At 35.4% G+C, this 68,554-nt stretch overlaps 11 protein-coding genes, 1 long non-coding RNA gene, 1 other non-coding gene and 1 pseudogene across 15 annotated transcripts; 10 read left to right on the forward strand and 4 right to left on the reverse strand.

Annotated features, from left to right (window-relative positions):
* The first annotated feature begins 6,246 nt into the window (after positions 1-6,246).
* Positions 6,247-8,256, forward strand: LOC18026229 (homeobox-leucine zipper protein ATHB-21). Of its 2 annotated transcripts, none has more exons than XM_024160819.1 (3): positions 6,247-6,435; positions 6,683-7,023; positions 7,782-8,256. In XM_024160819.1, the coding sequence occupies exons 1-3, from the start codon at positions 6,348-6,350 to the stop codon at positions 8,016-8,018; spliced, it is 666 nt and encodes a 221-aa protein (XP_024016587.1). In that variant the 5' UTR covers positions 6,247-6,347; the 3' UTR covers positions 8,019-8,256. The 2 variants fall into 2 exon arrangements, with proteins under 2 accessions (XP_024016587.1, XP_024016586.1); XM_024160818.1 differs by having other exon boundaries at positions 6,254-6,435; positions 6,686-7,023.
* A 2,935-nt stretch (positions 8,257-11,191) lies between these two features.
* On the forward strand, positions 11,192-11,293 carry LOC112090090. The gene has a single exon (XR_002901448.1). It is a non-coding gene; the product is annotated as a U6 spliceosomal RNA (small nuclear RNA).
* Positions 11,294-13,735: 2,442 nt separating this feature from the next.
* Positions 13,736-14,221, forward strand: LOC112089967. The gene is made up of 3 exons (XR_002901331.1): positions 13,736-13,814; positions 13,957-14,045; positions 14,194-14,221. It is a non-coding gene; the product is annotated as an uncharacterized LOC112089967 (long non-coding RNA).
* A 664-nt stretch (positions 14,222-14,885) lies between these two features.
* LOC18026230 lies at positions 14,886-17,088 on the reverse strand (annotated as a pseudogene).
* A 1,398-nt stretch (positions 17,089-18,486) lies between these two features.
* Positions 18,487-20,267, reverse strand: LOC18026231 (scarecrow-like protein 15). The gene has a single exon (XM_006409073.2). It carries the CDS (start codon positions 20,181-20,183, stop codon positions 18,633-18,635), a length of 1,551 nt encoding a protein of 516 aa, XP_006409136.1. The 5' UTR covers positions 20,184-20,267; the 3' UTR covers positions 18,487-18,632.
* A 3,853-nt stretch (positions 20,268-24,120) lies between these two features.
* Positions 24,121-29,527, forward strand: LOC18026232 (structural maintenance of chromosomes protein 3). The gene is made up of 19 exons (XM_024160766.1): positions 24,121-24,141; positions 25,141-25,145; positions 25,256-25,400; positions 25,567-25,739; positions 25,800-25,914; positions 26,094-26,230; positions 26,365-26,569; positions 26,660-26,750; positions 26,858-27,007; positions 27,114-27,265; positions 27,347-27,538; positions 27,628-27,811; positions 27,894-27,964; positions 28,050-28,201; positions 28,302-28,470; positions 28,562-28,711; positions 28,872-28,964; positions 29,038-29,212; positions 29,343-29,527. The coding sequence occupies exons 1-19, from the start codon at positions 24,121-24,123 to the stop codon at positions 29,525-29,527; spliced, it is 2,565 nt and encodes an 854-aa protein (XP_024016534.1).
* Positions 29,528-30,138: 611 nt separating this feature from the next.
* Positions 30,139-33,172, forward strand: LOC112089931 (vicilin-like seed storage protein At2g18540). The gene is made up of 4 exons (XM_024160798.1): positions 30,139-30,438; positions 30,639-30,898; positions 31,011-31,340; positions 31,441-33,172. The coding sequence occupies exons 1-4, from the start codon at positions 30,168-30,170 to the stop codon at positions 32,938-32,940; spliced, it is 2,361 nt and encodes a 786-aa protein (XP_024016566.1). The 5' UTR covers positions 30,139-30,167; the 3' UTR covers positions 32,941-33,172.
* A 6,962-nt stretch (positions 33,173-40,134) lies between these two features.
* On the forward strand, positions 40,135-44,035 carry LOC18026233 (splicing factor U2af large subunit A). Of its 2 annotated transcripts, none has more exons than XM_006409076.2 (13): positions 40,135-40,356; positions 40,842-41,143; positions 41,233-41,334; positions 41,505-41,575; positions 41,806-41,882; positions 41,956-42,003; positions 42,087-42,146; positions 42,227-42,287; positions 42,367-42,479; positions 42,558-43,004; positions 43,105-43,240; positions 43,569-43,636; positions 43,727-44,035. In XM_006409076.2, exons 1-13 carry the CDS (start codon positions 40,252-40,254, stop codon positions 43,862-43,864), a joined length of 1,728 nt encoding a protein of 575 aa, XP_006409139.1. In that variant the 5' UTR covers positions 40,135-40,251; the 3' UTR covers positions 43,865-44,035. The 2 variants fall into 2 exon arrangements, 1 of the variants encoding a protein (XP_006409139.1); XR_002901295.1 differs by having other exon boundaries at positions 40,136-40,356; positions 43,388-43,636.
* Positions 44,036-44,314: 279 nt separating this feature from the next.
* Positions 44,315-45,816, forward strand: LOC18026234 (pentatricopeptide repeat-containing protein At2g18520, mitochondrial). Its single transcript, XM_006409077.2, has one exon. It carries the CDS (start codon positions 44,345-44,347, stop codon positions 45,596-45,598), a length of 1,254 nt encoding a protein of 417 aa, XP_006409140.2. The 5' UTR covers positions 44,315-44,344; the 3' UTR covers positions 45,599-45,816.
* A 344-nt stretch (positions 45,817-46,160) lies between these two features.
* On the forward strand, positions 46,161-48,223 carry LOC18026235 (splicing factor 3B subunit 4). Its single transcript, XM_024160834.1, has 9 exons — positions 46,161-46,279; positions 46,438-46,486; positions 46,612-46,700; positions 46,791-46,847; positions 46,963-47,025; positions 47,097-47,162; positions 47,252-47,344; positions 47,507-47,600; positions 47,724-48,223. The coding sequence occupies exons 1-9, from the start codon at positions 46,172-46,174 to the stop codon at positions 48,119-48,121; spliced, it is 1,017 nt and encodes a 338-aa protein (XP_024016602.1). The 5' UTR covers positions 46,161-46,171; the 3' UTR covers positions 48,122-48,223.
* A 506-nt stretch (positions 48,224-48,729) lies between these two features.
* On the forward strand, positions 48,730-51,397 carry LOC18026236 (splicing factor 3B subunit 4). Its single transcript, XM_006409079.2, has 9 exons — positions 48,730-48,925; positions 49,183-49,231; positions 49,363-49,451; positions 49,548-49,604; positions 49,780-49,842; positions 49,917-49,982; positions 50,101-50,187; positions 50,378-50,471; positions 50,573-51,397. Exons 1-9 carry the CDS (start codon positions 48,821-48,823, stop codon positions 51,070-51,072), a joined length of 1,110 nt encoding a protein of 369 aa, XP_006409142.1. The 5' UTR covers positions 48,730-48,820; the 3' UTR covers positions 51,073-51,397.
* Positions 51,398-52,068: 671 nt separating this feature from the next.
* On the reverse strand, positions 52,069-53,174 carry LOC18026237 (transcription repressor OFP7). The gene has a single exon (XM_006409080.2). The coding sequence runs from the start codon at positions 53,140-53,142 to the stop codon at positions 52,177-52,179; it is 966 nt and encodes a 321-aa protein (XP_006409143.1). The 5' UTR covers positions 53,143-53,174; the 3' UTR covers positions 52,069-52,176.
* A 1,874-nt stretch (positions 53,175-55,048) lies between these two features.
* Positions 55,049-55,968, reverse strand: LOC18026238. Its single transcript, XM_006409081.2, has one exon. It carries the CDS (start codon positions 55,951-55,953, stop codon positions 55,177-55,179), a length of 777 nt encoding a protein of 258 aa, XP_006409144.2. The 5' UTR covers positions 55,954-55,968; the 3' UTR covers positions 55,049-55,176.
* A 5,730-nt stretch (positions 55,969-61,698) lies between these two features.
* On the forward strand, positions 61,699-63,490 carry LOC18026239 (probable polyol transporter 3). The gene is made up of 2 exons (XM_006409082.2): positions 61,699-61,840; positions 61,955-63,490. Exons 1-2 carry the CDS (start codon positions 61,729-61,731, stop codon positions 63,337-63,339), a joined length of 1,497 nt encoding a protein of 498 aa, XP_006409145.1. The 5' UTR covers positions 61,699-61,728; the 3' UTR covers positions 63,340-63,490.
* Positions 63,491-68,554: the final 5,064 nt, after the last annotated feature.

Raw genomic sequence — 68,554 nt, forward strand, 5'->3', positions numbered from 1 at the left:
AGCGGTGGTTCCTCCATTGTAGCAGCTGCTCGTCCTCCCTTCTGGCCATCATTCTCAGGAGTTTCCAGTAGATATCTGTGGTCTTTAGCTCCCAGATCATAAGCCGGTCAGAAATCCATTTGGCGAAAAGATATGCAAGACAATATGGATATCATTGTGGATAGTGGATCGAGCCACACCATTCTAAAAGACAAGAATTACATCATAAATTTAGTAATCAAAACCGCAAACATTAGCACTATAGCGGGTAGTTCGAGCCTAATAGAGGGCCATGGCCAAGCTAATGTGTTGTTATCAAATGGCACATATCTAGACATCTCTGATGCCTTATACTCACCCAGTTCTAAGAGAAACCTATTGAGTTTCAAAGACATAAGATTGAATGGTTTCCATATCGAAACTCAGGATGAAGGGAACAAAGAGTTTTTAATTATCACTAAAATGATAAATGGCCATAAACAAGTTTTTGAAACTATACCCGCCGTATCTACTGGCATTTACCATGCTAAAGTCAGTATGATTGAGGCTAATGCTGCTATCAAAGCACGGTTTTTAGATTACACTATTTGGCATGATCGCCTGGGTCATCCCGGTGCGAACATGATGCGTAAATTAGTCCAGAATTCTAAAGGGCACAGCCTTAAACCAAATGGTATTTTCCCTCAGCACCTCAAGTGCACAGCTTGCTCAAAAGGGAAACTGATTACCCGACCTTCACCAGTCAAAGTGTCTAAAGAGACCTTGAACTTTCTGGAAAGAATCCAAGGAGACATATGTGGACCAATTCACCCACCTTGTGGGACATTCAGATATTTCATGGTCCTCATTGACGCATCGACCCGCTGGTCGCATGTCTGTCTGCTCTCTTCTAGGAACCAGGCTTTTGCTAGGTTATTGGCCCAAATCATCAGATTACGAGCACATTTTCCAGACTTCCCATTAAAGACTATACGTCTTGATAATGCTGGTGAATTCACTTCCCAAGCGTTTAATGAATATTGTATGTCCATGGGGGTAAATGTTGAACATCCCGTTCCACATGTCCATACACAAAATGGATTAGCTGAATCCTTCATTAAACGAATTCAATGGGTTGCTAGACCATTACTCATGAGGTCACAACTCCCGGTCTCAGCTTGGGGACACGCAGTCTTACATGCCGCTGAACTAATACACATACGACCATCTAGTGAGCACAAATATTCACCATCCTAATTGCTAACGGGTCATGAGCCAGACGTCTCCCATATTAAAACATTTGGGTGTTCAGTCTATGTACCCATTGCACCACCACAGAGGACTAAAATGGGACCTCAAAGGAGGATGGGAATATATGTTGGTTTTGATTCTCCCACCATCATAAAATATCTCGAGCCAACTACAGGAGATCTGTTTAAAGCCAGATATGCAGATTGCCGATTTGATGAATCGGTATATCCTAGATTAGGTGGTGAGACAGACAAGCTGGTAAAAGAACTTTCATGGAATCAAACATCCACACAATGGCAAGATCCTCGGACTCTAGAATGTGATTCAGAGGTCCAAAGAATTATACATTTACAAAAGCTAGCTAATCAATTGCCAGATTCCTTTGCTGACCCGAACAAAGTTACCAAATCGTACATACCAGCTTGTAATGCACCAGTACGAATAGATGTCCCCTCAGGAAAAAGTCAAGTTGCTACAGAGTCTGACGCGCGTAAGAAACATGGCAGACCACCAGGTTCCAAAGATAAGAATCCCCGGAAATCAAAGAAAGGTGCAATGATTGAAACCGGGATTCAAGAGAACACGGATACAGCCTCAGCTGATACTTACCCTATCGAACCATCCCAAGAGGTTTGGGACGCCAAAACTCAAGGTTCTGAAGGGATTGATAATAATGAGATCTCAATCAATTATATCATATTTGGTTCTCTATGGAACAGAAAAGATGTCGACATCAATGAAACTTTTGCATACAAGGTAGCACTTGAGATTGCGCACACGCAAGAGGATCTAGAACCCATGTCTATAATTGAGTGCACTCGTAGATCAGATTGGATGAAATGGAAAGAAGCCATAAACGTGGAGTTGAATAGTTTAAAGAAACGGAATGTGTTTGGTCCGATCTTAAGGACACCATTCGATGTTAAACCAGTGGGAAACAAATGGGTCTTTGTGCGTAAAAGAAACGAACTCGGCGAAGTCGTTAGATACAAGGCACGCCTTGTAGCACAAGGATTCTCACAGAGACCCGGAATCGATTATGAGGAGACTTATTCTCCAGTGGTGGATGCAACTACATTTCGATTCCTCATAAGTCTGGCCATAAGAGAAAACTTAGATTTGCGGTTAATGGATGTTGTAACCGCATATCTTTATGGACCACTGGACAGTGAAATCTATATGAGATTACCAGATGGTATTGAGCTCAAAGATAAGCATGCATCTCGTGATAAACACTGCATTAGGCTGAACAAATCCTTATATGGACTGAAACAAAGCGGACGTATGTGGTATAACCGGTTAAGCGAATATCTCATCAGAGAAGGCTACGAAAATGATCCGATCAGTCCATGCATCTTCATCAGAAAATATCAAAACAAAGGATTTGTAATCATAGCAGTATACGTGGATGACTTGAACATCCTCGGAACATCTGGTGAAATCGCCCAAACAGTTGAATGCTTAAAAGCAGAGTTTGAAATGAAAGACCTAGGCAAAACTAAATTCTGTTTGGGATTACAACTTGAGTACGTCAATGACGGAATCCTTGTGCATCAATTGGCATACACTGAAAAGGTACTCAAGAGATTCAATATGGACCAGGCCCACCCATTGACCAGCCCAATGGTTGTGAGGAGCCTTGGATTGGATAGTGATCCATACGGTCCAAAGAAAGACGATGAAGAAATCCTCGGTCCTGAAATGCCATACCTCAGTGCCATAGGAGCATTAATGTACTTGGCTAGTTACACTAGACCAGACATCTGCTTTGCCGTGAGCCTCTTAGCTCGCTTTAGTTCGTGTCCAACTCAAAGGCACTGGAACGGTATTAAGCACATCCTTAGATACCTTCAAGGTACTAAGGACTTGGGATTATTTTATTTTAACCATAACAAGGATGGTCTAGTTGGTTTTGCTGATGCAGGATATTTGTCAGATCCGCACTGTGCCCGGTCTCAAACCGGTTATGTTTTCACGCATGGAGGAACAGCCATATCTTGGAGATCCATGAAGCAGACTATTGCCGCTACCTCATCCAACCATGCGGAAATCTTGGCCATTCACGAAGCTAGTAGAGAGTGTGTTTGGTTGCGGTCCATGACTCAGCATATCCGATCAGATTGTGGTATGGACGAAGATAAGGAGCCTATGGTGATGTATGAAGACAATGCAGCTTGTATCGCTCAACTCAAGGACGGCTACATCAAAGGTGACCGGACGAAGCATATTCTGCCCAAAATCTTCTTCACTCATGAGCTACAGAAGGATGGTCAGGTCAAGGTTCAGCAAGTCCGATCAAGCGAAAATTCAGCCGATCTATTCACTAAATCATTACCGACTTCTACACTCCGGAAGCTCATTCATCAGATAGGAATGCGTAGACTTAGAGATCTACAGTGATGCCTAAACCAGGGGGAGTAATGCGTGTTGTACTCTTTTTCTTTCACCATGGTTTTTCCAACTGAGTTTTCCTGGTAAGGTTTTAATGAGGCAACGTTCCCCATTGCATTATAGAGATCCCGGTTTTGTGACAGGCAAGGTTACCTTGTCCAAGGGGGAGTGTTATAAACAAATGGACTTCTAGTAACCGGCCCATTAACCATCAGGTTAATGTCTCATGGCCCATTAGGGTTTCTGATACATTAGTTATGTAATGTATATATACACTGCTTATGGAAACCATAAGATGAGAGTTTTTTCCCTTAATAAGTAGTAATTTTTATCTGTTAATATTTGTTATTTTTTTGTATTGTTGGAGGTGAAAACCCCACCCCGGTTTTCTCCGGTACAAACCGAGATCGGCGTAACGTAAGCCCGGTTCACGAAGGAATGTACCGGGAAAACTGGGCCAAGTAAAGTCTTGGGCCGAACGCAGCCCATTAGGCCGAGGTCGGCGAGAAGCTTCTCGAAGGAACCGAGAAGTTCCCCGAGTTCGGTCGAGAATAAGAAAGTTTCCCAATGAAAAAAGGAAACTACTATGAGAAAAGGAAAATGACCTAGAGAAAAGGAAAGTCCTCTCGGTCCCATATCGCCGAAGATGTACTTGGTGACCGACTCAGAATATATATATAAAGGAAGATGAATCGACACCAGAAGGACACAAGATATTCCAGAGAAGACTTAGAGACTGAGAACTCATCACTTTAGATTCTTAGTTTCATAAAGTCTTAGTTCGTTATTCTCTGCGTAATAACCGAACTCAGTTGTATTTTTTCGATTCAATCTAATAAAACCCGAGTTAACCGATCTAAAATACTGTTTTGTCCTTTGTCGATATTCACTTATCAACATGTATTATATATACATAGATATATTTAAGCATTTTTGCATATAGTTAAATTATATTCTTTTAATCTACTTTGCGAACGTCAGATAATGGCTTTTCTAAGGCTGATATTAAACGAGTACTTTCAAATTTTTTTTTTTTTTATTATATTGAAATTTTTCGGACCGAAATCAAACCAACTTTTGAGACATTTCTGATTGTCAACCATCTAATAACATTCAAACTCTAATCTAGTTTCCTATCAAGAATCTTCAAATCTCTGAACAACCATTGCTTATTAAAAACAATTATGTTGATACTTACAAAAATAGTTTCTTTTTTCCAAGATACTAAAAAAAGTTATAACTAACACATTGCTTCCAAACCTCAAAGTTCTTTGACCATACATTATCTTTGAGAGATGGACATGTTATTCTCCTAGTTTAGAGATTCAAAATTTTACAGAGTCCAAATCTACAAGCAATTAAAACTTCAAATAACCCCTCAAATTAAACGACGATAATTATCAACCAATGAGTTTAAACAAATATAATACTATGTTGAAACTGACCTCCAGACTCCATTCTACACATTCTAAGTCCTCAAAACAATCTTTATTTTTCTACAATATACCGATCCCAAGACTGTCAGTCTTCGGCCTTTGTTTACATTGGATAAGTAAATACTAAAGCCTATCTGAAATTTTTTTAAAAAAATTCACTATCTAATTAATTTGGATTAAGCAAATTTATATCGACAAAATTAATATTTTTTAAGAAAAAGACATGTTTTTCATATTCATGATATATATTTTTTTTTTTTACCGAATTTGAATTTGAACTAATATCATATGCATGTATGTTTGGGGTTTTGTTAAAGTTATCTCGTAATTAGTAAACTAATAGTTTGAAATTAAGAGTGAGTAAAAAAGTATTAATATACTGGAGAGGAGATGAGATATGAAAGTAAAAGTAAACAACCTTTTGAAAGACAAGTCACTAGTGTTTTCTCTTACAGTTTGTTGCTGAGACTTATCCATATGATATGTTGATAACGACTTCTTCTAATCCTCTCATCACACGTAAAACCTTTATCGCATGTAATATACATTCAAAATTATTTAAAATTGGAAAAAAAAACATATGAATTTAGATGAACTAGCTGAATTACTATATATGCCATAATACAAAGTAGTAGTACCTTAACAATAATTAGGTGAGTCTTAGTTCCAATTGACCCAACATCGACTAATTTAAAATGCAACGTATTTGGTTCAAAAAAAAGTTACGTATTTTAGTCTTTTTTATTAGAAAAAGAATACATTTTTAAAAAAATTCTGATTAGTATTTTAAAGTATATGTCTTGATCTACTTACGAAATTAGAAACAAAGATTTTTTAATTTTTTGTTGGGATTAAAATTAGAGAGAAAGTTATGGTCTTATTAATTCTAACTGGGAGTTATTGATTTTAGTCTTTCTTTATTATGCTTTCACATGTGTTCGATGAAATGATATTTGTCAAGTTAACAAAGTCATGTCTTCACAACATGAAACAATATTAAAGATAGTGATGTATATGTTTTCATCTTTTCCCATTGCAACAATATATTAAATATGACTTTAAAAATTAGGATGTGTTAATATCCAAAGTTGCAATTATGTAATATCAAGGAATCATAAAGCCCAAACCCAAAAATAAATAAATTTAATCAAGCCATCCCTTGACACCTACTCCTCCTTTATAAATGATAAGTCCTCTGCTTCTCCCAACACATCTTTTCCTCATTGCAGAAAAAAAGTGAGACAAACAAAAAACATTAATCTTCAATCTAAGAGAGAGAGAAGAAGAAGATTTAGAGAGAGAACAAGAAACATGAATAACCAGAATGTAAACGATCATAATCTCCTCATCATTTCTCAGATGTATCCTAGTGTCTATACTTCATCAGTACCACAACAAGGTTTGCCCATTCTAAAGTTTCAATCTTTTTCATTTCTTTTTAAGAACTAGAAGGAAAAATAATACCCAAAATTGGTTATACAAATATCTTCAAGTGGGTCTTCTTTATTTTTGTTGATAATAAGTTTGCCTTATTTTAGTCTTTTTCACAAACGTGCATGGTACTAATTAAGAAAGCTTAAAGAGTTAGACTTAAGTCATTTTGGTAGGTTAAAAGTGTTAGTTTTGATTGGTTTCAATTTTGCCAGCAGGAGAATCGAAACCAGTACGGCCTAGGAGGAGGAGGAAGAGCAAAAGTGTTGCAGCGACAGAAGGAGGTGGAGATGGAAGCAATGGGTGGTTTAGGAAGAGGAAATTAAGTGATGAGCAAGTGAGATTCCTGGAGATGAGTTTCGGAGATGAGCATAAGCTTGAATCGGAGAGGAAAGATCGTCTTGCTTCGGAATTAGGGCTTGATCCTCGTCAAGTCGCCGTATGGTTCCAGAACCGCCGTGCACGGTGGAAGAACAAGAGTCTTGAAGACGAATACACTAAACTCAAGAACGCACACGAAAACGTCGTCGTTGAGAAGTGTCGTCTGGATTCTGAGGTGCGTGATAGTCTCTCTCTTTCTAAAAAGAATAAATTATCTGATTATAATCTATTAATATCTATGACATATATGTTTTAAGTTTGAACAATGTTTTTTTTTTTTTTTGTGTACCATCAACGTTTTAACAATTTTTTCGCTGATTAAAGATAACGATTACTCGGTTTTCTCTTTCATTAAAAGATTTGTATACTTGTAAACATGAAATATTAAATGTTTAACTTGAAGAAATTGGTTATTCTCTCTCTCTCTCTCTCTCTCTCTCTCTCTCTCTCTCTCTCTCTCTTTCTATATATATATATATGAAAAAGTTATACTTTATTAATTTTATATACTTTCAAAAGACAAAGGAAATACCAAGTGAAATCAACATACATTATAGGCAACTGAGGAAAAAACAACAATAATCGAAATATTGAATTTAAACTTTTTATGTCACCTCAATAGCATGATTAAAAAGAAATTATAGTGTGATTTGTATTTGTTATTAAAAAGACACAAACACATAAAAAAAACCGCAAAAAACAAAATGTCAATGTGTGTATATGTAACTTATCTTTCCGTACAATCTTCATTTGTTTTCTAGTGTTTACACTTGCCTCGTAGTCATTGGGCCTATAATCACCAGACCCACAGAATAAAACTCATCAAATCAAAGTCATAAAACAGGATTAGCTATTAATAGTAAATAAATTGATTTATTAATCACATCAAATATAAGTTTTAGATTCTTATTTTAACTTTTTTTCTAATTTCAGGTTCTTCATTTGAAAGAACAACTCCATGATGCTGAAAGAGAGATTCAACGGTTGGCACAAAGAGTCGAAGGAGTTTCAAGCAACAGTCCAATCTCATCATGTGTCTCTATCGAAGCCAATCAAACGACACCGTTTTTTGGAGATTACGAAATAGGAGACGACGGTGACGGTTATGAAAATTTGTTGTACTCGCCGGACTACATTGATGGATTAGAATGGATGAGCCAATTTATGTGAAGACAAACTAGCTAGCTTAATTAATAATAACGTTATGAGTATATTGATCGTAAAATGTTAGGGCTATTTGCGATTACTAGATTATTCATATGATCGATATCTATGATGACGCAGAATGTAGATAGAACTATGGGTCTAATTCGCTTGTGTAATATTGTGGATATCTTTCTCCAAACATTTGATTGCTTAACCAGTTAGGTCTAAAGCAGCTTTACTTTGTTTGATGTAAAGGTCAAGTTTGGACCCCAAAAGTATTAATTAATCGTAAGTTGTTAATTACATGTAAATTGTGATTTGTCTTTCTAGGGTATGCTGTTATCCATAAAACTATTTAGCATTAATATTGTCCCGGGCAAATATAAAATATTTGAAGATAAAACCTTAGTAAAATTTATCCTCGAACTTTATACTGTATGTGAACATGTGATCAAACCACACACACACATATATATATATATATATAGGCTAAACAATAACAGAACAAATCATTAATTAAGACATACAAACTAAACTCTAATTTATTATCCAGAGAAAAATTACCAATTAAAAAAGTCTAACCAACAAAGTAAAAAAAAAAAATTGAAAAAAAAATCTTCATTAGAAGCAACAGACCACAACCATTCAAAAACCCGTATAACCACATATTTGACGATGAATGACGAATATTTTCTTCTTTTTTTCTAAGAGCTTTCCGTAAAACTATTATAGATTAGTGATAGATTTAGCTAAGGAGTAAAGATTGCGTTTTTCATTAGTTTTAGTCACATAATTTCAATGAACGAGAGGATATTTTTTTGCCGTGTGCAGTAAACAACTATCAATTGGCAAATTTATATTTACATATCATACGTTTTACTGTGATAGTGTGATACGTATAAGAAACAGTGCGTGTACAATCACTGATTAGAAATATAGACCAGTATTGGTTGTCAAAAACAACAACCAAAAAGTATACGGACCATTGGAATCTATAGCCTGATAGAAACTAAAGCATGTCTTCTGGTCAGATTGGTAGGTACGTGTTTCTATATGGACTCTGGACATATATTTTTATTTTTGTAAAATAAAGTACGTAAATTGATTCAATCTATATAAATTTTGGGTTTTCTTTAAGAACTTTTTATCATCATCTAACACATTTAGTGGAATGGTATAGTCATAGAAAACAAACGGCTAAGGGTATCGCACATGATATACAAACACAAACAAAACGACGATAAAACTTTAAATCTAGGAGGATAAGATTTTGCCAAAATCTTAAAAGAAAGTCGGATAAAATTTAACTCAATTAGGTAACAAAATAAATGTGGGTTCACCTCATGTGACAACAAAATTGGATAGCTTATAACTGTAGGACGGTCCAATATTGAATCTAACAAAAATCTAGCAATACATATCTTACCATTAACAGTTTATTATTTGAATCACAAAGATTCAGATAATATAGGATGCCTGTCCACGTCTAGAAAGATAAATTTTCTATTATAAAACTCTTAACCTTAAGAAACAATAGGTTTGTGGGGAACAATTTGCAGGCTAATGGTCCCATCTCTCTTATCTCTTGACCAAATCAGTTTTGAAGCTATTCGTTGTCTCTCAAGTATAAGAGTTAAATGGTCACATAAAGTTCAGATTCTGTCAAACCACTAAGATACTGACAAATACATTTGTATATATGGAGAGGTGTGTTATGTGCGTATAGTTTATGTGTCCATAAATTGCAGTTTATTCCGAACAAAAAGTGGTATCGAGAAGTGATAAAAAGAATGCGATTGGTGTAAATTTAGTAAGTAGAGATTAAATTAAAGTTTAAAGAGGCAACAAGCGCATGTGTACTTTTCAAAGTTGAAGTCAGATACATTATATGCATTGGCGTATAGAGTTGATATGTGTCAAGATATGATGGATTGATGTGTTAAAAAGTTGGTCATCTTTTTGTTATTTATATGATGTAAATTTGATTTTTTTTATCCTATACATTTTATATAGTGCACTTTTGAAGCCGTAGAAATGAAAATGAAAACATTACAAATATTTAAGTTTATTTCATTTAGTTTAAATATTTAGTTGTGTTCTTAGCTACGGGGTTCCACTTAAATTTGTAAATAATATAGTTTTTTTTTAGCAAATTAAACTCATGGTGATGTTTTATACAACATATTTATTAGTTGGCAATAACGCTTATATTCTTCTTCGAACAAAAAAAAAAACTCATATGCTCAAAAAGATAAAACTCTCAAGAAGAAAAAGATTCAAATTCCAAATGAAGACAAGAAAACTCTCAAGAAGACAAAAGCTCTCAAGAAGACAAAGATTCATGTTCCAAAAGAAGACAATAAGATAAGATTATCAATTTAATGAAAATGGAGAAAGGACTCGTAAGATTATTGTCTTAAGTGAAGATAAGATAATCAGTTATGCTAAGACTACTCACTACATGCAACACACACACACTCACACAACACTCCTTCAAAAGTAATCCGAAAAAATGTCGTTCTTGCAAGGCCCACCTTTAATTCTTGTTCTTCCAAGTCTACGTTTGTTGTCCTGCATTGCTTCCATTTGCAGCAAAATAAATATTTATATATTGCCAGTGTCACCAGTTCGAATGTAACCTTGAATTGGAACAATATAGAGAAAATTAGCATTGTCCCTGTGTAACTTTCCAAATTGAATTCTTCATGTCCTTCATCTGAATTTGGATTTCTAGAGAGTTTTTTTCCGTTTTCTGGAACCATAACTGAATATTTGGATGAAGATCTACGCGAGGGAGAAAAAATCCAGATTCTTAAGCCCTAGATTTTTACCAAGAAACACGTTTTACAATGTGTCAAGAGGTTTATAATAACAATTTTCAGGCCCAAAATCGTTATACACGACCATAAGATACAAGTTTACATTTCACACAATTTTTAAAATCAAAGAAACTTTCCACACATTTGTCTCTTCCTATAGCCGAGCTAAGATCCTCTCAGTAATCAATCCTTCGTAGAGGAGAAGGTCCATTGTTTTATATAGGAATCCGAGAAGCCTCGCTAGTTATATAATGGGCTTATTATTTAGTTCACCAAAAAGGCCCAATTTTTGCTGTTCTCAAATTTTTTTTTATAGCACATCGTTTATAAGATCAGTGAAACAAACGTTTATATATCGCAAGAGTCAACAATATGATTGTCCCTTCGGGACATCCGATAAAATTGGAACGATACAGAGAAAATTAGTATGGCCCCTGCGCAAGGATGACTCGCACAAATCGAGAAATGGTAAAAAAAAAGCACTTCAAAAACTCAATTTCTAATGATAATATATTGAAAACATAGTGTAGTAGTATATCATGTTTTATCAAAGTATTTACTATTAATAATTTTCATTTTTTCTTAAAATTTTGAAATTCAAACTTGTAAACGATTTGAAAATGTAAAGTGACTTTAAACAAAAAATGCACATCGTTTTGAAACACAGTGAACTGTAATTTTCAAGACGCGTTTTATCAAAAATATCGTTTTACATTTGTGAACATTCAACAAATTTTGTAATTCAAAAAAAAAGAAAAGAGAGAGAAATGGTTTTTACAGAACTAAGGAAGAAATTTCTGAATTCTCTTGTTTTGAAACATTTGCAAAAGTGGAACAGTTGAATTACAAATGAGAATTGAACTAAAAATACACATCATTAACAGAGAGGGAAAGGGTGTGAAATCTCAACGTGTTCTTGATTTAATGCGTCCTTCTTTCCCGAGATTAACCGAAAAGGAAGTGGATGATAAAAAGAAGAGGGAGATTAAGAAGTGGCGTGTCATTAATCTGGCTCTGGCGGCTAATCCGGCTCTGGCGGCTGATGCACCTCTAGCAGCTCCGGTGTCTCCAGCAGCTCCGGTGTCTCCAGCGGCTCAGCATGAGGAAGCGCTCCAAAAGGAAGGGGCTTAGGAAGCTGTTCAGTAAATCTATAAAATTGATTTTTTTTTTTCGGTTTAAGTCTGTTTTTCTTTTTTTTTGTGTTAAAAATTTGGCTCTTTTTTTTTTCAACGTGGTGTAAAAAGTTTGGTTTTCTACAAACTTAAAAAAAAAACAAAAGTAATCCGGTAAAAAAAATATATATATAAAGATAGCTTTTCTCTCTTCTGGTGCTGCCACCTCAGCAGCCACCTCAGCAGCCATCTGTGCAATTATTTTTTTTAAAAACTTTTAGTTTGTCCGGTTTCTTCAGTAACGGCAAATGATGAGACACTTTAAATAAATCAAATATCACACTACCAGAAACTAAAATTAAACAAACCATATGAACGACAACAATCACGGAATCACCATCAAAAGAGAATTGCATAAACAGATTTTTCGACGGAAGTAATATTTTCCAGAAAAAAAACTCAGCTCAGCTTAACCATAAACGCTGGACTTTCTACCAATCCCAAAAAGAATCCATGAAATCCACGCCAAATTGGAGTCACCAACGGCACACCCAAAAAACCAATTCCAAAGCTGAGAAACTGATCAGCTCCCCAATATGATGACGAATAGAGGTATATCTAAGAAATCATGGGAAAGGGTTAGACCGGCACCGATTCTGGAAAAAAGCACTGCAAGAGTGGACAATACCGAAATAAACATCACTGAATCACCCAAGGAAGAAAGAGAAGGAGGATAAAAAAATGACTCAATTAGAGACCAAAGGAATGGGTATGAACAAAAGGTTGGTCCGACCAAAATTTCAATCACCCTCTTTCAATTGAAGCACCCTCTATCAACTATAGAAGAGTTTTGCCAACATTTGAGAGAGCTATCGATTAATACCTACAATTATGAAGGGCTAAAAACGGACACAGCTTTGTATAATCAAAATGAGATTTCATAAACATCGAACGAATAAATAAATATAGCTGGAAATGAGCTAATATAAAATAATACAAAAAATTACAGACTAAAAAAAAACTTTCATACTAACCATCCAAACCCGATTTCAATATAGACATTTTGTACTTCTTTTGACTCAAGGCCTTATACAAAATATACTAACGGAGAAAGTGCTTTCACAATTACAAATTAAAAAAACGAAAAAACAAATACTTCATAAACAAAAATAAATTAACAAGAATAAATATAGCACTTCCATAACATTAACCAAAAAATTATTTAAAAAAAACACCCCGAATAACACCTTTTATAAGAGACATAAGTCTCCCATATATAAAACTATAAAAAAAGGAAAAAACATGTGTATAATATAATAAAGAAGAATCGTAATATAAAAACAATGGTAAACGTCCGCGCGTAACGCGGATGATACACTAGTCTTATATAATGATAAGTACGTTTAAGTGGTTACACATATATTTATAGAATTAATTACATAGAAGTTAAAAAACTCTGTACTTAGTTGTCAACCGTCAAATATTTTGGAGATGACGATTCATACACTAAACGGAGAGACCCAGCCGTTTTTTTTTGCTCTCTTCGATAAGATAATGTATTAATTTAATTCAAATCTGAGGGACAAAAATAATAAAATTCAGTATGCATAAGAAGGAGCGGCGAGAAAGAAGGAAAGACCAATGGGATCTAAAGGAGAAATTTCTAATATTTTGACCATGTTCTACACTGTTCGAATTTATTCATTGCACTCTCACTGTATTTTATCTCATCTTTACGGACTGCTTATGTTTTCCTCAAATCTGCTTAATTCTCATACGTTATCATTAGGTCGTCGTGATGCTTTTACCAGGTTTTGAAATTTTTAATGGAAAGAAATAGCATAAGTGCTCTACATGGCCAGATAACCGTTGGAACTCTTATCCTTCAGGTATCTAGCCACTCTCCAAAATAGCACATCTATATAATTTTCACAGCGTTTGTTTCTGCGCACTATTTTGTATGCCACTGCGTTTCATCAAGCAACAGTTGCTTTCATTAGATTTTTAATTTATGGTTTCATGAATCTCTAGGACTGTGCTGTGGGTTTGCTTTTTGCTCTCCTTCCCGTTCTTGGTGGCACATCTGGTGTCCTACAAGGAGTGTTGTCCATGGCTAAATCGTATGTATTCAATTTTCCAGGAAGTTCTGTGAAAATATCGACAATATCCTGCTTCATTTTTTACACTTGTTATACTGTGGTCTAATCAATCCAAGTATTTGACTTTTTTTTCTTTTTTTTTTTTGACGGTGTGATCATTTCTTTCCAGGTTGGCTATTTTGATTGCGTTTTTGGCTGCTTTGTTTGTATTGTCCCTCTTGTTTAATCTCAACTTTTTAATTTCTAAGCTAAAAATTATTCAGAATTGTACAAGTTTGAGTGAAGCTTTCGCATATGTCTATGTAGTGGGCTCCACCCGTCTCCATAACTTGCCAAACGAATGAATTCGTACAAAAAGGAGAATAATTATTGATTCACATACAGAGCCTTACTATCTCAACACTATTTTTCAATAAGGGGTTTTGTTTTGGATTTTTTAGTTATATAATATGATATACAGTGGTCTATCTTCTCTTTCAGTTTGAGTTTCTATCTAATTTGTCAATAAAAACTGATTTTAAATGGGACCAAATTTTATTTTAGATAACTTGTTCTAAAAGATATGTACAAGTAGCCACAACTTGTTCTATCGATAGTAAGAGACACTAAGGTCAAGACTCTAAGTAAGATAAACAATTCGTAAGAATTTTTTTTTATATTTCTAACCATTTGACGCCACAAATCACATATGGATCACAACATCACTCCTTAGAATGCAGAGAAATTTTTTTTATCACACGAACTTCTTTCCAACTTGCTTCTCCGTTGATGTGATGAAATGATTCCTACCAATCCGTTCTCTATAACTCGAGAGAAAAAGAGTGAAAAACTACAAGAGTTCAAAGTGTGAGAAAAACGGCAAGTGCAATGTGAGATTCATATGAGTGAAAATTTACATAGCATAATGGTATGAATAAAACTAGATGACTTATGTGACTTTGGAGTAGCAGTTGGATGGAAGTGAAACTGCAAGAAGCATAATTAGATCCCTTTTGGTTTGCAGTATTATGTTATCATCCTCTGCAGCTTCTGCAACATCCACTTGAACCCGTTCAATGCATTTGAATTCCCCCAAAAAACTCTTCAACTCTTCCGCAGTTCCTCGATAACCAGGGATATGCAACGCCTTCACTTTGTTCAGAGGCATGGAGACATTGCCTGTGTAACCATTCAGAACCTGAAAAAGCAGCAGCAATCAACAAGTTCTATGCAAACGATCAACCACTAAGTTTGCGTATGTTCATATATATTTGTTCATATGTTTTGCTTATAGAATATACATGGACGATCAGAGTTTCAAGCTTTGGAGCCTGATTAAGCAGGTATGCCAGCAATTTCCAACCTCACGTATTCCTAATCCCCAAAGATAGATTGACCAAATTGCCAAACACCGGCAGCTTATATCTACAGTAAGAATAAATCACCTGAAACAAACACAAACACAGTTTTCAAGAATGTCCAATGTTCTTAAAAGAAAAGAAAAAAAGAAAGTGGCCAAAACTTTTACATGAGCTGAAACGGAAGAGAGGTGAAGAATCTCAACATTTCTTATCCCCACAATGAGATCGGTTACATCCGGCGTCTTCACCATATCTGTCGGATGAAGATCCATCTTAGCTTCGATCGACTAGGTGTTCTAGGTTAACTTGTCTATACTCAGCCAACGCAAAATGAGAGTACTCAAGGTAGACAAGTTTTGGCAAGTCAAGTGACATAAAATCACAACCATTAAAATAAAGAGAATCGTAGTAAACTGATAGTCTCTTGATGGACGGACTCGATATGGTGTGAGGCATTGGTAAGAAGCCTTTGTGATGGACTGATAACTCCTCGAGCACTGGGCAACCAGCAAGAAGCACACCACACAGATCTTCGTATTGGAAGTAAACAGAATCGATGAAGAGCAACTTAAGAGATGGAAGCAACACATATGAAGGAATGTTTTCAAGATAGAGCTGTGACCCTAGTGTAAGCTTGACCAGTGTTTTGCTTGCAAAGAGCTGAGGAGGAAGAGAGAGTGTACCCATATCTTTTATCCTTAGGTCCGCTTCCAAAACACCACGGCCTGCGACATTAGATATCCAGCGGTCCACACAAGCCTTTTGGCGTTCATCGTACGAGACAACTTTTAGAGAGGATTTCTTGATGGGAGAATCACATTGCAAGAGGACAGTGTTCGATCCACGAAATTCTCAAAGCTCTCCGGAAACGCTAGTTTATCCTCCCCTGCGTGGAGCGAGACAGAATCATCAAAGTCGAGGTTATCCACCAGTCTAAACAAATACCTCCACTGTTTCGAGAGAAGAGCTGTTGAAGCAGCCTGTTTTGTCGGAAGCAAGGACAAGATGCTTCCTAGAACCTCGTGAGGGAGCCAGCTGATTGAATCCCTCAAACAGGTTGTGTCAAATCTTTTGGCATCCATAGAGAGATTCAAGTGTCTGAAACATCAAATGATTCAACTTCTAGATTAACCACATAGCACCCACCAAAAGGATAAGCGGAATGCTGAAGTAATAGAGAGAGAACAATGACCACAGAAGGATTCACTTATCACAACTACAATGACTTGAGCAACCAACTACATGATGAAGCGGAATCGACATTGTTGCAGGAAACAAGAAATAACAATAATAATTGTCAAAGACGGAACAGAAACTAAAGGTTCAAGCTTCTACATTTTTGTTTTCTTTCTTTTTTTGGATTGAAGTTTAAATAAAGGCTCTAGATTGACGAAAACGAACAATATACCACTACAAAGCGATTAGTGGTAGACTCAGTATATTTAAACCCTATTGAATCTCAAAAGAGTACACACAGTTGTAACTTGTAAGAACCAGAGTGAGCAGAACAGAGGTCAATTTTCCACAATTACAAATCAACAAAGGTTCAAGCTTTTTTTTTTTTCTGGACTGAATTGAAAAGCAAAGGTGCAAGCTTTCATATGAAGCGAATAGAGACGAACCCGTGACGGTGGAGAAAGGACGAGAATGATGGCGTTGGTCGTCTCGATTCGGATTTAGGTCAATATTTCCGATATACACAATTTAGGGAGTTTTGGTTTTTTATGCTCGTCAAAAAATAAATAAATCAGGATGAGAAAGATATCACTCAAAATATAACTTTTGATATCACTCAAGAAAAAAAGGATTTTGATAAGAGTTCCAAAGGTGATAAGATCTAACGGCTGCGGTTGGTTTTAATTTTGATTTTGATTTTTTTTTTAAAGTATATACTTGCAAGATTAAAACTCGTAATTAGTTATCTTTTTGTTCAGACTGCTACTACTCCAATAGTCGATGTTATGCTCTGTTTGACTCTGTTATGCTCTGTTTGACTCTGCTATGTTCTGTTTTGACCTGCTCTGCTCTCACTTCCACGTCTCTGTTTTGGGCAATGATGTTTCGATTCACAGGAACTTATCATTTAGTGGATTTACTAGACAGAAAATAACCTGATGCGCTCATACCATTTCAAGAGATACCAAAGACCCAACATACAATTTTCTTTTTCTGCTTTGCATTGGTCTCTTTCATAGAAAGATCAGTTAGTCCACCATATTTTTCCTAAATGGTTCAGGAATATGTTTATAATTCCAGAGCCAAGATGCAGTATCTATAAATACATGAGTTAACCAAATACACGAGATATTAATCAAATTTCTTTTTTGAAAATTTTCCAGATCGTTTCCTCATCATATGTTCTTCGACAATTTCGTTTCTCAATCCAAACTCAATGCAGATTTGGGTGATATGCCAAATACCTTTTCGCATCTAATCCTCGTACAGCCAGATGGTCTGAAACTATTTTGCAAAACTTACATAGGAAATATATGTATAGTTTGGAGGTTACAGTAAGAACTTGCTAAACTTTACTCTCTTGTAACCTCCTACTTCTGCAGTTCTGCTCCAGCCAATATGTGGAATATGAAGAACCTATTGGTTTTAATGCATTAGCTTAATGTTGCGGAACTGGGTTGAATTTGCATTCGTATATCTAGATCCCTCTCGATCTCTCAAGAACAATAGCAAAGAAAAGTTGTTTAGCAAAAAAAAATAGCAAAGAAAGGAAAACAGAGAAATCATAGCAAGAACAGAGAAGTGAGGAAGAAGAAAACAAAAAATATGCACGAGTGACTTTACGAAATAAGTTCTATGTGTGAGGAACCCTAGCTAGGCAGGACTAGCAACCCACTAATCGCAAGTTACACAATTACACACTCGACAATTCTTGCTAACACCTCCTAAAGATCAATCAGTACTCTGTTTTATATGTTACAGCCGTTAAACAACTTTCTAACCACAAACCAATAATGAATCGAACCTAAACGAGTCTAGACCAGCTCACTAATCAGTTCTAGCCCAAATCACGTCAACCAATGTGGTTTACACCTCAAGTCTCAAGATGTATGGGAGATCTGGCAAAGGTTTTACGAAATAAATTTTCTTATTTCATGCTAAAGAGAGAGAACATTTTTGAAAAGGAAAAACAAAAATTGCAGGATAAATTAAATAGAATTCGATTTACATATTATGTTTATGTAAGTTAATAAACCAACCAGCCAACCAAATCCTCTAAAATCTATACCCAACCAATCTCGTCGGTTAGTTATTAAAACCGCCAAGCTGACGTGGCAACCAAAGGCCTTTCGTGCCAACAAAGCACTAACTCTCCCTGTCGTTTCGCCACGTGGAACCCTCTAACTTGCGCTTTCTCCACTAAACACTCCGCTTGAAAGTCAACAAACTGGCTTAACGGAATCGGCCTCATCCCCGCCGCGCAAAACGCCTCTCGCCACGTCATCTCTCCACCCGCTTGTCTCTTACTCGCCGCCGCTTCAACCGCAGCCGCGATTTTAGGTCGCAACACAAACGCTTCTATAATCTTCTTCACCAGATCACCAGTCGGAGCGGCGGCGTCGAGAGATTCCAACACCATCGTGTAGAACTCGAGACCATTAACGAACTCTCTCTGGAACGATCCGGCTCCGGAGATTCCATCCCATCCTTCGCTATCGACGAAGACGACGACCTTCGGCGAAACTCGCCGTAAATCGTTAACGAAATCGGAGATTCCGTTTAAACGACGGAAAATCACCGGGGAAAACAAAACGACGGTTCTCTCTCCTTCTACGAATCTGATCGCTTTGAAAGATAACATCTCGAAGGTTCGCATCAGAACGAACTCGATCTGAAATCGGATTTTCAGATCTGCGGCGAATTGAGCTAGGTTCTCTTTGACGAGACGCGTCTCGACGGCGGATTCCTCCGATACAACCGCCGTGACTCTCAGAAATCCGCCGTTGATTGATGATTTCTCTGCGATCTCTCTCATGAGCGACGCGTATTGACCGCCGAATCCGATCTCGAAGTCGACGACGTGAGCGAACGGGGAAGAAGATTGTTGGAGAGAATCGAGGATTGCTTGATTCGCGGTGAAATGAGAGAAGAGTGGGATCGGAGATATCCCGGAGAATTCTTTGATTGCTCGAATTCTCTGAACGATCTCGGTCCATGAAGTTAACCGGTTTTGATTCCGGGTCGACCCGGATAAAACCGATCCGAGAGCCTCCTTGAAGTAAAACGCCGCTCTTTGAAGCGGCCTACCCGCCGGAGATCTGAGACGTTGATTGAGCCGTGACAATACCACCTGAGCGAGTTGCAACTCGTCCGATTCGACACAGTCCACAACTCGGATGAGATCTTCTATGAAATCAAAGCCTCCATTGACACTACCTTCGTTGTTGTTGTTGTTGTTGCTGCTTTCAAACCCATACCCTTGACCACCGGGATAGACATCGGAGGACCGAAACTCCGCCGGATGAAGCTGATCGGGAAAACCGGGAAGCTGTTGGTCGACGGCGAAGTGGGGAGAAATGGCAGACGAAAGGAAATTTGATTTCAAATTAGGGGCAGAATCGTCATCTAATTCTAATTCTTTCATAATCGAATCCCAATCCATGGAACGCATCACATGATCATCTAACGGAAACTGATTATCACCACCAGTAATCTCCGCCGCCGAAATGACTGGCTTCTCCTCCGCCGCCGCTGGACTTGGACTTCGACGGAGGTCGAGGACTGAAGTTGGCTCGTTGTAGCCAGCAAGATTCCTTCCTCCTGAGTTACTGTTCGTGGTGTCCGATGAAGCAGAGACTCTCATGTCTCGTGAAAACAGAATTAGTTTTTTTTTTTCTCTCTCTTTCTCGAATTTGTGAGAAAGAAGAAGGTAGAGAGAAGAGGTTTTTGAAAGGTATGATTTTTATAATGGAGGTTTCGAATTATATATATATTGATAAGTTTTTATGTCGAAATGGTATACAGTAGATAAAAAGATTCTTTACTTTTTATTTTTGTTATGTCAAAATCAGATTTCGATCACGAGATGTTCGAGCTCCACTATGTTGATGATCGAAAAGACATTTCTAAAAGAAGGAAAATAAAAGGGCTTAAAAAATTATGTACAAAAACTCCTTAGAATTTCAGGAAGTTAGAACGGGTCTAGTTTTATTCAAGAAACATTTCTTTACTTTGTTGAAAATGTTTCATTTCTTTGTTTAAACAAGAAACATTTGGGACTTCCTTGAAAGAAGATTTAAAACATGCATTTTGGTCAAGAAAGTAATGAATTGAATCAAGTGGTTTGAGGCTTTAAGAACTTTGCTTTATTCTAAACGGTAATATAAATTACTGCAAAAACAAACTTGATTTTGCACAATATGATCAGCAACGTCAACGAAGAATACCAAAGTCAATTTTGTCAAAACATCTCTTATCTAGAATGTAGTCATATGCATAGCTTAAAAAACAAAAATAATGTTAGGGATGTTCTCGGTGGTTACTAGTTATCTCGATTTTAGTCTAGGTTAAAGTTCATTTTAATTACACTGAAAAATACCATCGAATCAACTTTCTCTGAAAACTCTTCTTACATGAATGAGTCGAAATCAAAGATAAAATGTTGGAACTAGTCTTTTTAATACGATATCAAAATATAGACTAGTTTAATTTTCATTAATTTCAATCTGCACGGGTTTTGATTATAACCAAAGAAACTTTTTTTGTCGTTACAGGAATCTGTAAATCTAATTATTCAATCTTATATCTGTTAATAACAATTTGTCAAGGGAGCTTCTAGCAAAAAACTGAATTAACGGTTATGGTGTGCTGAAAAAAAAAAAGAACAGTGACCACTTGGATCCCGAGAAAGTGACTGCCTAAATCTTGATCTCACTTTTTTTAGTTAATCTTGTCAGCGATTGGCGTTGGAGGCGCGATTTTACCCGCGGGTAAATTATTGAACCAACATGCTCAGTCCCACTTCTCTCATCTTTTTCTTTGCCTTTGCGGCGATGAGTGAGAAGGCGAATATGTTCCTTCACTGATTTGGTTGGAAGTTAGCCTGTCCATATTTTTAATTTACCATTCCGCATTTTTATGTTACTTTTATTATTATTTTTTTGTGAACAATACTTTTGATTTTTCATTAAAAGTTTACAAAACCGATTTAGAATTATCTAAATAACCATCATTACAATTTATATTGTTTAAACACATACTTATAAGGATACGATACCGTATTTTTAGCTACTATATAAACAAAGGTAAGCAGTTAGTAATACAACATGCAATAACACCATATAAAATTTATTAAATTCTAATCTTTTGTTTTTTTTGTGTGTGCGTAGATACTCAACGATTGAAACCGATTAATAAAGTATGTATTTTAAGGCATTTGCATTTTCAAGTTTATATTGTTGTGTTTGTTTTCGGTTTTCTAAAAGGTTTATACTTGTTTTTCCAGCCATTGAATAAGTAATTACAAAGGATTTTACCAAAAAGGTTGAAAAAGGTTTTGGACAAAATAAAGTTGAAAAGGCGTCCTCTCATTACAACATAATTCAACCTTTTTTCTCCAGCAGAAAAATGCCTCGCATCTAATTATATTATATAATTAAATCTTAGTGCTATAGTTTAACTCGTCAGTATAGCAAAATAAAATAGAACAACAAAACCACTCTGTTTCGGTTAAATGCACATCCCTACATTACATGACTACATACATATGTTCTATTTGATTTGATGCGCATCTCCGAGCTAGTATGCAGGCTTTATTTAATAATCATGAAGTCTGTGGACTTAAATTAAAATATTTACCAACTCCACAACATTATTTTTCCGAATAACTAAAAATTAATATTACATTTTTGATAGTTTACTACGTTTTTCGCTTGAGGTTTACTTTTGTTTCCCAGAATTTATTTTCAGCAGTCTAAACCAAGCTAATTTAGCACATGTGATCATATTTTAAACAAATCAATCAACCAAATGATATCTAACCTTCCCACTCTGCCAGTATTTTTTTCAACTGACCTAATAATTCTCCACGTTGGATTCCTTCGTCACCCAAAACGTAACATTATTGTATTGGCAAGTTTATTAGAGCGTTATGTTATCATAACCAACTTAAATTTAGGTTAAATAGTTTTATTTTTGGATATTTGAAAAATAAAACTGCATTCCAACATGTCTGAAAAGCAAAAAAACTTATTGGAATCTTGAATTTAATATATAGTGAATAAGGGAGTTCAAACCAAAACTAATAATGCATATTCAAGCGGATCCATATTAGTTTTACTCTGTTTATAATTTTTATAAAACAAACGGTTCTAACTGAGAAAATGGAAATTTTATATCATTCTTAATTTATGTTTAGGTTATTAGGAAAAGAAAACTCTCAGTTATTTTATTTTTATTTTGGGTAAAATAACATTTCGTCTTTTAATAATGCAAAACAATATTCATCTATCTCCGCCAACTCTAAGCTACAATCAACTGAGTTACTCAAATATAGATTTTTGGTAATTCTTTGTTTGTTACTAAAGCTTTTTTTTGTCGGCTGTTACTAAAGCTTAGTTATTTTATTTTTGGCACACCGAGTATTCTTAACAAACAAAAAAAAGAGTCAAATACTTAGCTAGGAAGTAAGAAAAACAAAGGAGAGGCCTATAATACACAACACATAGACGTTTCATTTTAAAGCAGAGAAAGCTTCAAGCTCACAAAAGCAATAAAGGATGTTTTTCGTAGATTCTGATTTTATGTCATTCACACACATAAAAAGATCGTTCCATTAAAATATAACGCAGAAAGTGCAAGGAAAAATTGATAAGGAGATCGAATTTTTTTTTTTTTGATTTTGAAGTTCATAGCTGTGAAACCCTTAACAAAAAAAATAGCTGTGCATACATAACAATAATGTATACCCAATAATTGATTCGTAGTGATAAATTGTGTATTTTAGGTGGTGTATATATTTGTATTTCTTTTTGATTTTCACGTACAAATAATCTACATTAAAAAGTAGGGTGAGAAACAGCAGCTGGACATTAATTAATCTGGTATTGAACCATATGAGCTCTAACTTCAATTTATCTGCTTAGTTAAATTCAAATCCTGCTCACTTAGTTCTAGAATCTAGATGGTTCATCATTCATGACTTCATGTATATATTACATAATACTCTTTTTTTTTGACGTTTGCAAAGTGATCTATTGTGTTTAGCTAATGCCAAAAAATAAAGGTATTTAAAAAAAAACATAAAGGTATTTAAAAAAAACATAAAGGTGTTTTTTTTTTGTGTCGCAACATAAAGGTGTATAATGAAGCTTTTAAGTAAGTTTATAGTTGTGCAAAGCGGCAAGAAAAAAAAGGTGTAAGTTTTAGTAATGAAGAAGACCAATCAATAACATATTTATATAGGTCATGATATCGTATTTATCGTCCGATAAACTAGTACCAAGTTTTATCATGGAATATTTTCTATCATTGTATGCATATCATGCGGATGAATACTCACATGAATTTTTCATAAATCAGTGTGATCATAATACATACCTTATTTTAATACATCTGTGGCAACAACTCAGCACATTTTCTAAATATTTTTTTAATCAAACATAAGCTAAGAGACATATTTAACATTAAAAATAATTTTACTTAACCGAAAAAGGAGGGGAAGAGAAAGTATCTTCAATCTTTTACATGATGGAAAAGTAACATAATGAGTAGTCACAGTCATAACATGCTTTTTCTGAGACATGGAAGAATCCATTTGGAAGGTTGGATAGGTTGTTCGGTAATTTAGCCTTCACTTTAGAATTTATTACTTTACACGTTTTCACTATGTAACTTTCACTTTCACTCACATTTCCACAATGTATCCATTTTTTTTTCAAATAAGAGAAAGGATAGCTATTCTTTAAATATAAAAATATGAAGACCGTATAATTTTTTGTATAACTCATGTTGGATAATTAATTTTCGTATTCTAAATTCTAAGTATCTTTTTAATTCAAAATTTAAATTATGACATTTTAGAAATAATTGCTGTAATTATTGTTATTCGTATAATTTGTCTATTATCAAAAATCGAATTCTAATCATATCATATATATATTATAAGCAAAGTAAAATTTTGAGTTAAAGCTCTCTCATTCAATTTTAGGGTGGCTAATTACCTTTTACCCCTTCTTATATTTTTTAAATTAATTTTAATAACAAAATTATTAAAAATTGTAAATTAATTAAAAATTATTAAAAATCGTAATAAAATAAAATATTAAAAATCGTAAATTAATAAAAAAACTGTTAAAATCGAAATTTAATAAAAAACACTTAAATTTAATAAAAATTATTCAAAATCGAAATTTAATCAAAAAATATTTAAAATAGAAAATAACAAAAATTTAATTGAAATTTAATCAAAAAAACATTTAGAATCATATCATATATAATATATGCAAAGTAAATTTTTCGCTATAAGGTCTCTCATTCTATCTAGGTAACTAATTCTCCTTTATTCATTAATAAAATCTTTTTAATTCCTTTTTATTCGTTAATCAGATTATCTGTTGTGCGAGATTATCTGAAAAAATGTGCATGTGATGTGGGAAATCCTAGCTTAAGTTGAGAGCTATATATTACTTTTTTAAATGTATCTTAAGCTCAATTGTGGTTTGGTTTCTACATTGGTCGGATTTTTGTTGTATTGTTTACCGTCTTTATTTTTTATAAATCATTTTTCGTTTTTTTCTATTGTTTTTTTCCGTTTTTTTCAGTACCAGTAATAGTGTTCCTCGATTATATGTTGTTTTTTTGTGTTGTGTGTAAATTTTGTATTGGAGTCTACTTACATTGAAAACTACTGTTTTATGGTATTTTTCTCTCTTACAGAATCATAGAGCTGGAAATGAAGCTGAGCATTCTTTATAAGAAACAGGGCCGTGCAACTCAGTTCTCCAATAAGGCTGCTCGAGACGAATGGCTTCGAAAGGAGATTGAAGATCTCGAGCGTATTCTAGACTCAAATATGGTTCAAGTGAGTTTATCAAATATGGAAGATACATCATCATAGCAACAATTAGATCATATGATTAGACAATGTTTTTGAACGTTAAAAGGATGGCATTTCTATGACATTTGGATCTCTTTATAGTTGATGCATATGATTGGTGATATAACATGTTTTATTCTATATATTGTAGGAGCAAAAATTTGAGGATGAGATTCTTCGCCTCAATACTGATTTGACAGAGCTTGATGTACACATCAAGAAACATGAAGTTGGAATTGGTGATCTAAAAGCTCACATTTCCAAGTCACATGAACAATTCAATTTTAAAAAGAGGGAGAGAGATGAAGAACATAGAAAAAGGACGTAAGAGTATTTCTATTAGTTCATTACCATACCTTAAGTACATTTCAAATATATCAGGAGACATATGTTTACACAGGGAAAGTGGGGAGAAGAAAGTCACCTATCTTCTGAGATTGAGAAGTTGAAAACCGAAGTTGAAAGGGCAGAAAAAAACCTTAAAAATGCAACTCCAGGGGTGAGTGATTGGCTTTGGTATCTCTTTTTATCTTGTTTGCTATGAAAATGTAAAATTTTCCAAGACTAGTTGATGCATTAGATACATACATTGTCTGTTCTGCCGCTTTGAGAAGTATCTTGTACGCCATTTTAAGTTCCCTGTTTCTGCTAGTGACTCAAGACCATTCATTGTATCAGTATTTAAGGCGAGGGCTAAGCTCTATTCCAAGGATTTGCATAGAGTATGAGATCAATGGAGTTTTTGGTCCACTTTTTAAGTTGGTTGATTGCGAGGAAAAGTATTTCAATGCAGTTGAAGTCACTGCTGGAAACAGGTATGCGAGAAACCTGCTAATATTTATGAATAATGACCTTAATCTCTTATTCAAACAAAAGAAATGAAATGATTTCACTACTCGCTAATGATCACGGTCGCTATTGTCATCTGCTGTTTGTTCTATGAGCGCAGCCTATTTCAAGTGGTAGTTGAGAATGACGATATTTCAACCGAGATTATTAGACACCTGACTTCTCTAAAATGTGGACGCTTGACCTTCATACCTCTGAACCGGGCAAAGGTGCCGAATCATGTAATCTATCCTCAAAATTCTGGTGCAACACCATTGATGAAATGTTTAAAGTTTGACTCCAAATTTGCATCAGCATTTGGTCAGGTGCGTCTTTCTTTCTCTGATCTACCACTTTCTCTTCCGATGCAGAAATGTCATTTCATTGTATTTCAAAATGTGCCTTGATCTGTATAGGTTTTTGGTACAACAGTATTATGTGATGATCTGAATGTGGCAACAAGAGTTGCTAAGAGTAATGGCTTATTAGATTGCATAACTTTGGAAGGTTGGAACTGAAAATGCTTTTTTCTTTGTTTCTTTTACTTTATTTTCCAACAAGAGTTGTTAAAGAGTATTTGGTTGGTACCTTAAGGCTCTGGTGTGCCATGGCAGGTGATTTGGTGAGTGGAAAAGGTGTCATGACCGGTGGGTATTATGACAAAAGTCAGTCGAAGTTGAGATGCAATAATATCATAGTAAAAAATCAAAACACTATAAATACAAAAGAGAAGGTATTGGAGGATGTTAAAAGGCAGCCCCAAGATATCCTTTTCCATAACTGACTTTCTTGGTTTAGTTTTTTTGTTGGTTTTTAATCGCATTTTCGTTTTTCTTGTCCATTCAAAGAGTTTTACTTAACTTGTCTCACTGATAGATCAGAATATCACACAGCTTGTTACTGAGCTGCAGAGGCTTGAAGCAGACTGGACTCACCGTAATTCACAGGTGGAGAAACTGAAGCAAGAAATAGCTAATGCGAATAAGCGGAAACAGGATATACATAAAGCCCTTGAAAATAAGGTTTTTCCTCATTCTTTTCGAGCGTCCATTAAGGGTTGAAATATGTTTTTCCACATACTTAATTTCTTCACCTGTTTGCAGGAGAAATCACTAGGTGATATTAAAACACAAGTTGATCAGCTAAGATCTAGCGTGGCCATGAAGAAAGCTGAAATGGGTAAGGAACTTGTGGATCACGTAACCCCAGAAGAAAGGGAGCAATTGTCACGATTAAACCCCAAAATTAAGGATCTTCAGGTAAAACTTATTGCATACAAGACGGATCGCATTGAGGTTGGAAATGAAAGAGAAAAATTGCTTGAAAGTGTTTGTTTTCTTCTTTGAGTTGATTTATTATTTGCTTTTTGTTTCATTACAAACAGAGGGAGACAAGAAAAGCAGAGTTGGAGGCTAATTTGGCTACCAACTTAAAGAGGAGAAAAAATGAGTTACAAGCTACTATAGCTTCCATGGAGGATGATACGTTGCTTAGTTTAGCTGGCTTAAAAACACAAGAACTCAATGATGCAACTTTGTTAGTTGACGAGGCCACAAACGAGCTCGAAAGTGAGTCCAAAACATTGTAATCTACTTTTGGGTTGACATTGCTTGATATTCACTCACTAGTGCCATTTACATGGCTTTATAGGTCTCTGTCACAGCATTTCTGAGAAGAGAATGCAAGTCAAGAAAGTCAAAGATAAGAAAGCAAAGTTAAAGGTACCTAGTATATATATAATCGGTAAGCTAAGAGTAATATCGTTTTCTCTCTAAGATATCTTTGAGAAAATTTTCTTCTTCTCAGACATTGGAAGATGACCATGAGGGGAAACGACAAGATAAAGCAAAAATTTTGGAGGAACTATTCATTCAACGCAACACACTCCTTGCTAAGCAAGAAGAGTACACGAAGAAAATTAGGCAATCAGGCCCATTGTCACTTGAAGCTTTTGACACGTATGTTTGCGAATAATTGTCCAATAGTTCTTCAGCTAGTCTTCATTGGGGGAAATTTTTTTATCATATGTATAAGCTAATGGTAATATTATCATTATAGGTATAAAAGAAAAAACATCAAGGAGTTGCAGAAGATGCTACACCGGTGCAGTGAAGAGCTGCAACAATTCAGCCATGTAAACAAGAAAGCGCTTGATCAGTATGTAAATTTCACGGAACAACGAGAAGAACTTAAGGAGAAGCAAGCAGAGCTTGATGCAGGGGATGAGGTATAAATAATGGGAGGTTTCATTATCATACTCTTTAACAAATTCTGTGTTCTAACTATTAAGTAAACGACACATTTCGAAATTTCTGCAGAAAATCAAAGAACTGATATCAGTTCTTGATCAGCGGAAAGACGAATCTATAGAACGTACTTTCAAAGGTGTTGCACTTGAATTCAGGAAAGTATTCTCTGAGCTTGTGCCAGGTGGAATTGGTGACCTTGTCACCATCCCCAAGAATAAGGCATGTTTCTTTTTCCCTTGTGATACATTTAGTGTTCTTATATACTAAGTACTATGCTCAGCTAGTTAACCCCTCGCGCACGGAACCATCTTACTTAGTATATTTCATTGTTGTTTGATATGTGATCCTTGTACGTGAAACATTTTGGGTGCATATTCAGGACCGTGATCATGATGATGAAGATGAAATTTATGGATGTCGTGAAGCTGATACAGAAGGAAAAGATGAGAAATATATTGGTGTAAAAATGAAGGTAACATCTATTATAATCCCTTGTGTTTAGTGTTCATGTACTGATCACATTTTACCAATTTGTTTTTGCGTAGGTGTCGTTTAATGGTCAAGGGGAGACACAATCAATGAAACAATTGTCAGGAGGCCAAAAGACCGTTGTTGCAATTGCTTTAATCTTTGCGATCCAGCGATGCGATCCTGCACCATTCTATCTATTTGATGAGATCGATGCAGCACTTGATCCTCAGTATCGAACATCTATCAGCAGTAAGTATCCTTTTCTTTGATCTATCTATCTTTTTTAATTTTATTGAAAATGTCCCACACATGCATGATGCATGCACAGAACTTGAAAAAGTTACAATTTTCTTAACCAAACTATATTTATTAATTATAGACAGGATTCATGGTTTAGCTGAAAGCACACAATTCATTACAACAACTTTTCGTCCGGAGCTTGTGAAAGTTGCGGATAAGATATATGGAGTATTTTATAACAACAGTGTGAGTAGTGTGAATGTTATTTCAAAAGATCAGGCGTTGGATTTCGTCGAGAAAGATCAGGCGATGCTAAATTTATGATCGTATATATTGACCAGAGAAGTGTTGCATTGTCTTGAGAGTTTTTTTTTTTTTCTATCGGAAATTAGCATGAATATGATGCTTTTGGTTAGAGACCCTTGTCGTTTGTTTCAAACAGAAGTTTGAGAAATTTTTTGGACTATGTATGACTTTTAAATTTTAGTAGTATTTTGGTTTGATTTGTGTTTGTATAAAGAATAAGAGTAAACAAATAGTTCTCATACTTGCTGTTTACAGAAAGAAAAATTGATTTCATTTCGTTTGAAATATTTACAAATACATATGTTGATTTTACCCTCCATTTTAGTTAACTCAAAGTTTGAATAAAAGATATATGAAATTATCTTTAACGATTTTGAACATTCTTTACGAAGTTACGGAGTTACTAATCAATTGGCCGATTTTCACCTTAATGAGACATTTTTTCCATCGAGGGTCAACGATTGTTATACAATTCTTATTCAAAATGATCAGATACACGTGTCAATGTAACTATACACGTGTTCACTATATACGACGCGTGTCCAAAACCTGGCCCCACTCTCCATGGATTCCTTATGTTATTTACCGCCAATTACATTTCCTGTGAAGAGATATATGTATGTCGCAACTCCAAAAGTCTCTTTGAGTCTATCAAACAATGTCGAAATTTACGATTCTTCCACTCTGTCTCGTTACCTTATTCATCTGCACGAGCTCGTTTTCGGATCAAAACGACGACGTCCCGAGCTTCCAGTCGCCACTTCTGATCAAGAAAAATCAACGGACGCAAATCGTTGAAACGGAGTTCGGAGAGATATCAGCCGTCCAGATCGGCGATGGATACAATATTCAGTTTATTACATTGGAGCCAAACGCATTCTTGCTTCCTCTTCTTCTCCATTCCGACATGGTTTTCTTTGTCCACACTGGTACGTAACGTACCCATTCCCAAACTCAAATCACATTTTATTCTTTTAATCATAGACTATGTAATACCTACTTAGTAAATGTTTTTATTTATACCTTGAATATTTTCCATCTAAAATTGAAAGTAACATTTTTCTGAGCATGGTTAATTAGGGTTTATTTTTTAAGTAATGTTGTGATTGTGATTTGGGGATTGTGTTAGGGATTGGAATTTTGAATTGGGTCGACGATGACAAAGAGAGGACGTTAGAATTAAGACGAGGAGATATTTTTAGGCTACGTTCCGGCATAGTCTTCTACGTCCATAGCAACTTGGAGAGAAGCGAGTTTCCAGAGAAACTTAGGGTTTACGCAATCTTCGATGTGGGGAAGTGTTTACACGATCCATGTATAGGAGCGTACTCGAATATCAGAGACTTGTTATTGGGATTTGACGAGAAGACCCTCCGGTCAGCTTTTGCGGTATGTGTGTTGTGTGTGTGTTTCTACTGGCGAGACATGATTCTACATTTTGCCCTTTTGGGGTTTTTTCATTGATTACATATCGTGCTTGTTTTTTTTTTAACTATGGAAGGTTCCCGAGGAGATTTTGGGGAGGGTAAGAGATGAGGTGAAGCCTCCGTTGATCACAAATGCTCAGCCTAGAAACAGAACAAAAGGGCCAGAGGAGGAGACGTGGCAGTCACGGCTTGGTAGACTCTTTGTAAGAGTTGAAGACGTGACTGATCATTTGGCTATGAAACCGGTTGATAATAGTAAGAAGAAGAAATCAAGTGCCTACAATGTTTTTGAGGCCGACCCGGACTTTAAGAACGTCAATGGCCAGAGCATAGTGGTTGACGAGAAGGATACAGATGATTTGAAGGGTTCGAGTGTTGGAGTTTTCATGGTTAATCTAACGGAGGTTGAGCCACTTAAAAAATAATTTAATACCTCGTTGCATTGGTTTTTGATTTCTTATCATGTTTTGATGTTGACATGAAAATGATGTATCTAATTTGTAGGGATCATTGATGGGACCGCATTGGAACCCTAGTGCTTGTGAGATATCGATTGTGTTACATGGGAAAGGGATGATTCGGGTGGTTAACCACTCGTTGCCGCAAAGCGAAAGCAAGAGAAAGAGCGAGAGTGTGAGGTTCATGGTTGAGGAGGGGGATGTTTTTGTTGTGCCGAAGTTTTATCCTATGGCTCAAATGTCTTTTGAAAACAGCTCATTTGTATTTATGGGATTTAGCACGTCGGCGAAGACAAACCACCCTCAGTTCCTAGTAGGGCAGAGCTCGGTTCTGAAGGTATTTGACCGGGAGGTACTTGCTGCATCCTTCAACGTGAGAAATGAGACTATCGAGAGATTGTTGGGAGCTCAAAGAGAAGCTTTGATGTTGGAGTGTGTGTCCTGTGCCGAGGTAGAGCTTTCTAGGCTTATGAGAGAGATTGAAGAGAGGAAGAGACGTGAGGAGGAAGAAACTGAGCGAAGAAGGCAAGAAGAAGAAAGGAAAAGGGAGGAAGAGGCAGCCAAGCAAAGAGAAGAAGAGAGGAGGAGACGCGAGGAAGAAGAAGCTGAGCGAAGAAGGAAAGAAGAAGAGGAGGCAAGAAAGAGAGAAGAGGAGGCGGCTAAGAAACGAGAAGAAGAGAGGAGAAGACGTGAGAAAGAAGAAGAAGAGGCGAGAAAGAGAGAAGAAGAGGAGGCTAAGAGACAAGAGGAAGAGAGGGTAAGGCGTGAGAAAGAAGAAGAAGAAGAAGCAAGAAAGAAAGAAGAAGAAGAAGCAAGAAAGAGAGAAGAAGAAAGGGAGAGAGAGGAAGAGGAAGCTAAGAGACAAGAAGAAGAGAGGAAGAGGCGTGAGAAAGAAGAAGAAGAAGCAAGAAGGAGAGAACAAGAAAGGGAGAGAGAGGAAGAGGAAGCTCAGAGACAAGAGGAAGAGAGGAAGAGGCGTGAGAAAGAAGAAGAAGAATTAAGAAAGAGAGAAGAAGAAAGGGAGAGAGAGGAAGAGGAAGCTCAGAGACAAGAGGAAGAGAGGGTAAGGCGTGAGAAAGAAGAAGAAGCGGCAAGGAAGAGAGAAGAAGAAAGGGAGAGAGAGGAAGAGGAAGCTCAGAGACAAGAGGAAGAGAGGGTAAGGCGTGAGAAAGAACAAGAAAAGGCAAGAAGGAAAGAAGAAGAAGAAGCGAGAAAGAGAGAAGAAGAAAGGGAGAGAGAGGAAGAGGAAGCTCGGAGACAAGAGGAAGAAAGGATAAGGCGTGAGAAAGAAGAAGAAGCGGCAAGGAAGAGAGAAGAAGAAAGGGAAAAGGAAGAAGAGATGGCTAAGAGACAAGAGGAAGAGAGGCAGAGGAAGAAGAGAGAAGAGGCGGAGAAGAAGAGACGCCAAGAAGAGGAAGCGATGAAGAGAGAAGAGAGAAAGAGAGAAGAAGAAGCTTCTAAAAGAGCAGAGGAGGAACGAAGAAGACGAGAAGAAGAAGAGAAGCGGAGGCCGCCGCAGCCACAACCTCCGACCACGGACGGATAAAATGTGGCGGATGAGTCTTAAACGCTATCCTGCGACACTGATCATTGGTATAGGCTGAAATTCTCGTGGTTGTTTTCTTTGTTTATATTTTTGTAAATCGAGGCTGAGAGATAATCTAAAATAAAGGTTTATACTATAATAAATATTTAACTTGGCTGTAAAAATGATCCAATCTTTGTATTAAGCTATTAGCCCAACAAGGAGTTACAGTGAAAAAAGAGCTTCGAGTATATTCAACTAACATTTTGTTTGTTAAACACATAGGGACATTTTGTTTGTTAAACACAGAATTTTCTTTTCCGACATAACAAATTGTTTATGCTAAGTTAAGTGTTTCAATGTTAAATATTATTACCAAAAATGTGAAAGATTACATACTAATACAATTTTTACTAAGCCATCTATTATATTAAATCTATTATATTAAAACAAAACAGAAGCACTTTTAGTGCCTGTTTCCAAACACACTTAATTTTTTTTATATTATATTATTTTATATTATAATTAATTTTAAAAATTGGTTACTAATTTAAATATTGTTAGATTTTCTTAAATATAGGTTATATTTAACTAATATTTTAAAATATTCGAAATTTTTATTACTTAAATTTAATTACGCAAATTTAGATTCAGTGTAATTTAAAATTCTAAACAAGTATTCATAAATTTTATTACAAAATTAGAGGATATTTTAGTTGCTTTAAAATTCCTTAAATACAGGTGAGAGTTAATTTAAAATTTCGAATTTAGATTATATTTTCATAACAGCACAAATAGTAAACAGATATTTTATTGTATTGTTTATCATAATCAATCCGTCTAAAGCATCAAATATTTGATGTTAATAAATATTTATATTTTACAATAATATGATAGAACAAGTTAAAATTATACATTTATAATCCCAATTTTATATGGGTTAGTTTATCAAAACATCTAAGGTATTAAAAAATGATTTGAGATAACTAAATGGACGGGTTAACTAATTCATAAATGTATAGATTGTTTACGTGTAATTATAAATTTACGTAATAATAATAAAGTTCATAATTAACAGTATAGATCAATATATATTTAATTAACTCATATTCTTATTCTACTAATATATAAATCTATACTATTCAAAGTTAAAACATGATAACAAAATTCTTGAATTAAAAAAATAAATAACAAAAATAAATTCTATATTAGAAATAAAAATGAAAAATTCTCGTGCGAACGCACGGGGTTAGAATCTAGTCTATTAGATTAAAACAGAAGCACTTTTACTGCTTGCTTCCAAACACTCCCAAATTTTTTTTAAATTATTTTATTTTATATTAATATTTAATTCTAAAAATTAAGTATTAATTTAGATATTTTTAGATTCTCCTTAAATATAGGTGATAATTAATTTAAAAGTTTTATTTTATATTGATATTCAATTCTGAAAATGAGTTATTAATTTAGATATTTTAAAATTTTTTTAAATATGGTCATATTTAAATAAAATTTCAAATTATTCAAGATTTTTAATAACATATATATAATTACGAAAATTTAGATTTAATTTAATTTAAAATTCAAAAAAAGAATTTTAAGAAAATTATAATTAAATTTTATTAAAAAAATTTAGGTAATAATTTTAATTATATTCTTCAATATAGTTAAATTTAATTTAAAACTAGATTCTAACCTGTGCGTCCGCACGGAAATTTTTTATTTTTTTTTTCCTAATATAATTTGTATTTATTTTTTTGTTTAGATATAAGTTATTTTTGTTATTTATTTATTTTCTTAAATCAAGAATATTTCTTTTTCAATTTTTCAAATATGAAAAAATAATAAAAATTAGATATGTTAAGTTTTTCATCATCCTGGTGTCGAGCTATTTTTTTGTTATCGTGTTGTAACTTTAAATATTATAGATTTGTATATTAATAGAATTAGAATATGAATTAATTAAGTATATTTGGATCTAATGTTAATTATAAACTTTGTTATTATGTAAATTTAATTATTTGATTTTAATTATGTGAATTTACATATAAATAATCTATATATCTATGAATTGGCTAATCTATCCCTTTAGTTATCTTAAATTATTTTTTAATATCTTACGTGTTTTTAAAAACTAACTTGTATAAGAATGTAATTATAAATGCATAACCCTAACGTGCTCTATTTATAATATAAAAATATTTACTAACATTGAAAATGATTTAATTAAAGCAGATTAGGGTTATGTATTTATAAAAATGATTTAAGGCAATTAAACGGATAGATTAGCTAATTCATAGATTTATAGATTATTTATATGTAAATTCACATAATTAAAACCACATAATTAAATTTACATAATTAAAATTACATAATAACAAAGTTTATAATTAACATTAGATCCAAATATATTTAATTAACTCATATTCTAATTCTACTCAAATTTATACTATTTAAAGTTAAAACATGATAACAAAATATCCTGCAAAAAAATAGCTCGAGATGATGAAAAACTTAACACATCTCATTCTTATTATTTTTTCATATTTTAAAAATTGAAAAATAAATATTCTTAAGAAAATAAATAAATAATAAAAACAACTTATATCTAAAAACATAAATACAAATTATATTAGGAAAAAAACATAAAAAAAATTTATGTGGACGCACGGAGTTAGAATCTAGTCTATTCTATTAAAACAGAAGCACATTTAGTGCTTGCATCCAAACACTCCCAAAGTTTTTTTTTATAATATTTTCTTTTATTTTTATATTTAATTTCCAAAAATTAGTTATTAATTTATATATTTTAAGATTTTCTAAAATCTAGGTCATCTTTAATTTAAATTTCAAATTATTAGAAATTTAATTAAATTTAGTTACAAAAATTTGTATTTAATTTAATTTCAATTCAAAAAATTCAAAAAAATTATAATTAAATTTTATTACGAAAATTTAGATAATAATTTTAATACTTTAGAATTTCTTAATACAGGAAAAATTTAATTTAAAATTTTAAATTTAAATAATATTTATAAAAATGTATAGTAAATAAATATTTTATCGTATTTTATCATAAACAATCGGTCTAAAATATCAAATATTTGAGATTAATAAATATTTATATTATACAATAATATAATCGAACTGATTAGAGTTATATATATATATATATATATTTAAGGTCCATGAGTTAATTTATTAAAACATGTAAGATATTAAGATGATTGGAGACAATTAAACTAACAGGTTAGTCCGTATATATATATATACATTTTTTTAATAGCACAAATAGTAAATAAATATCTTATTATATTTTTTCATAATCAATTGGTCCAAATATTTCATATTAGTAAATATTTATAGGGTTATACAATTATAATTATAGTCTTATACGGGTTAGTTTGTCAAAACATGTAAGATATTAAAAATGATTTAAGACAACTAAACGGATGGATTAGCAAATTCATAGATATATAGATTGTTTATGTATAAATTTAAATTCATATAATAACAAAGTTTATAATTAACATTAAATCAATGTATATTAATTAACGTATACTCTTATTCTACTAATATACAAATTTTACTGTTTAAAATTAAAATGTGATAACAATTTTTTGATTTAAAAAAATAAATAACAAAAATAAATTATATCTAAACAAAAAGATAAATGCAACTTATATTATAAATAAAATAAAACATTCTCGTGCGGACGCACGTGGTTAAAATCTAGTTGTCTTCTAAAGCAGATCACAAAACAGGAATAACAGAGAAATGTTATAAAGGATACGAGAAATAAGACGATTATGTATGACGAAGTCGATGCTAGATTGGATACTGGATAGTAGTAGTAAAGAAAGTCACCATCATACGGTCGATGCTAATTAAGTTTGGGGATTTGCATAAATAATACTTTTTACACTGACAATTAGGTGAATACCATACAAGAACAGTCAATTAGGTAAATAGCAATAGTCAACCGTCCAGAAGCTGGGGAAAATACAAAAAAACTCTTGCTTCCTTATCCAAAACAATGCTTTTTCCTGACATGAAAAGGACATCTACTTTTTGTAAAGTTGAAGACGCTACCATCAACTTTAGAACGATAGCAGTGACTACTTTTAAGCATTGATTGGAGTGTATATAACTATGATTAAAATATAGTACAAGCGAAAAAAGACTAAGGAAAAAAGCTGGAGGATTATCTATGAATGAGAAAAAGCTGGGGGATCGTCTATTACTGGGTTCAATATCCCTTACAGTAGTCAATTATGGTTAAAATATAGTTAACTACATACTGAACTGAGTATTGTAATATATATATGTAAAATATGTAAACATACTGTATTACAATAAGAAATTCTGGATTACAGGTCTTACATAAATAGACGACTATAAGAAAATCGATTACATATCTGTTCTTAAGCGACTTCATAATTGGCATCAGAGAGGCCAACATTCACATCGGTTACCTGAATGATCAAAAGAAATGGAACACATAGTCGAATACATATATCAATTAGAAAGACAACTATTAATAGATGGATATAAACTATAAAATAGAAAACATAGTCGAGTACATATATCAACTACATAGACAACTATTAATAGCTAAATATAAACCTTATGAATCTCAGAATTCAAGTCTGAGATGTCTGTATTTTCGAGGGTGAGCTAAACAGTAACACAAGATAAGTAAAAATAATCGATTATAAAGTAGTGTACTACAATAATAGACATTCGATTACATGTCTTAAATAAATAAACGATTATTAAAGGTCGATTACATACCTGTTCTTTAGCTACTTCATAATTGGGATCAGGGAGGCCACATTCACATCTGTAACCTGAACGATCAAAAGAATAAGAGACATAGTCGAATACATATATCAATTAGATAAACGACTATTAATAATCGATATCAATTATATCAATTCTAGGATATCTGCATTTTCGAAGGTGGGCTAAACAGTAACACAAGATAAGTGAAAATAATCAATTATCAAATAGACTGCTACTAATAGGTGAATACGAACTTGATTTTTAGCGAGCTCGACATTCAGATTTGGGAGGTCTGAAATCTCCTCGGTTGCTTGAACATTAACACATCACCCATAAAATAAATTGATTATATAGTAGATGTCTACTAGTAGATGGTTATGAACCTTGACCTTTCCAGACTCACAATTCGGTTCTGGGAGGTCTGCAATATACTCGGTAACATGTAAAGTAATATGACATGAATAAAAATATAAGATTACGACATATTGGATTTCAATTATATGAATACGAACTTGATCAAAGGAGAAACCGTTATGTTACTGTTTCTGAAAGAGGCTAGTGTGAACAGTAGAATAGGGGGTATTTCTGATTTTCTGAGTAATGGTATATCTGAATAGTAATTACAAGTAGTCAGTTACACAAAATGCCGACTACAATTGAAAATTAAATTGAAACATAATCCATAGATAAATAGTTGGCTACAAAGTCAAAAACGAATGTTCATAATAGTAGTTAACTGCAAAACATGTAAAAGATTCATAATTATAATGGAAAACATAGACATCTACCCATAGGTAGTCTACTAAAATAAGAGACAACAACTAAATTTGAAAGAACTGGTTTAACATGCTTTTTCCAGATAACAACCAAAAGAATCAGGATCGACCGCAGATTCTTTTCCTAGCCTTACAAAGACATCAAGCACTAGATCCCGAATCTGGAGAAGCACATTATTTGCCGAGACGTTGAGATGTTCAGAAGTGGATGTGTCTTTTGTTATTGGAAGGTTGTCCATTCTGATAAATAAATATAAAGTAGTCAACTATTAGTAGAAGGTTGTTCATTCTGATAAATAAATAGAAAGTAGACAACTATTAGTAGACAGTAAATAACATAGGATTTGCTTCTTGGTTTCGCTATTGTAGTTGATTAGCAATGTTAACATAAAATGGACGGATATGACAGTTTGCATCACTAATCTGGGGAAGCACATTATTTGCAAACAGTGTGGGTTCGGATTGTCGAAAAGTACATATATCCCTTGAAACGAACAAAAGTCAAATAGTTAGCTACTGTAAACTGACTACCAATGTGACGTAAATAACAGACGCACATATATGAGTAGATGACTATTCCTGTCTAGTAGTTATGTAGACTAACTGAATATGTAGCTTTATATTGAATCGATTATAGACGTTGCGAGTAGACGATTACTAGCGACGATGTATATAGTTAACTACCGAAAGAAAAATATAAAAATCCTAGATCTATAAAATCCTAGATCTATAAAAATCCTAGATTTATAAAATCAAGAAACCCAGATGTGGATAACAGCGAAAATAGCCACTGTACTGAAGAAATACAGAGAACAATTTACAAAAATAGTAGAAGGTAAAAATCAGCAGAACAGAACCAGGTATCGAAGATATACGTTTCATACCTCACCACTAAAGAAAGAATCGGCTGTGTTACAGATTTTTCACCATGGTTTGAAGCTGATGAACCGGCGATAATGAGAGATGGTAGAACCTCGCCGTAGAGAAAGAGAGGAGCAAGAAGAAAGACGACCGAGTAGTCACCGTAGAAACAGAAAGAAGAGAATTTTTTGGAGGTGGGAGAAATGATTTGAAATAAAAATAAAAAAGTGAAAAACGCCTCTTTTGAATCTTTGACGGAAGAAGGAGGATATAAAGAGATGATATAAAAAGAAGATTTGGAAATGAAGAACAGGATTTCAAATTTTAAAATCCTGAATATGATAACAATACATAAATTATTATTTTTAAAAAGAAATCAATGAAACAAAAAGATAAATTGTGTCAGACCAAAAAAGTTTGTGTTGTTATAATACAGGTTTTATGTCATAAAGTTGGGAAACTGAGAGTGTGTAGTGTCTTTGCACATAAGTAAAAAATTTATTTTTCAAATTGTTCTCTGCAGAATGCTATTCCACCTAAGTTTTTAGTTTGTGTAAAACTTTCATGATTTTATCGTTATGTTTCTCTCGCAAACTATATTTCGTAATATTTGATGATTTCATATCGGTCACAAGTTTTTTCAGTTTTCTTATCTGCCAAATATAAAATTCGCAAACAGTTTTCAGTTTTCATAAAGACCAACAAAGATTGGTTAAGTGTATTTTCTGGTCTAAAAAATTAATGAAAAAGGATAAGTGCTTTGATAAATCTGAAGCTTTACACTAATATCCTCAAGGTCTAGTCTATCTCTCGCTTGTGCCCTAAATTTATTTCTTATATCACACCCCCTTTTCTCAGGAACCTCAACAGCGATTCGTGGAATTTTGAAATTGTTTAGACGCCGCGAGAGATGTCTGACAACGAAGATAACGGCGCCGCCGATGATGGATTTCACTCCGGAGATGGTGGTGGACGCGGCGGCGAGATCGACGATCACCGAAACTTGAAATCCCAGGTACATATGGCTTTCGATTTCTGGAACTATTGTGTTTCTGTGCGTAATTTAGATTTCATTTTCGGAGATTTGTGTGAGGAACTTCTCTCTTTTGAATGGAATATGTGAGATTTTGATAATCAAAGTTCAAGATCATTATCCGAATCAGCAAGAACAAGAACAAAAGATGCAGCTCTATGTTTTGTTATAGAGAAACCAGTAAACTGTTTCTCCCAACAAATAGCCCCAAATCTCATCAAAAGACTCATGAAACATATATCCTAGTTTTAGGCAATAGATTGAATGCTTAGAGCAAATAGTTTTGATGTTCACTAGAGGTAGTTTAGATGTTTTGATGCCATAGTTTGATTTTTGTAGAGACCTTGCGGGTTTAGCTTAGTGTTTTTTTGTTGTTCTTTGGTTGTGAAGGGGTTTTAAGTTGCATTGCTCTTCGAGAAAGTAACTAGAGGTTCCTTTCTGCAATGACGAGTTGTTTTGCTCTGTAGATGGAAATGCTTGACAATGAGAGGGATTCTTCTAGAAGTAAAGAAAGTGATAGAGTGAAAGGGAGAGATAAAGAGAGAGATAGGGACCACGAGCGGAGGAGAGACAGAGAGGGAGAGAGGAGCAAGGAACGTGACAGGGAGGAGGATAGAAGCAGGGATAAAGGTATGGAGAAAGAAAGGGATCGAGAGAGACATCACAGAAGTCGTCACAGAGATCGCAGTGGGGAACGAGGTGAGAGAAGAGAACGTGTCAGGGGAGATGATGATGACCATCGTCGAAGCCGTGATCGTGACTTTGAGAGGTTATTGCTCAAGAACGATTTCTCTTCACATTTTGCATGAAACTCATTCGACTATTGTATTTTAGATTTGACTTTGTGTGTCCTTTTAGGCGTAGAGATTATGACAAGAATAGAGGAGATAGACGCCGTCACCGGTCTCGTTCTCGTTCAAAGGGTAGATCTGAGCGTAGATCACGATCTCCATCCAAGAGGTAGCTTATTTTTCTCACTGGACATTGTTGTCTAAGAAATTATCTTTTGACATCATGTTGCTCTTACTGCTTAAAATTCCATGATTTACTGTGACGTATCTAATAGAAGCCAACTATGACTAAGAAAGAGTTTTATCATTTCTTTGTGTCTTCTCTTCTGTGAATTGCAGTAAGCGGGTCAGTGGATTCGACATGGCACCCCCAGCTTCTGGGATGTTAGATGCTGGTTCTGCTGTTACAGGTATCTCTACCTCACGTCATCTCTATATCTTCACTTTAAGTATTGTAGAATAATGTAGAACTCATATTCTATGGACGTAGTAGTTTTCGCAAGTGTTGTTTTCACCTATAACCTTGAAACCTATATTATCACCGGTTATATTCTAGGGAAATAGATCTTCTCATATTCAAGTAGTAGTAATATTCAAGTAGTAGTAATAAGCAGGTGGTTACCTTGTTTACCTTTTGTAGGTCAAGTTCCCGCTCCAAACCTAACTCTTCCCGGAGCTGGAATGTTTCCGAACATGTATCCCTTACCAACTGGACAGGTATGTGCCCTTGTCCCTGCCAAGTTGATACATATTTTTCCAACTGATTTCGCCTTCTTCTTTTGTCATGCAGACATTCAGTGGACTCCCTATGATGCCAATTCAGGCAATGACACAGCAGGTTGGCTATATTTCTCGTGGACATATGGAAGATACTAAGAGTTTTGTCGGTCCTAACATTGCATTCGTTTAATATGTCTTCAGGCTACTAGACATGCTCGGAGAGTCTATGTTGGTGGTCTTTCTCCCTCAGCAAATGAACAGGTTTAATGTCCACTACATATTGTAGTCCACTGTGATTTGATCCTGCTTTTTATACTCACGTTTGAATTGTTGTATTGCAGTCTGTTGCAACATTTTTCAGTCAGGTTATGGCTGCTGTTGGCGGAAACACTGCTGGTCCAGGTATTATTACATTCTTGTGTTGCCATTGGTAGAGTTTTCTTTTGAAAACGCTTATAATTGTTTTTTTAACTTTTCGCAGGTGATGCTGTTGTCAATGTGTACATAAACTACGAGAAGAAGTTTGCATTTGTGGAGATGCGATCTGTTCAAGAGGCGAGTAATGCAATGTCTTTAGATGGGATTATATTTGAGGTAGGTCTTATGGTTTATCATGATACCAATAAAGACGAAAAGTAATTAAGCTTAAACCATACTTTTCATCTTCCCCAGGGAGCTCCAGTGAAGGTGAGGAGACCTAGTGACTATAACCCATCTCTAGCTGCAACCCTTGGTCCAAGCCAGCCAATTCCCAATTTAAATTTGGCTGCTGTTGGTCTGACTCCAGGGGCTTCTGGTGCACTTGAGGGACCAGACCGTATTTTTGTTGGTGGGCTTCCCTATTATATCCCTGAGGCACAAATCAAGGAATTGCTGGAGTCCTTGGGAGCCCTGAAGGGTTTTGATCTTGTAAAAGACAGAGAAACCGGAAACTCAAAAGGATACGCATTCTGCGCATATCAAGATCCGTCTGTCACAGACATTGCTTGTGCTGCTCTCAACGGAATTACAATGGGAGATAAAACTCTTACAGTGAGGCGAGCTAACCAAGGAACAACTCAACCGAAATCTGAACAGGAGAGTGTATTGTTGCATGCACAGCAGCAAGTTGCTTTCCAGGTTCTTCTAAGTTCTATCTATGCATTGAAGAGTTAACGTCTTTGTTTCTTTCTGGACTATCAATTGAAAGTACTTGGGTTTCTTTTTCTCTCTTTCGCAGAGGATTATGCTACAACAGGGAACAGCAGCCACCAAAGTAGTGTGCCTGACACAAGTAGTTACAGAGGAAGAGCTTAGAAACGATGAGGAGTACGAAGACATTGTTGTAGACATGAGAGAAGAAGGCGGAAAGTTTGGTAAGAACTTTCCACTGCTAAAGCTAAGTTCACCTTTGGTATTTGATTATCATACCTTAGTTCTTCCATGCATGTTTGAGAATGAGATTGGAAGAATATTGATTTGTGTCTCTGTTTTTTGTTGGTTTGTATATGTCTGTTTTACAGCCTTTTGTTGTCCCACATTCTGCTATAAAGAATCAGGCCCATAACAGGAGACTGCATAACTTCCTTATCTATATATCATCCAAGCACCATCCTTCTTAGAAAAAAACAACTTGAAGTTGTTTCTTCTTTTGTTTTTTTGTCTCTTCTATTGGATTCGAAAATGTTTGCTCTTAAATTGCAGGTGCGTTGACTCAAGTCGTGATCCCTCGCCCTAGCCCCAACGGTGAGCCCATTCAGGGCGTTGGCAAGGTTTGTTCAAAACCATTTATTGGCCTAACGTTTTCTGCTCTATACAAGTGAAATATCTCTCTGGCTAAAACTTTGGAGGCGATTGGGCAGGTGTTTCTTGAATACGCGGAGACAGAGAGCTCGAGCAGGGCAAGAAACGGGATGAACGGTAGGAAATTTGGAGGGAACCAAGTGATGGCTGTGTTTTACCCTGAAGATAAGTTTGAACAAGGAGATTATTCTATTTAAGAGAGTTTTTTAATTCTACAAGTAATTTCTTCTTAATCTTGTTGTCTCTTCTTTGTCTGGTTTACTTTAAAGCCATTTGTATCTTGTTTTTGTCGTATCAAAAGACAAGGAAGGATCCAAAATACAATGCTTGTAACAGTTTTTCACTAAACAAGGCCTTTTCTTTTTCTCTCTTGCTTGTCCCTTTGCTTTCACATTTCTTTTCAAATTCATTAGGGTGAAAATAATCGGTTATCCAAGAAATTTAGGTATAATTGAGTAGACGAATAATGTAATCATTTATCAAATTCAAGTCTTGTCAACTTATATTTTCTTTCAAGAATATATATATATTCGAATTTATCATTGCCGTTGAATTTAAATCATGATAAAGTCTTTTCATTTAGCTAAACACTTGTAAAACCCATTTCTTTGTCAGCCTTAAACCCTAAAGGCATTTCATTTAGCCATTAACACTATACTCCGGTGGCGACGCTTGCGATGACGTCATCTCGTCTCTATCTCCGCTTCCTTCGCCGGTTTTCCACCGCCGCTGCTGCAGATACTCCAACCACCGCGTCTTCTCCCGGCGCAGCAATCACCGTCTCCAAAGCAAAGTCCAAACTCCGTAAAGTACACGACCCCGACAAAGCCCTGGCGATTTACAACTCCGTCTCCAACAACTCCTCGTCTCCCATCTCCTCTCGCTACGCCATGGAGCTCACCGTCCGTCGCCTAGCGAAATCTCAACGCTTCTCCGACATCGAAGCCTTAATCGAGTCCCACAAAAACGACCCAAAGATCAAAACGGAACCTTTCCTCTCAACACTTATCAGATCTTATGGCCGAGCCTCCATGTTTGATCATGCTCTGAAGACTTTCGAGGAAATGGAACAGCTCGGGACTCCTAGATCCGTCGTCTCCATCAACGCCTTACTCGCTGCTTGTCTTCACTCCAATCTGTTCGAAAGAGTTCCCCAACTGTTCGACGAAATTCCTCAGAGGTATCGTAATATTACTCCTGACAAAGTCTCTTACGGTATGTTGATTAAGTCGTATTGTGAGACTGGCTCGCCAGAAAAAGCTATGGAGACTATGAGAGATATGGAGGCTAAAGGTGTTGAAGTTACCATCATTGCTTACACCACCGTTTTAGGATCACTGTATAAGAATGGCCAAAACGATGTAGCGGAAAGCTTGTGGAACGAGATGGTGAAGAAAGGCTGCGAATTGGATAACACGGTTTATAATGTTAGACTCATGAATGCTGCCAAGGAAAGCCCCGAGAGAGTAAAAGAATTGATGGAAGAGATGAGCAGTGTGGGATTGAAACCTGATACAGTTAGCTATAACTATCTTATGACTGCTTACTGTGTCAAAGGGATGATGCGCGAGGCCAAGAAGGTGTATGAAGGGCTTGAACAGGAACATGATTGTTGTGCGAACGCAGCGACGTTTAGGACGCTGATATTTCATCTGTGTATAAACGGGTTGTACGATCAGGGTTTAGTGGTGTTCAAGAAGAGTGCGTTGATGCACAAAATTCCTGATTTCAAAACTTGCAAGCATTTGACTGAAGGATTGGTGAAGAATAATAGGATGGAAGACGCAAGAGGAGTGGCCAGGACCGTGAAGAAGAAGTTCCCTCCGCGTTTAGTAACCGAGTGGAAGAAACTAGAGGAGAATCTTGGATTGTATTCAAAAGCCAATGCAAGACAAGTGTTAGATCAAGAAAGTGAGGGTGGTGCTGCATAATGCTCAAGAATTTTGCTTAAGAAGGTCTGGTTTTTGTTTTCGCATCCTTGTTTGAGCTAATATTAGTAGGACTTGTTAAAACTGTGATCCAGGATGCAAATCATTTCGCTTAAATCAGCTATTGGTTAGAATTTCCATGAAGATGAGAACAATTCATAGCTTGGTGGAATTGTAATAGAAATAGCAAGATTTTGTCTCTGCTTATACACAATTATTTCATATCAATTCAATTTTCTTTTCCGATATTCGTCTCTAAAAATAACAATTTTTTGTTTTCCTTCCCCTTACTTTTTATGTTGCTTTTGAGATGTTCTTGCACTTTTGGTCAAAATGATACTTCAAGATTCAAGAAATAAGACGTAATTCCTATGTTATGAAAAGAATAAAGACGGTGTAAGTGTACTTATTCTGAAAAGGTATTAATGGGCCTATAAGCAAAAGCCCATTTATGACGGGACGAGTATATTAATAAACCCGCTTTCGTCGAAAATTGAAAACCTCTACGATTTCTGATTGGCGTGAGGTCTTTTTTTCTTTCTTTTCCGGTGACCGGAGAAAGGAAACAAGAAGAAGATGATGACGTCTCGAATAGCTCAGGGAGTAGGAGCTAATCTTCTGGGCCAACACTCCACTGAGAGGAACCAAGAAGCTACTGTTTACGTCAGGAATCTCGATCCCCAGGTTTCTTCTATTTTCCTGGCCTTCTCACGAACTTACACGCTATTCGTCTCTGGTCTTCAATGATTTGAGATTTTTGTGTGTTTTCTAGGTTTCTGTTCTCTGTGATTTAGTTGAATATCTTTGGTGGAATTGATCAATTTTCCTCTTTGAATTTTTAGATTTCTGAAGAGTTGCTTTGGGAATTGTTCAGACAAGCCGGCCCCGTTGGTAAGTTAAACCCTAACTTTCTTCATATCAATACTAAAATCATAGGGTAGCTCAAAACTTATCTTGAATCTGAATCGAACAAAATCTCTGACATTAGCTCCTCTGATTTTTTTGGATTTCATCAGTTAACGTCTATGTCCCGAAAGATAGGGTGACAAATCTTCAACAAAGTTATGGATTCGTTGAGTTCCGAAGAGAAGAAGATGCTGACTATGTAAAGTGTTTCTCTTCCCCTCTTCTTTGAAGTTGTTTTAGACTTCTTGTTTTGGCACATTGTTAACATATTATTTGATGTTTTGGGCAGGCAGTTAAGGTTCTTAATATGATTAAGCTCGGTGGACATCTTATAAATGTCAAGAAGGTATCATAATGTTTTTAATACTTTTGTTCTCGAGATCTAGAACTCTTAGAAATGTGTTTAATTTCACTCCTAGGAGTTGCTAACATTTTGTTTCCTGGTTTAATATTTGTATTAGGCGACTCAAGATAAGAAGAACTTGGATGTTGGTGCTAACCTTTTCATTGGAAACCTTGACCCTGTAAGTATCTTGGCTGTATTAGTCTAAAGTCGGTTACTTGAACAAGAGCTGACCAGATTTTGTTTTTACAGGATGTAGATGAAAAGCTCTTGTATGATACTTTTAGCGCGTTTGGTGTGATTGTTTCTAATCCTAAGGTAGAATCTTGATATCTTATCTGTAATATATGAGTTATATGCCATTTGTATATGCATTAGAACCTGATTCTCTGAACTTTTCATTTCAGATAATGCGAGATCCTGAAACCGGGAATCCACGAGGTTTCGGTTTCGGTTTCATCAGCTATGACTCCTTTGATGCTTCTGATGCTGCTATTGAGGTAATCCTCACCCATTTTTTCCTTTGTTCTTTCATGACTATCATTTCTATGAACTTGGCTACGAGAATGAGTCCCAACATATTTCACATTGATATAACTTCTATCATCACCTAATCCAATGAAACTATATTCCTCTGGTCTTAATTTCATTGACCATTGCAGGCAATGACCGGACAATATCTCTGTAATCGTCAAATAACAGTCTCTTACGCATACAAGAAAGACACAAAAGGAGAGCGCCACGGTACTCCAGCACGTTAGTCTCTTTATACTCTTGTCTTGTTTTAACTTAAGGATTCTGTTGATTCAAGGAGCAAATTGTTATGAAACTTTCTCCCTGTTATTTACACAACTTAAACATTACTTTTGGTGAATGCAGAGAGGCTTTTGGCTGCCACAAATCCAAGTTCCAGACCCCACAAACTATACGCAAGCGGCCCGGCTACGCGTCCTAATGCTCCTCAAGCTAACGGTCTACAACGTCCGTTTGCCAATGGTGGCATACGACCTGTGCCGATCCCAGCTCAACGTCCACCACCACCACAAGCCTATCAAAATCAGCCACAACAACAACACGGCTTAGCGGTTCCACCACCCATGGAACTCCGTCCTCCCCAGCTTATTCATCACCAACAAGGTTTTGGTGGACCAATGCCACCACCACCACATCAAGCCACGCCGCAACACATGCAGCAAGGTGGACCACCACCACCACCACCTATGCACCACCATCATCAAATGTCTATGCCGCCTCCACCACCACCACACCAAGGTTGATAATCATCTTTTCAGTCTTGGGACCTAACCAACCATTTGTAAGCCCTTTCTTCCATAGCAAGTAACCACAAGAATTTTTCTCACTGCAGTTTTAGAGACTCTAAGAAACCTCCCCAAATTCAAAAGCTGTTTACTAAGCTTTATCTGTCCATATGAATTGCTCACCAGTTAGCAGTATGTTATAAGCTCATCTTGTTAGTCAAACCCATAAGTATATATAAATTTGCTCTCGATTTTCTCCCTTTATGGTGTCTCTTTTAAGTATATGCGTGAGAAAAGAGCTTGATGAACAAAGACGTTCTTACAAGTTATGTTTATGCAACAAAAGACTCTTGAAAGGAGAAAAAATTCTCTTTCTTTATATAACTGAAGAATCAAACTGAAAAATATTGTAAGGCGTACAACTAGATTACTTGAAGTAACATGAAAAAAAATACGTTAATAGGTGTATAACACGATCGATATTTCGATATTGTTAGATTGTGTAGTTCATTAAAAGGGCCAAAAAAATCTATTAAAAAAGGTTAATGGGCGTTAGAGGAAAAGCCCATTAGTTGTGCGATACCCATTTATTTGGCGTAACCTCATTTCTTTCTTTCTTCTCCGAGCTAGAAATGACCAGAAGTCCTGAGTTTTAGACTGAAACAAAATTGAAAAACCTCAGATTTGTCCGGCGACCGGAGAAACAAGGAGAAGTAGATGACGACTCGAATAGCTCCGGGAGTCGGAGCTAATCTTCTCGGCCAACACTCAGCTGAGAGGAACCAAGACGCTACTGTTTACGTCGGAGGTCTCGATCCCCAGGTTCTTCTCTTTAATCTCCTTCTTACAAACTTATGTTTATATGTCTCTATTCTCGCTTTTTATCTTCGATTTTGTATGAAAGTACCTGTTGTTTGTGAGTAGAGTATGTGTCACTTCCCCTTCTGCGCCTGAAGAAAATGTAATTTTAGGTTTCCGATTGATTAGGGATTCTGTGTGTTTCTCTCAGTTACTCTTCTCTGTGATTTAGCTGAATAAATTTGTTGAAACTGATCAATTTTCCCTCTTTAAATTTATAGCTTTCTGAAGAATTGCTCTGGGAATTGTTCGTTCAAGCTGGCCCCGTTGGTAAGTTAAACGCTTGCTTCTCGTTTAGTTTCTTCGATATCTAAATGGGTTTTTTAGCTACTTGAAATTGCTTATACTTGATCTGATTCGAACAAAGATTCTGACATTAGCTCCTCTGATTTTTCCATCAGTTAATGTCTATGTGCCGAAAGATAGGGTGACAAATCTTCATCAAGGTTATGGATTCATTGAATTCCGCAGTGAGGAAGATGCTGACTATGTAAAGTGTTTCTCTTTCCCTTTCTGTGAGGAGTTTTTAGGACTCTATTTTTGTTTTGGGCACAATGGTTACATGTTTTTTCCATGTTTTGTGCAGGCAATTAAGGTTCTTAACATGATTAAGCTTCACGGAAAGCCTATACGCGTTAACAAGGTATCATATTGTTTCTGTAACTTTCGTTGTTAAGCATCCCATCTTTTTCTGTATTTAGAAATTCTTGGAATCTAGAACTCTGTTGTGAGTTTGATGCAGAGATGTGTAATTAATTGTCTTCCTAGGAGTTGCTAACATTTTGTTATCTGACAAAAAAAAAAAATATTGTGTTTAGGCGTCTCAAGATAAGAAGAGCTTGGATGTTGGTGCTAACCTTTTCATTGGAAATCTCGACCCTGTAAGTATCTTGTCTGTAATAGTCTGAAAAAAATCGGTACTTCAACAATAGCTGACTATCTTTTGCTTTTGCAGGATGTGGATGAAAAGCTCTTGTATGATACTTTCAGCGCATTTGGTGTGATTGCTGCTAATCCTAAGGTATAATCTTACTTTCGTTAGATTTCAGTCCATTATTCATGATATCTTATCTGTGAACTATGAGTTTTATGCCATTCGTGTGGGAAAAGAATCTGATTCTGATGTTCCGACATTTCAGATAATGCGAGATCCTGAAACAGGGAACTCACGAGGTTTCGGTTTCATCAGCTATGACTCCTTTGATGCTTCTGATGCTGCTATTGAGGTAATTTACTGTTTTTGCTTCTTTCATGACTATCATTTCTATAAACTTGGCTACGAGAAATGAGTCTCAGCATATTTCACATTAAATAACTTCTCTACTCTTGCGAAAAAAAAAAAAAAAAAACTTCTCTACTCACATATCCAATATCCAAGGAATGTATATTCATCTCATCTTTCTGTAACCGTTTCAGGCAATGACCGGACAATATCTTTGTAATCGTCAAATAACAGTCTCTTACGCATACAAGAAAGACACAAAAGGAGAGCGCCACGGCACTCCAGCAGGTTAGGCTCTCTAACTCTCCTCTTGTCGAGACCAAATTGTCATGAATCTTTCTCTCTTATTGATGGAACAACAATAAACACATTACTTTTTGTGAATGCAGAGAGGCTTTTAGCTGCCACAAATCCAAGTGCACAGAAAAGCAGACCCCATACGCTATTCGCAACCGGCCCACCAACAGCTCCTCAAGCTAATGGTCTACCACGACCGTTTGCCAATGGCGGCATGCAACCTGTTCCGATTCCGGTCCCTCGTCCAGCACCACCACCACCACCTCCACAAGTCTACCAAACTCAGCCACCATCTTGGCCATCTCAGCCGCAACAACAACAACAACAACAGCACGGCTTACCACCCATGCAATTCCGTCCTCCTCAGGGAATGCCACCGCCACCACCTCCTCAGTTTCATCATCACCAACAAGGTTTCGGTGGTCCAAGGCCACCACCACCACCACCTCAAGCCATGGGAATGCACCAACATGGGTGGCCGCCGCAACACATGCAGCAAGGTGGACCACCACCGCCACAACAACAACCTCCTATGCACCACCATCATCACATGTCTATGCCTCCGCCACCACCACCACCTCACCAAGGCTGAGTCTTGGACCAAATCAACCATTTGTGGAACCTTTTCTTCCTGGACAAGTAATCACAAGGATTTTTCTTAGATTAAAAGAAACCTTCCCTTATCCAAAACAATAGCTAAGAGAGAGAGAGAAAGAAAAAACACAATATTCTATTTATATTTTCTTGTCTCTGATTCTCTTGCAGAGAATCTCTTATCTTTGGTTTGGAGAGAGAGAGTGAGAGTGGAAAGTAGTGCGCATGTCTGGTTTTTAATGTTGATGTTTTTCTTGCAGAATCATCTCTGATGCCGTGTGCTTTGATATTTTTACCAAAATTTTGCTGTAAAATCTCAATTATTTACTTCTGACCCTCGAGGTTGCTTTTTACACTAAACAAGAAAAGAAGACAGAAGTGATTGAACAGAGGTGGCTTGCTGTTCAAGTTAGGGGCCCATTCTCTCTTCACTCTTTTCCTTGCCCAAACTCCAATAGTCTCTCTGACCATTGATTGATTCAGCTTCAGTGTTTAAAACTCCTAAAAACACTGAAGACAGAGACACATCTATATTTGTGTTGCGTGCGTGTTTTCTGAGAGGTGTAGGAGACCAAATATATTCAATTTTTAATTAAAACTTTTGTCTCGATTGATTTCAATCATTTGTCACTTCGTTTGCTGCGTCAAAATAATCCACATCGACCGTCCAAGTGTCATCTACTAAGCATTTATACTCGAACGTGTAAGATAAGAAAAATAAAAAAACGTGAACATCTGTTGTTGTACGGTAAATTGTGAAACCCACAGTGTCTTTGTTAACCAATCTTGTATCAATTTGACCAAAAACAAGATTATTTTAAAAAGCGATTATTGTGTGATAAGATGAATATGATCAAATGTTTATTTCTTTGTCGACGAATCTGATGAATATCTATGACGTCTAAATAAACATTAAATTCCAAATCATACAAAATATATGATTTAGTTTAGAGTAGGTAATGATTACAGTTTGAAATTTTTAATCATTGCACCGCCGAATAATTTACATTCACACTTACATCGACACCACTTACATTAAAAAATAAAAATCAAATTTAGTTAGACATGATCATAAACAGAGGATCTAAACATTATTATTATTTTAACACTCATCATAATCTGAGAGTCGAACACTTGACCTTTGACTACCGTCATTATTACCACCGGAGAACAAAGCAACCCAAACCTCAGAAAACGCTCTAACAATCGCACGGTGGTGGCGTTTCGCGTTTAGCGTTAGGAAACAGCGTAGAAGCTGCTCAAGCTCAGCCACTTGAAACATATTCTTCTCTACTATCATCTCCATCATTGAACCCTTGAAATCTTCGTACGGATCCTCCGATCTCTTCACCACCGCCACTCCTTCCACCACAACCGCCGCAGCCGCCGCACACGGCATAAATCTCTGCATAAACGTCGACAATCTCGCCGGAGATGGCGGAGGTGACGACGACTCGCTTTCTTCCTTAACCACCGAAGACGCGTTTTTCCTCTTCGGAGTGTGTCGCCGTCGTCGAGTGACACGTGGCAGCTCCGACGAGGAATAATCCGGCGAGAGGTTTGTGGAAGATGGTAATAAGAGACTCTCTTTCTCCGTCTCTTCTTCGTATTCTTCTGCCGAGGAAACGCTTCCTCGCCGCCGTGCATTTCTCTCCTTCTTCTTACCTGAACGTCGGCGATCATCTCCGTCGTAGATTTTCCGACGAGGCGTTTCGTATTCTCCCTCGTCGACTTGAGCAATCACGTGCCACTTCCCTTCGCTTTCCCACTGAAACGTCGGCGTCTGCGGCGGCGATAACGACGGTGAGTTCTTAAAAGAAACATCCAACGGCGTTGAGGAGCGTCGCCGTCTTGAGCCGCAGCCAAAAGCTGTTAAAACGTGTAGTCTGAAAGAAGAACGACGACGATGTGGCACGGTGGTGACGACGGTGGAATGATTAGCCGGTGGAGGAGGTTTATGACGGTGGATTGAATGGACAGGATTGAAAGGGAGATCGGAGGGTTCTTTTGAACGGCAAGATTTGAAAGAGAGGATTCTTGATATCTTTAGTTTGAAACGTTTCGTCATTTTTTTTTTCTTGTTTTCTCTTTTTGTTTTTGTTTTTGTTTTTATTTTTTCTCTCTCTATGTTTTGTGTGGAGAACTGAAGAAGCATGGAGAGCATCAAATGAGAACTGTTGTCTATATCTTTCTATTTATAAAGTTCTCCTTATATAAACACAACCACATTGGTATGTATATTCCTGTTTTATATTCATTTAAGTCATAAGTGATTAGATCTTATACCGACATTAGATTTTGTACTGACATTAGATTATATTAAGTTATTAACTTGTTTTAGTTGAATCTATGACTTATCGACAGCTGAACCCGCCATAAAAGTTCTTAACTCGAATCCTAACATCGTTTGCTCATATTGACCTAATAAATTTGTCATTGGCTTTATATAATGGGTTACAGTTTATGTCTATATTTTCACAAAATGATGTCAATCTATGATAGGTTTTGTGCTGACAAGTCTCCGTGAGAGGTACAATATCCAATAAATAAAAGGGTAACACAACTTGGATGTCATCAATTCAAAACTTTATTAAAAAAATGTCAACTCAATTAAAGTTAGTATTCAATTTAGAGATTTATACGACCTTAATAAATAACCTTTCTTGCCTTGTCTCCAATCTATTTCCATCTCGCTATATTACTAACACTAATGAATTTTATCTTATGATATGCTTTCATTTTTTCCCTCTTAAGAATCAAATAGATATAAGCCTACAAGGCTACAAGTGACAACCTAACCATTTCTTTCCCACGCTCTAATGATTTTTTGAGTAATGAAAAACTTACTCTCGTAATAATTTAGAGTAAAATTTTTGACTAATATTTAGCTTAGCTCAAATGGGATGAACGATTTTTTTTTTTTGTTTATTAACTTATACTTTTATTAGTTATACACTTTTACTATTATGGAGTTTGAATCAAAAGGACCGGTCGTATAACTTGAATACATGACTTTTTATTGCGAAAGATCTTGAATACATGATTTACTAGTCAAATACAGTATCGCACGGAAAAACTTACCGCTCGGAAGATATAATTCACTTTAAACAATAAAAGTATACAAGATATATTTTTCTCATTTCATAAGGAGAAAATTGTATGTCTACTGAGACAAAAAGTTCGTCAATCGTTGAAGAAGCCATAATCTTTCTCTCCATTTCTTTTCCATTTTTCATTTTCCTCGAAACGAACGACGAAAGGATCCAAGGAGACAATATAATCTACTCATCAACTCATGTCCCAAAAGTCATCTTTCTCCATTTCTTTTCCACATTTATTTATTTCTACTTTATATTTGTTCTTCTTTGTTTATATATAGAACATTACAAAGTGATTACTTTACTTGTCGTTAATTTATAAAGTTACAAAGTAGATGCTCTTTAATAGATAAAGAGTCTAAAGACAAAATGTGAAATTCAATCGATTCCACTACAAAGCAGATTTTTCTTGAAAGATTTGTTAGAAGAGTTAATTAACCATATACCAAAAGAATAGAAGAAAACTAAGAAGATATCAAAGTTTTTTTATCTGCAACAGAGAAGGGAGACATATATCATTTTGATGAAAATACCCTCTAATTGCTTAGACAAAAACTGATAAATCGTAGTTGAACATTGAGTTGATATATTCTTTCATGTCATCATGAAGTAGTGCATATATTAGACTATATGTACATTTATCTCTCTGTCGATACTTGGTATATCATTTGAACGGTAAACTTAATTTTTGAATATGGCTTAACATATACAATTACAAACGCATACGACTAATTAAATTTTTAAGAAAAACACTATTTATATAAAAGCAAAATCGAATTATATTTATATATATATATATGGTTTAATATTTATATGAGATAGTATATTAAAGAGCAACATTACAATCCACCCAACTTTGCACATTCAACCATATTGACCACAAAGATGATGAAATGCCAAAAAGGGAAAAATATGCATTTTATTTTAATATAAATAATATAAGCTGAAATAGACTCATTTTTTTTTGGGGGCAAAGCTGAAAAAGACAGTAATCAAACGAATTCCTAAACAAGCTCTTTCTTTACCGTCACAAGATCTTGGAGAGATTTATCGCCACTGACTCCACTGCTACTAGCCCCATCCTCCTGTTTGTTCTTCTGAGATTCGCCAAGAAGTTCGTTCTCTAGTTTACGATATTTGTTTTTGTTCCTTGCGCGAATCCTGAGACCTCTTTCTTCGGTCGTCTCAGTCTTGTAGTGAGATGACATATGTGCAGCAAATTTTTGTGAAGTTTCAAACATACCTTTGCACTTAGGACATGTGTATGGACCGTATTTTATATACGGTAGACTATGCGTCCGACCATCATAGCTATCATCATCTTCACTTCCCTCGTCTTCTTCAGAATCGATATAACCATTCATTTCTTCAAAAACCCTGGTTGGTTTAGGGCTATTCATCAAAGATGGACCATCTTGGGGAACATGTTGGTCATGGTTGTTTCGCATTGATGACAAGGAAGAAAACATGTCTAAATGCTGACGAGAAGCAGAGTCTTGGTGAGGAAACACGACATTAAGAGGTTCAGGGTTCAAGATCTCGCTATGATTATCAGCAAAAGTTGGAGGATGAAATGAAGGACGATTCCAAATATTGGTATTAGAATCCAAGGCACGTTTGACACGTTCAATATCATATTGAACATTGACAATTGTGTTGGTAGGAACAATAGCAGAATACCTATTTGTAATAGTTTGGGTGAAAGAGACTTGAGAAAACTGAGGATTATCTTTGATAGGAAAATAATCAACACCAGAAACAGAATCAACTTCTCTCCTCATACGATAAAGTGAATTGTTCAATCCAAAAGAAGATGAAGAGACATGTGAATTTTGATAAGAAGGAAAAAGAGGAGATGAAGAAAACAAATCTTCATGTCTCATGTGATCAGAAGTGAACATCGACCGAACCACATTGGAATTATGATTCCTCAAAGTGGAGTTTCCTTGGATGGGAACAAATCCACGATGGTTCATTCTATGATCATTACCGTAAGAGTTGAAAATATTTGTGATTGGAGACATTTTCGAAAGATAAATTGTATTTTACATCGCTTGCTTATGTATCCTTTTTATATAAGCCTGCGTTAATGCAATAAGCTATAAAAACGTTTAAGAGGAAATTAGTTTTAAGATACGAAGGAAATAAATCTACTTGAGGTTACCTTTGATTGGATTGTATTATCTTAAGAAGTAAAAAATCCTTAATTATTCATTTGTTTTTCCAAAAATACCTCTATTTTTATGGTAATATTTATATGGCAGAAACAAAAAGTTGATTTGTTGTCATTTACCTGGATTCGGTTGTTGAAAATGTGTATAATAAGAACAAAAATGTGGATAATACTCAAATTTGAATTTATTATGTTAACATTTTTAATTTTACTTTAGGATATAGTAATTCATGCGCAGGAGGATATCTGTTGAGTGTTGACGTTTGTCATCTATCTTAATTTTGTTTTGTGATTTGGTTACATAATAATGGTGATAAATCATAAAAACATACATATATTTCCAATAACTCTTTTCGTTAATTAAATTTAATATATAATTTAAAGTTTGCATGGTGGAGTGATTTGCATTGAAAGCTTACACTTTTAAATTTATAATCAAGCATTATATAAATGACTCAATCTAATAACATAGATTTTGTTTTTTCCATTAATAAGATATATCATATTAAGGAAATGAGAGGGACACTTAACAAATTTGGTAATAGAAACATATCTCCTTAATTTAGGGATAATTAGAAACACTAGTCAAAACTAGCTAGAAAATCTATAGATTCACAAATGCAGTTATACTTCTTGATTTGAATGAAAAAGTCGCCAGAAATAAACATTTCCATTTCTTATTTCCATAAAATACTTATAGTTTTTGATAAGATGAAAATAATCTTCTAAAAAATTACTTTATAAATAACACGTTACATAGTGGTTTGTACAAGCATAATCATATGTCATCATCCAACTTCCAACCCTTAAAATGCATGGGGTTGACAAAAAAAAAGAGATCTGTTCAAAAGATATCCCGTTAATTTGCAGATATAAACATTAGATATTATTTATCGTCTTACAAAATCTGGAAAAAAAAATTCCATATCAATTTGTATAAAAGGTTAAGAAACCTATTCCCTAACATTTAGATTCGATGTTTAGCCAGCTCTTTTAAGGTCAGTTCTTTGATGTTATTTTTATAAACTCTTTTCCAACCGATTGGACAACCAATCATGGAATTCTCTTTCAATTTAACGTGTCGTTGGAAAAAAAAAAAATTCCAATGCAAACATTAGACATATCTCTTGATCCCGTGCTTAATTAGACCACGTCAAACTCCTTGTCTACCTTTCTAGACAAAGATATTGTGTCCGGTTTTTAGAAGGGTTTTGGAGGCTCAAATGGAACTTGAATAACCCGTATATATATGCATGACAAGAGAATAGGTCACAAAGTAATAGGGAGAAAGCAATGAACAAGAAAAGGAAGTAACCCATTCTCATGCATATATACGGGTCTAGATTTTGTCCTTAGATAGGAACAAAAAATGTGTCCAAAGCCTCTTGGACCTGGTTTCTATTTGTACTTAAATTTGGTATGTTCTTGCTTCACTAGATTTAATTTGTGTCACTGTGTGCCAGACCAATAAGCCATATAAATTCCTTGTATGAGCCATGAAGTTTAGGTGTAGGTAGGATTCCTTTTAAGTCCTAGTTGAGCTACATTTTCTAATTTAGGTCCGATTCAGTCTCACATAGTTGTCTATCATTTGAGAAGCAAGTACTACAAGACTTGGTCAATATTAATGTAGGGCAGGCGGGCTAGGCTAGGTCTATGACCACCATGTAGTTTTTATAGACTACATATTTAGTCTTAGGCCCATAATTTTGGTTTGTGGTCTCACACTCTGATTATCTTGTCTGATGGATGGATTTGTGATTGCATTTTGCTGTTTTCTGATGGTATACTTTTTTCAGATGCGAAGCTGATCAATATTTATGATCCAAATTGCAAAGTTTGCAATAAGAAGAAACTTACTCTGGATGCAATGATGTCTCATTTTCATGCAGCTAGCGTTTTGATTTCTAGGTGTGGAATGATATCCATCTGCATCTGGAGTTTTATGAACTAATTGTGGGAGTTGACACTGATATGTCTGAGTTGTGTCATTCACCATTATAGAGAAGAAGGTTTAAGGATACATGCTCATTGTTTCTTATATTATCATTTCAAACTTATTTGCATCTGGTGCAATTATCTCTTGTTTGTTTACAACACACAATAATAATTAGCTAAACAATTGAGCTCATGTAAAATATATTTTGTTGTCTTCCCTACATTTTTTTGTAACTTTTTTAAACTAAATAAAGCTTATGTAAGCAAGATAAAAAATAATACCGAATTGAGATCATGCAAAAAAGTTTTTTTTTTTTTCGCCATTTTTGTACCTCATATTTTCAAAATAAGCTGTTGACAAAAAGAAAAAAGAAAAAAAAAACCCTGAAGTGAAGTAAAATCTATTAAGCTCATATACGCATGTCATAAACAATGTAGGTTCTAGCTTGTTTGATTTTTTTAGTGACAATAAAAAGAAAAGTTTCAAGAACACCACACTATCAATTGATTTTGATTAAGATGAAAAAGAGAAGAAGGAGATCTTTTTTATTTTTAAGAAAAAGAGGAAGAAAGAGAGTTGCTCATATACACACACAGACACACAGACACACATATATATATATATATATGTATGAATCTCTACTTGTTAGGAAATTCTTATTACATGGACTTGTGGTTATTTTCATAATATTGGATTTCTTATGTGTGTGCTTCAACAGATTGAACCAGATATACTTTCTTAAATTTTCGCAAAAAAAAAAAGAAATACTTTCTTAATTGTGAAGAAATTACATTTTGTTTCTCAAGAAAAAATCTGTTAATTAATTAGCTACATTTTTCGACCAAAAAGTAAATAATTAGCTACATTTTAAAATGAAATTTTTTTTACTTATCAGTTTCTGCCAAATAAGGTGCACACATACATATATGTTACTTGTTGGATGTCATCTTTACAAAAAGAAGAAAAAAGTAGAGGTCCAACAATTTCGTGAACTTGATGACCATATATGCTACAAATAATCGTACCAACAAATAGTTTGGCCAACTTTGATGGCCTCAGTTTCATTCCAAATGTTTGTCCATCATTTTGCTTCCACTCACGATGAATTCTTTAACTAAAATATTGATTAAAAATTATATTAGTATAGATATATACTACTATAGTAGTTTAATTAATATATTTGCTTTAAAATAATTTAATTTACATTTTAAAATGCTTATAAATAGCTAATAAGTAAAAAAAAGGCTTAAAACCCTGGAAACATGTGAATGGGTGTCTGTATTTTCAGTAGAAAAGTTAAGAAGCATTTAATGGTTTTCTCAAAAAAAAAAAAAAACTAAACAAAATCAACTTCTAAAAATTAAAAAATCCAATACTAAATTCCAAAATCACTTACAAGAATCTCCATCCATTCAAGAACTAAATCATCACTTCTTGTTTCAAAATAGTGCATTTTATTGTTTCTTCAGGTTCTTTGATCCTAATGATGTTTTTTTAATCCACAGTTATGTTATAAAGGTTAAAATTACGTTCAATTACTTAAAAACAAAATTGATATAAAGTTAAGAGAAATACGACCTGCCCATATGATCTAACCTACCCAAGTTATCAAATTTATCGGAAAGTCCCGAAAACTTGTCTTTCTAGTTGTGTCGGCCAAATGCATCCCAACTAATACGATCACAAGTTTACTTTGAATTTCTCTTTCTCATCTTCCAGAAGATTTCTTTCTTTTTTTTTTTTTTATCATTGACCAAAATGATTGATCTGTCATATATATGGTTGGGCTCAAGCTTTTGATCACATATGCAGCTTTGGACTAGAATGTATGTCAAGGTTCGGACTAGACTATGTCCGAAACCTATTAGATCCAAAATTATACCAACTTAGTTTCTAATATAACAGTACTTCATCACTTCGATTTTATTATAATATATGGTATTATCGACATGGTAGTTTTTTGGAATTCCACCTTAAAAACCAAAAATATTTGGATTAAAAAAATATATTATTTAAAATTCATCAAATTAAATATCGTGAATCCGTGCAGTATAATTTCTTACCCAACAAATTCATTTAACCTCATATTCCGATTAAGTATGACTCTTTATCCGGTTTTTCAATATTTATGATAGTGACTATATGTCTTTCCATCAAAAAAGTGAAAAAGTATGCGAAATGCAGTTGTTTAAGTATAGATTTTCATGATTCATAGTATGTTTTTCAAGAAATCAAATCAAAACTATTTTCGGCACGTATTCTTCTTTTTCCATCATGTAAAATATCTTTTTTTTTTGTGAACAATAAATTTGAAAATTTAACCCAAAGTTTTTTTAAACCATAAAATACTCCGTGTAAAGAAATGAATAACAGATACAATTGGTAACTTCAGTAGTTTCCATCATGCTAAACTGAACATTATAGTCGCAAGCCGGCTCCAACCCAAAAAGATATGTTTTTTTTTTCTTTTCAATATATCATATACAAAATGGAGTTTATGTAATGATAAGTCTTAGTGTTGGTCTGTTTGATCAAAATCATAAATCGAATTCATTAGAAGCTTAAAACTATCACTCAAAACTGCGCATCCCTTATATTTTTAGTGCACCAAGTTACATAAATGTGGGAAAGAATCTTTAAAGGTTTCATCACTATCTAACATATATCAGGAAAATGCCGAAAGTGGAGAAGATAGGGACCCTTTTTTTTGCAATTTGTATATCATAACGATCTTTGATCTTATCATATTAGAAATTATGAATATTGTTTACCAATGACGAAATTTTAAGTGTTTTTAGTTTCATATACATATAAGGGATGACACGTGCGATATAAATATATTACTAATTCAAAGTTATTTGTCTTGTGTTGTCTTATGAGAAAACAAATTAAGGATTCACGTAAAACTAAGGCTTCTCAAATTATTTGAAGGCCTTGCGCAATTTTTGTTTTTAACATATTTTAATGTGTGAATTGTTTTATATATAACTAAGGTCTATATACATGCGTTTTCAAATATTTCTTAGATTAATTTATTTTTATAGAATCAGTGCTTAATATAAATCAAGTTTAAAAGACTGACTATACTTGTCGGATGACATGTATTTGGTGTTGTTGTTGTTGTTGTTGTTGTATGATTATTTCAAATTTTGCTTCTTCTCCTTTAAAACTTATAAGTTAGCTAGGTAAATGCATAAATCAAATACATTACATTTCGCAGAAATCTAATTCTCGTACCAGACTAAATACGTGGGCCCCCACGAACACTGTTGAAGTTTCTGATCGTCATTTTCCACTAAAATGATACAACTGGTGGACATATATCGAGTCTTCATGTGTGTCAGTGCGTATAAATATACTATGAAAGACACTAAATCGATACAATCATCTATTCTAATATTCATCACAAGAAAATACAAAAAAAAAAGAGAAGAAACACTCAACATGGTTCATGGTCATAGTTCACCCGGGTCGGATCCAAAGCCGACCCATATGAACAAATTCGCTTGCGGGTGTGCGATTGTTGCTTCCATCATTTCAATCATCTTTGGATATGGTAAATCATATGCTAATATATTTAAATCGATGAATTTATTGTCCACGTCTTGTTTCTTGTTTGTCTAAAATTCTGATTGATTCTTCTGTCTTTCGTTATTGTGTTTGTCATTAGATACGGGAGTTATGAGCGGAGCTCAGATCTTTATAAGAAAAGATCTGAAAATAAACGATACTAAGATCGAAGTTTTGATGGGAATCTTGAATCTCTGTGCTCTCGTCGGATCTTTAACGGCGGGAAAAACTTCTGACGTCATCGGTCGACGTTACACCATTGCTCTCTCCTCCATGATATTCTTAGTGGGCTCTGTTCTTATGGGCTATGGACCAAACTACGCCGTTTTGATGATCGGAAGATGTATCGCCGGAGTTGGTGTAGGGTTTGCTCTAATGATAGCTCCGGTTTACTCAGCCGAGATATCCTCTGCTTCACATAGAGGCTTTCTCACTTCTCTCCCTGAGCTTTGTATTAGTGTCGGGATTTTACTAGGCTACGTCTCGAATTACTGTTTCGGGAAATTGACATTGAAACTCGGTTGGAGATTGATGCTTGGAATCGCCGCGATTCCTTCTTTGATCTTGACGTTCGGGATCTTGAAAATGCCTGAATCTCCGAGGTGGCTTGTGATGCAAGGTAGGTTAGAAGAGGCCAAGAAAATAATGGTTTTGGTATCAAACACCGAAGAAGAAGCTGAAGAACGCTTCAGAGACATGTTAACCGCTGCGGAAATAGACGATGATAAAACGGTGAAAGCGGTTGGCGGTAGCGTGAAGAAGAAGAAGAATCACCAAGGCAAAAGTGTATGGAGAGAGATGTTGATAAAACCTAGACCTGCGGTGCGTTTGATTTTGATCGCAGCCGTGGGGATACATTTTTTCGAGCATGCTACAGGGATCGAAGCGGTCGTGTTGTACAGCCCGAGGATTTTCGAGAAAGCCGGAGTAATGTCAAAAGACAAGCTTTTACTCGCAACGGTCGGTGTAGGTTTAACAAAGGCCGTTTTCATAATAATAGCTACTTTCTTGCTTGACAAGTTAGGTCGAAGAAAGCTTCTCTTGACAAGCACGGGTGGTATGGTTTTAGCGTTGATAAGTTTAGCAGTTAGTCTGACGATGGTTCAGCGTTTTGGGCGGTTAGAGTGGGCGTTGCGATCGAGCATCGTCTCTACGTACGCGTTTGTAGCGTTTTTCTCGATCGGGCTTGGGCCAATCACGTGGGTGTACAGCTCGGAGATATTCCCGTTGAGACTTAGGGCTCAGGGAGCGAGCATAGGCGTTGCGGTTAATAGGATCATGAACGCGACGATCTCGATGAGTTTTCTGTCGATAACAAAGGCGATCACGACGGGCGGTGCGTTCTTCTTGTTCGCTGCAATGGCCGTGGCGGCATGGTGGTTCTTCTTCTTTATGTTGCCGGAGACGAAAGGATTGCCATTGGAGGAGATGGAGAAGCTTTTTGGTGGTGGTGATCCATCGGAACGGACTAGAGATTCAAAATAAGAGAGTCAAAAATTAGACTTGATTAATTATCAATGTTATAGAATAATTTGGGTTATATTTTTTTTCTTGGTTAACGTGATTTGGCATATGTATAAGGTGTGATTTTGTAAGCAGGTGACTCGGAGTCTCGTTTCGTCGTTGAATATATTGTTTCCGAAATTTAAATTTGATATGTTGTTTGTGTTTGCGTGAAATTTATGTATTCTTTTAATGTACGTAAATGTGAAGTATTGCTATTGAGAAATGAGAAAAGAGTACGTAGTGGTAAAAATTTGAACATACTGGAAATCTAGTGCCTGATTTTATCTAGATTTTGCGGATTGTACATATAAAAATATTATATGTTATGATATGTGTCGAATGAAAAAATAAGTGGTTCATCATATTATTAGAGCACACATAAAATGTCCAACACAAACCCTAAACGGCTAAACCCTATTATCCAATAGGGCTGGGCAAATATCCGTTATATTTGCTTCGATCCGTTATCCGTCTCGATTCGATCTGAAAAATCCGGATATCCGTAATTTTATGGAGCAAAGCAAATACTAAAATTTAAAAATAGAGCAAATCACAAATAGTAAAAAAAATTAAGACGGATATCCGCTCCGCTTTGGTATAAATATATATATATATAGATAGATAATAATTCATATAGAGTGTATAATTATTATATATAAATGTAATGTTTGTGAATTTTTTGTTTATAAATTTGATATTATAAATATTAAAACTTAATAAGTTAAGAAAAAAAATTATTTTTTTAAAGAAAATATTGTCATTTTTAACTAAATTTTGATTTTTAAAATTTTTATTTTAAATATATTATTATTTAAATATTTTTATGGGGCGGATCGGATATCCAACAAATATTTAGAAATTTAGCGGATATCCGGAAAATGGATATCCGGATAGTTACGGAGCGGATACGGATCGAAAACATGATTATCCGGACGGAACGGAGCGGTCCTCAAAATTCAGGATATCCGCTTCGCACCCAGTCCTATCCAATATGAGTAATGAGTTCACAAACCATGTAATCATGTAATTAGGGTTTTACCAGGGTTTTTACCAACAATATATATATATAGTATTTTAATGAACATCAATGACGTAATTTTGGGGGTTGCAATTTGCGCAACTCGCTTTCCTTCTTTTATGAATATCAATCTAAATCTTTTTTGTTCTTGGTGACAATTAAAATTCCTTCCTCTTTCTTTTTCATTTATTCGTTGAATAAAAGTATAAAACTCCTATGAGCCATCTTCTTTAGCTTTAGCTTTTATGTCAATAAGCTTTTCTTTTCTTGAGCCTGAAATCTTCTTGTTTTGAATCAACTAAATCATGTACATTAGAGAATTCCTCTCTAAAGTTCTTAAAAATATTAAATTATTTTTAAAAAAAAAAATTATAAACAGTAAAGAGATAGAAAAAACGCCAACCAAAATGATGGAAAGAGAAAATGATGGACAATTTATGGTCCAAGTTTGGAGAGAGAATCAGTCACAATTTTTTTTAACCGAACACCAATGAGCGCTTTACGCCTAACCGAAAAAACTCTCTAAAAATTGCTCCTTAAATTCCTTCTGCAAAGATCGTTTTTTATGTACATTTTTTTTTTGTTTTACCCCATAATTGCTAAGAAACACAATCCTAAAATCCTTAAAAAAGTTTGGACCTGGTCTTACACATTTGAGTCCAATTGCTGTAAAATATATATATATATATATATATATATATATATATATATATATATTTACTAGTCTAAGATTACCAAGTTTATAGAATAGGCCAAGTTGGTCTGTTGACTAGTGTTGAATCAAGCATGAAGAAAGCAATAAACTATAGAAAAAGATCGCAATTAAGGTAAACACCCTTTTAGGTTTTCTTTATTGATTGTGTGAATGATCAATTACATATCCCTAAGTCTGTATTTATAACCTAAAAAACTAACTCCCAAACCCACTAGAAAAAGGAAATCCTAAGTCTAGCCTTCGGCCCGTTACATTCCTTAGCTCGCTTTAGCAGGGCCCCTTAAGAATATTTTTGTCACCAAGAAACAACAATCTCCACCTTGACAAAAAACCTCCATAAAGTCACCTTCAAACTCCAATCACTTCGGGGAGATTTCAGGTTCTTCAGCATTTGAAGACATGGAGCAGATCCAAGCAATGCTTGAACTTTTCCACAATAACGGGCTTGGTCAACATATCAGCTGCATTCTCTGACGTGTGCACCTTCTCCAACAAGACTTCTCCAGATGCAGACAACTCTCTGATCTTGTGAAATCTGACATGAATGTGCTTCGTCCTTGCATGATACACCGGATTCCTAGCCAGAGATAATGCACTCTGACTATCGCCGTGAAGTAGAACTCCACCTTGATCAACACCCAATTCTGTCACAAGTCCCTTAACCCAAAGTGCTTCCTTAACTGCCTCTCCTATTGCCATATACTCAGCTTCGGTGGTAGACATAGCAACAACATACTGTAGCACAGATCTCCAACAAATAGGACCTCCTGCAAGAGTAAAAACGTACCATGTAGAAGATCTTATGTTGTCTAGATCACCAGCATAATCTGAATCCATGTATCCCACAACTGAGCCACTCTCTTGACCACCAAACATAAGCCCAAGATCACTTGTACTCTTTAAGTATCTGAAAATCCATTTGACGGCTTTCCAGTGTTCTCTTCCAGGATTGGACATGTACTTGCTCACTTGACTAACTGCTTGTGCTAAATCAGGTCTAGTGCACACCATAGCATACATCAAGCAACCAACTGCACTTGCATAAGGAACTTTCGACATATCTCTGATCTCTTGATCAGACTTAGGACACTGCATCGCTGAAAGTGAGAAATGCATTGCCAAAAGTGTAGACACTATCTTTGCATCTTTCATGTCAAACCTGTCTACAATCTTCTGAATATAGTTCTTTTGAGAAAGCCATAATCTCCTTGAGCTTCTTTCTCTGCGAATTTCCATCCCAATGATCTTCTTTGCAGCACCAAGATCCTTCATATCAAACTCATTCTTCAACAACTCTTTCAGCTTATCAATATCCTCCATATCTTTCACAGCAATGAGCATATCATCAACATAAAGCAGTAGGTATATGGAAGAATGGTCGTCCAGATACCTTAAATAGACGCAGCAATCATACTCACAACTTCTGTAGCCAATCTTCACCATGTAAGAGTCAAAACATTTGTACCATTGCCTAGGAGCTTGCTTCAGTCCATACAAAGACTTCTTAAGTCTGCACACAAGCTTCTCCTCTCCTGGTTTCACAAACCCTTCTGGTTGCTCCATATAAATCTCTTCGTCCAGATCTCCATGAAGAAATGCTGTCTTTACATCCATCTGATCAAGATGAAATCCCAGCTCGCTACTAAACCCAGCACAGCTCGAATAGAAGTGTGCCTAAATACTGGGGAGAATATTTCGTCATAATCAACCCCTTTCTTCTGTGAGTAACCCTTTACCACCAACCTTGCCTTGTACTTCACTGGTTCCTTCTCAGACATCCCAGGTTTTACAATGAAAACCCACTTGCATCCTATTGCCTTCTTGCCTTTTGGTAAAGGCGTTAGATCTCATGTTTGATTCCTGTCAAGGCTCTCATTCTCTTCTGTCATAGCTCCAATCCAGAAATCTTTTTCGAGACTTGAGATAGCCTCTCTAAAGTTTGCTGGATCACCTGAACCAACCATCAGAGCATAATTCGCCATGTCTTCAAACCCTAATCTTTCAGGCGGCTTAATGATGCGTCTTGGTCTTTGAAGTGCCAAACTCTCCTCTGTTTTTCTATGTTGAACGTCCTGCTCTACCTCAACAGGTTGCTCATCACGTTCTGCTGCTTGTCTAGGTTCACTAGACTCATCCTGTGATGTAGCAGAATCCGTTCCAGTCTCAATGATCACATGCACTCGTTCTGATCTCGCATGCTGCACCATATATTGCTCATCAAAGACCACATCTCGACTGCACACCCTCTTCTTATCAACAGGATCATATAACTTGAAGCCTTTCACTCCTTTTCCAAAACCCAGAAATATGCACTTCTTGGATTTTGAATCCAGTTTAGATCTTTCGTCACTTGGAACTAGCATGTAAGCTGGACATCCAAATATCTTCAAGTTTGACAGATCAACATCTGTCCCAGTCCAAATATCTTCAGCGACTTTCCCTTCTAAGGAACTCTTAGGCGACCTGTTGATGAGGTAGACTGACATGTTTACTGCCTCTGCCCAGAACTGCTTAGGAAGTCCTGCATTCAACCTCAAAACCTTGCCTTCTCTGCAATTGTCCGGTTCATCCTCTCACTGACACCGTTTTGCTGAGGCATTTTCTTGACAGTGAAGTGTATTTGAATGCCATGCTCCTCACAGAACTTCTGAAACTCCCCGTCAGTATACTCTGTGCCATTATCTGATCTTAGATACTTAACCTTTCTCTCCACCTGGTTTCTACTTCAGCCTTCCAAACCTTGAAGTTTGCAAAAATTTCAGATTTCTGCTTCATAAAGTACACCCAAACCTTCTTGGAGAAATCATCAATGAAGATGACAAAGTACCTAAATCCTCCCAATGACTGTTCCCGAGTTGGACCCCAGACATCAGAATGGAAATAGTTTAAAAGACCTTTTGTCGTGTGTTGTCCTGTCTTGAATAAAACTTTAGACTGCTTTCCCATCACACAGAACTTGCAGAAGTCCATTTTGTAACTCTTTAACCCGTCCAGAAGACCCCTCTTATGGAGTTCAAGCAACCCATGCTCTCCTATATGCCCCAGACGCATATGCCAAAGAGCTGTGCAATCGGATTCAGACACAGCAGCTGCAGCTCCACCTACAACTATACTCCATAACATCTTATAGATGTTCCCAGCTGTCAACTTTCCTTTAATCACCACCAAAGAACCCTTACAGACCTTCAACACGTCTTCATATTCATCACCTCTGAGTCTGAATCCATTTCTTTGAAGAGTCCCCAAAGAGATCAAATTTTTCTTCACTCCTGGAACATGCCTAACATCAGTCAATGTTCTGATGATGCCATCATGCATACGAAACTTGATCTCTCCAGTACCAACAACACCACATGACATGTCGTTTGCCAACTGAACAGATCCCATATTCCCAGCCCTGTACGTCTCAAACCATTCTCTGTGAGGAGTCATATGGAATGATGCACCTGTATCTAGGATCC

This window comes from Eutrema salsugineum, unplaced genomic scaffold (genome assembly GCF_000478725.1).
Source record: "Eutrema salsugineum unplaced genomic scaffold, Eutsalg1_0 scaffold_11, whole genome shotgun sequence".
NCBI lineage: Eukaryota > Viridiplantae > Streptophyta > Magnoliopsida > Brassicales > Brassicaceae > Eutrema > Eutrema salsugineum.

Coding starts and splice junctions, on each gene's coding strand:
- LOC18026229 (XM_024160819.1), top strand. CDS start 6,348: ATGAATAACCAGAATGTAAACGATCATAATCTCCTCATCATTTCTCAG. Junction 6,436..6,682: donor TTCATCAGTACCACAACAAG/GTTTGCCCATTC, acceptor CAATTTTGCCAG/CAGGAGAATCGAAACCAGTA. Junction 7,024..7,781: donor AGTGTCGTCTGGATTCTGAG/GTGCGTGATAGT, acceptor TTCTAATTTCAG/GTTCTTCATTTGAAAGAACA.
- LOC18026231 (XM_006409073.2), bottom strand. CDS start 20,183: ATGAGAGTCTCTGCTTCATCGGACACCACGAACAGTAACTCAGGAGGA.
- LOC18026232 (XM_024160766.1), top strand. CDS start 24,121: ATGGAAGAATCCATTTGGAAG. Junction 25,915..26,093: donor TTAAAAATGCAACTCCAGGG/GTGAGTGATTGG, acceptor TCATTGTATCAG/TATTTAAGGCGAGGGCTAAG. Junction 26,751..26,857: donor AGATTGCATAACTTTGGAAG/GTTGGAACTGAA, acceptor GTGCCATGGCAG/GTGATTTGGTGAGTGGAAAA.
- LOC112089931 (XM_024160798.1), top strand. CDS start 30,168: ATGTCGAAATTTACGATTCTTCCACTCTGTCTCGTTACCTTATTCATC. Junction 30,439..30,638: donor GGTTTTCTTTGTCCACACTG/GTACGTAACGTA, acceptor GGATTGTGTTAG/GGATTGGAATTTTGAATTGG. Junction 30,899..31,010: donor CCCTCCGGTCAGCTTTTGCG/GTATGTGTGTTG, acceptor TAACTATGGAAG/GTTCCCGAGGAGATTTTGGG.
- LOC18026233 (XM_006409076.2), top strand. CDS start 40,252: ATGTCTGACAACGAAGATAACGGCGCCGCCGATGATGGATTTCACTCC. Junction 41,576..41,805: donor TGCTGGTTCTGCTGTTACAG/GTATCTCTACCT, acceptor TACCTTTTGTAG/GTCAAGTTCCCGCTCCAAAC. Junction 43,637..43,726: donor CCATTCAGGGCGTTGGCAAG/GTTTGTTCAAAA, acceptor GCGATTGGGCAG/GTGTTTCTTGAATACGCGGA.
- LOC18026234 (XM_006409077.2), top strand. CDS start 44,345: ATGACGTCATCTCGTCTCTATCTCCGCTTCCTTCGCCGGTTTTCCACC.
- LOC18026235 (XM_024160834.1), top strand. CDS start 46,172: ATGATGACGTCTCGAATAGCTCAGGGAGTAGGAGCTAATCTTCTGGGC. Junction 46,848..46,962: donor ATCTTATAAATGTCAAGAAG/GTATCATAATGT, acceptor TATTTGTATTAG/GCGACTCAAGATAAGAAGAA. Junction 47,601..47,723: donor GCGCCACGGTACTCCAGCAC/GTTAGTCTCTTT, acceptor TGGTGAATGCAG/AGAGGCTTTTGGCTGCCACA.
- LOC18026236 (XM_006409079.2), top strand. CDS start 48,821: ATGACGACTCGAATAGCTCCGGGAGTCGGAGCTAATCTTCTCGGCCAA. Junction 49,452..49,547: donor GTGAGGAAGATGCTGACTAT/GTAAAGTGTTTC, acceptor TGTTTTGTGCAG/GCAATTAAGGTTCTTAACAT. Junction 49,983..50,100: donor TGATTGCTGCTAATCCTAAG/GTATAATCTTAC, acceptor CCGACATTTCAG/ATAATGCGAGATCCTGAAAC.
- LOC18026237 (XM_006409080.2), bottom strand. CDS start 53,142: ATGACGAAACGTTTCAAACTAAAGATATCAAGAATCCTCTCTTTCAAA.
- LOC18026238 (XM_006409081.2), bottom strand. CDS start 55,953: ATGAGGAGAGAAGTTGATTCTGTTTCTGGTGTTGATTATTTTCCTATC.
- LOC18026239 (XM_006409082.2), top strand. CDS start 61,729: ATGGTTCATGGTCATAGTTCACCCGGGTCGGATCCAAAGCCGACCCAT. Junction 61,841..61,954: donor TTCAATCATCTTTGGATATG/GTAAATCATATG, acceptor GTTTGTCATTAG/ATACGGGAGTTATGAGCGGA.